Genomic DNA, 72,089 nt, shown 5'->3' on the forward strand with positions numbered 1-72,089 from the left:
GCCTCAAAAAAGACCAAGTACAAAATTGGGCCGACTACAAGGGGGGACACCTGCGGCCTATGTTGTTAGAGCATGGAGACACAACTACTTAGATGAAGGAGATAGTGACTAATCACTGGGCATTTCTCCCCTAACGTCAGACTGAGATACCTGACATGTGCCTTGACCATAGCTATTATGGCGGATTCCCTATGGCCGAGCGCGATCTGGACCTTGAAGGCCAAGCAATTTCTTATATCCCAAATGGACAGGCATATAGCCACACAAACATATTACTAGGAAGCCAGGAGGGTGGAGGGGAGAATGAAGGTTTCCCCAAGGGAGCACCATCCTCCATCTTCCTTTGAGATAAAACTGAGACATGACCCCTGCCTTTCTGATTGCAACTTGGAAGGATTGCAATTCACTTTATTGAAACATGCTGGTCTAAATCGCCAAGCACTTGGAAGGATGCAGTGATTGACTAAGGTGGAAGGGGAGGCAGGGCCTAAGAAGCGATGCCACCTGGCAGAGTCTATTTGGTGGAGCCAAGCTTTCAGACAAGAGCCATTCGCTCTTCACGACCTCGTGCATGCCCATAGTATGTACAAGAAAGGTCTAAAGACTTGGGGGTGATGACCAAGGAGAATCCGACCTGCTGGCTGTTGTGTTGGAGTGAATCCTAGACAACTGACCAACCAACTGCATTTCCTCCTCTGAGGGTCGCCAGACGCAGTGGCTCATGGGGTGAGGACAAGTCTAAACTGCCACTCAGTGAGGATTGTGTACAGATACCTCGATTCACGACTTAACAAGAAATGGTAGGTGAGAAGAGGCCATGTTTGGCAAAATAGATTCATAGATATTTGGAAGCACTGCGGGGCAGGAAGGCCAGATTTCTCCAATCTGTGGTAAGGCTGTGGAGCCTTGAAACATTTGTTTTGGTCTTGTCCGGCACACTTTATATTCTTACTCCCCCTTCCCTTTAACATCAAAATTCTGACCCTTGACACCCTACGTCTGCTCTCACTCAATATCCATTCCCCCTCTCTCCTTTTATTCTCTCCATTTATCCTCTCCCTCCCCCCCTCCCTCTCTCTCTCTCTCTCTCCCTCCTCCCTCTCTCTCTCTCCCCTCCCCCTCCCCCCCCCTCTCTCTCTCTCTCTCTCTCTCTCTCTCTCTCTCTCTCTCTCTCTCTCTATTTATCCCCCCGTCTCTATTTATTCAATCTCTATCCTTCTTTACCCCCCCTCTCTCTCTCTCTCTCTCTCTCTCTCTCTCTCTCTCTCTCTCTCTCTCTCTCTCTCTCTCTCTCTCTCTCTCTCTCTCTCTCTCTCTCTCTCTCCCTCCCTCCCTCCCTCCCTCCCTCCCCCTCTCCCTCTCTCTCTTTCTCTCTCTCTCTCTCGCTCCCTCCCTCCCTCCCTCCCTCGAAACATTTGTTTTGGTCTTGTCGGCACACTTATATTCTTACTCCCCCTTCCCTTTCTTCCATCCCCCCCCCCCCCTCCTCTCTCTCTCTCCTCTCTCTCTCTCTCTCTCCCTCCCTCCCTCCCTCCCTCCCTCCCTCCCTCTCTCTCTCTCTCTCTCTCTCTCTCTCTCTCTCTCTCTCTCTCTTCTCCCATCTCCCAAGCTACACTCACTAACTACCCTAACCTTACTACACTCCCTAACTACCCCCCAGCTACTCGTCTCCCTACCCATCTTCTTCCGTGTACTACTCATTTCCCCCACGAACCCCTCGACTACCAATTGGATGTAGCGTCAAATTACCTCCCTTCTCCTATTTAATGCCCTCGTCGACTCTCCCCTTGTAGCTCTTGCCTTTCTGCCACCATTTTGCTTCCCTTACCTCCTGAGCTAGTCGATGCCTTTTGCTACCCTTTCGGCTTGAGCTTACCTCCTCCCTTGGGTCACCATGAGCCGCCTCGAACTGCAATCTCTTTGCCGCCTCCGCTAGTTATTGATATGCGCATAGATGCTTCACATTCTTCACTGAGCCGTTGCCTTCCTACCCATCCTCTACATGCTCTTTGTCTTCATATCCCTCATTCATGAATCCTGGGTTTCGCCTCCGCTAGTTATTGATATGCGCATAGATGCTTCACATTCTTCACTGAGCCGTTGCCTTCCTACCCATCCTCTACATGCTCTTTGTCTTCATATCCCTCATTCATGAATCCTGGGTTTTTTTACATGTCACTTTCTCTTTACTTCTCACCTACCCCCCCCCAAGGAATTACCTTGCCACCCCTTCTAATGTCTTCTTTTCTCGTTACTAGTTATTTCTCTTCTTTACCACTCCTTCTAATCCATCCTTATCTTGCGAATTTTTAATATATTTATCTTCTTTAATACTATCTCCTTATCTTGTTAGTTTTTAACTTTAGTTCTTTCCTTTTGCCTCCCCACCTTTTATGTTCCTTATGCTATATTTTGCCTTTATACCTCCCCCTCTCCCCCTTGCACTTAATGCCGTTAACATTTCATTAAAATTCATTTATTAAATCCTCACATGGCCCTCCCCTTGTATTACCTCTCGAACCCTTATAAGTCTTGTAATTAGAATTTTTTTCTTTCTCCCATAGTCACTCATTTTTTAATCTTATATTACACTTCATCGTCTTATATAATATTAGCAAGAACTTTAGATACGTCACATACTAAATTCTTGATTAGCATTACTCATTTTCATCCTTCCCTTCCCTTAAATACACACTTACTCCAATCAACTTCATAATCTTAGATCTACATTAAAGCCTTATAAGTTTGTAGTCAAGTGTTTATTTTTTATTGTGATCCCAATAATAAGGGAGGGATGTTAATGACACATGTCTTCCCAACTAAGGTTCTTACAATGTTTTTCTTGTTGAATGGTGGTAGGTATGAAGACTTCCCTCTTCAATAAAAGTGATACTTGCTGCGACTTATCAAAGCTCAACTTTTTGTGTAAGTATGCATTCTACATTTTTTTTCCGAAATGCCTACCTCTTGATTATCTTTTTGTATATACTTTAGTAGGGATTCACCTACACCTTGAAACTTTTCCTTTGAATACAAATAGTTTTCTCTTTTGAATCCACTGTCTAACTCCACAATGTTTTCTTTTCACTATGAAAAGGGATGTTGTAAAGTCTTCCACACATATGTTCTTCCCCTGCAACTTTGGACGGTTGCACATAGTACACTAAAGTCATTAAGGCCTTCTTGGCTTCTTGACTCCTTTCTCTAACTTATTTTTATTAATTTTTATAACTTTTTTTAAAATTATTCATGGGACGCGTCGGTCTAGTCACAATCCCTCAACAACCCACTTCTAGCACCCTCCCCAGCTTCCCAAGCACTTTTTACATGCTTTCTTCACTCCAGTTCTTTACTTTTACTCACTAGTTATTCTCCATTACTTCTCAAATCTCTCTCTCTCAATCCTTAAAATTGACTCATAGATACTTCTATTCCTTTTGGGTAGATAGTATGTCATCACACTAGGTGATGAGCTATTGTCTCACCCAGGGTGTTGTATCCTATTGGGGCAAGGGGGTTGCGTGCACACACACACACACATTCTTTTTATTCTTACCCCCCCTTCCCTTTAGCACCATAATTCTGACCCTTGACACCCTACCTCTTCTAAGTATCCTTCCCCCTGCTCTCCTTTTATCCTCTCTCTCCCCTCCCCTCCCTTCTCTCTCTCTCTCTCTCTCTCTCTCTCTCTATTTATCCCCCCCTCTCTATTTAATCCCTCTCTCTCCTTCTTACCCCCCTTTCTCTAATTAACTTCCCCCATTCTATCTATCCTCTCCTTAATCTATAATCTCCCCCCTTTTTTGCATCCCCTCTCTCCATTTCCCCCCCTCTCTCTTCCTTTCTCTCTCTATTTACTCCCCTCCCCCTCTACCTATCTCTCTCCTCCCACCCCCTCTCTCTCTATCCTCTCAATTTACTCTCTCTCTATTTAATCCCTCTCTCTCCTTCTTACCCCCCTTTCTCTAAGTAACTTCCCCCCCCCATTCTCTCTATCCTCTCCTTAATCTACAATCTCCTGGCTTTTTGCATCCCCTCTTTGTCTCTCTTTTATCCCCTCTCTCCATTTCCCCCCCTCTCTCTTCCTTTCTCTCTCTATTTACTCCCCTCCCCCTCTACTATCTCTCTCGTCCCACCCCCTCTCTCTCTCTATCCTCTCTCTCTCTCTCTCTATCTCTCTCTCTCTCTCTCTCTCTTACCTCACTCTCTCTATTTATCTTTATATCTCTCTTTCCAACCCCCTCTCTCCCTCTCCCTAACTTCTCCCTAGCTACCCTAACCACACTCGCTAACTACTCTCGCTAACCTAACTACACTCTCTAACGACCCCCCACACACACTATAGCTAAGTGTATGCTTCGAACATAGGTACTTATACAATATGTATCAATACATGTGCATAACAATGAATATGTGTATACGCATGTATAAGCTTTTTGTATAATGAGAATGTGCCTCTATACATATGTCAAAATGTATTTAGGTCTCTGTATCTATTTACATATATGTATCTTGATGCATATCTATGCTATGTATATGTTTATCTATGTATATATATCTCTATGTATATGTCTAATATGTTTGTGTATATATCTATCTCTTTGTATGTGTGTATCTATCCATATATGTATCTATATGCATGCATAGTTATTTGTATCTTCGTATATGCATATACATCTTTCTTTCTATATATGTATGCAAACGTTTGTGTGTGATGAGGAAACTCAAAGAAGACAAATTCATGCAAATAGAGAGGCCTCAGATGGGGTCCTTTACTCCATTTGGAAATGAGATATCCATTCTTAATCCTGGTGGAAGTCCAATACCCAAAGCTAAGGACATACATAGGTGGCAAGCCTTGCAAAGTCATATGCACCAACACAAACTTAGGCTATGCGGTTCCACTTGCCTGCCTAAGGTCAAATCATCACATCCTCTATAATGAGTATGTTGTGAAGGATGCAAGTGTAAGGATTGAGGTTTAACATTTCCCCCTAGATAAAGGTATCTTTTGCTATATATTCCTAAAACATTATAGAAGGCTTAGCTATCCATGAGATAGCTAAGCCTTCATGGGACGCGTCGGTCTAGTCACAATCCCTCAACAACCCACTTCTAGCACCCTCCCCAGCTTCCCAAGCACTTTTTACATGCTTTCTTCACTCCAGTTCTTTACTTTTACTCATGATCTTGTTACTCTCACTAGTTATTCTCACTAGTTATTCTCCATTACTTCTCAAATCTCTCTCTCTCAATCCTTAAAATTGACTTATAGATACTTCTATTCCTTTTGGGTAGATACTATGTCATCACACTAGGTGATGAGCTATTGTCTCACCCAGGGTGTTGTATCCTATTGGGGCAAGGGGGTTGCGTGCACACACACACACACACACACATTCTTTCTATTCTTACCCCCCCTTCCCTTTTGCACCATAATTCTGACCCTTGACACCCTACCTCTTCTAAATATCCTTCCCCTCTCTCTCTCTCTATTTATCCCCCCCTCTCTATTTAATCCCTCTCTCTCCTTCTTACCCCCCTTTCTCTAATTAACTTCCCCCATTCTCTCTATCCTCTCCTTAATCTATAATCTCCCCCCTTTTTTGCATCCTCCATTCTCTCTATCCTCTCCTTAATCTATAATCTCCCCCCTTTTTTGCATCCCCTCTCTCCATTTCGCCCCCTCTCTCTTCCTTTCTCTCTGTATTTACTCCCCTCCCCCTCTACCTATCTCTGTCCTCCTAGCCCCTCTCTTTCTATCCTCTCAATCTACTCTCTCTCTCTATTTAATCCCTCTCTCTCCTTCTTACCCCCCTTTCTCTAATTTACTTCCCCCCCCCATTCTCTCTATCCTCTCCTTAATCTATAATCTCCCCGCTTTTTTGCATCCCCTCTCTGTCTCTCTTTTATCCCCTCTCTCTATTTCCCCCCTTCTCTCTTTCTTTCTCTCTCTATTTACTCCCCTCCCCCTCTACTATCTCTCTCCTCCCACCCCCTCTGTCTCTCTATCCTCTCAGTGTACTCTCTCTCTCTCTCTCTCTCTCTCTCTCTCTCTCTCTCTCACCTCACTCTCTCTATTTATCTTTATATTTCTCTTTCCAACCCCCTCTCTCCCTCTCCCTAACTTCTCCCTAGCTACCCTAACCACACTCGCTAACTACTCTCGCTAACCTAACTACACTCTCTAACGACCCCCCACACACACTATAGCTAAGAGTATGCTTCGAACATAGGTACTTATACAATATGTATCAATACATGTGCATAACAATGAATATGTGTATACGCATGTATAAGCTTTTTGTATAATGAGAATGTACCTCTATACATATGTCAAAATGTATTTAGGTCTCCGTATCTATTTACATATATGTATCTCGATGCATATCTATGCTATGTATATGTTTATCTATGTATATATATCTCTATGTATATGTCTAATGTGTTTGTGTATATATCTATCTATGTATATCTATCTCTATGTATGTGTGTATCTATCCATATATGTATCTATATGCATGCATAGTTATTTGTATCTACGTATATGCATATACATCTTTCTTTCTATATATGTATGCAAACGTTTGTGTGTGATGAGGAAACTCAAAGAAGACAAATTCATGCAAATAGAGAGGCCTCAGATGGGGTCCTTTACTCCATTTGGAAATGAGATATCCATTCTTAATCCTGGTGGAAGTCCAATACCCAAAGGTAAGGACATACATAGGTGGCAAGCCTTGCAAAGTCATATGCACCAACACAAACTTAGGCTATGCAGTTCCACTTGCCTGCCTAAGGTTTAATCATCACATCCTCTATAATGAGTATGTTGTGAATTGGATGCAAGTAGTAGCAATCGTGGTTCCTCATAATCCTGTGAAAGTACAACCACTTGTTCTTCAAATTTCTAAATACTCTCCTAACTACAATCAATGTGGACAAGAGCATAAAGTTGACTTGCTTCCGATTGATCCTGTTAGGAGCTACATAGGGGATGACTAGCCATGGGAAGAGCATCTACTTACCACCCCTAATGTGTAAGGATTGAGGTTTAACATTTCCCCCTAGATAAAGGTATCTTCATTCCTAAAACATTATAGAAGGCTTAGCTATCCATGAGATAGGGTCCCAGCTCATTGCCTAAGGTCCCTTGAAAACTTGTGGACAAATAAACAACCAATGGATTCCTTGATCCATGTAATGGTGAAAAATACATATAGGTCATGCCTTACAAAAACTCTCTTGCCTCTCTATGGCCTTCCTAGAAGCCTATTTGCCATGCTCCCATCCGAGCCTAGATGATGTTATACGCCATATGTTGACAAATGTAGCCACATGTTGAATGTATTAGGCCCCCCAGCACAAGGTTAGATGTGCTATGCACACAAATATCCAAAGGGATAATGCAGTGAACATTGTCCTGCGCAATGACAATTGTGATACCATCAGGAAGGAGACAATGAACCAAGGATATCTTAGTTGCTGACATTATTTGTGTCTATCAAGTAGGCAAAGGAGATTGTGTCAAAGGATAAGGCATGTTACCCTTTTGTTAGCCTGGCCACCATGCTCAAGGTGAATACCCGCTAAATCCTTTGCATCATGGAAATAATCATGAGTGAAAAACACCATCACCTCTGGGCCATAGGGCAACCAGCTTGAGCTTTGACGTATGAACGTTGCAGCTTTTATCTTCCTCATGTCTAGCATAGGAGCAAGTTGAAGGTTGGCTAAAGTTGCAATGATAAAAAAGGTGATCCCCTCCTCCTGTCTTATGCCATTATGTTGCATCCCTTCAAGTTCATCATTGCTCCAACTACGCTTTATTGCTTGGAATTGTGGGATAGAAGTAAGGCTGGTTTCATAAACAGTCGCCCACAAGTCTGCGGATGAAACCTTAGCCAATGGAAAAGCATAAAAGGGGAAAATCATGGACAAAGCATTTCACAAATAGGCGGACAAGGGCGTGACATGGCGGGTGACTCATGTCCGCCTGAGCATAAATCTTGGCCGGCATGAAGAGTTTGCCCAAGTGCTAGCCTAAGAGTCATGTGCCCTATTTAGTGCTTGAGTGCACCACCCGTGGAAGCACACAAGGCAAGGAAATTCAGTAGCAACAATTGATCACCCAAATGCAAGCGATTTTGGAGTTAAGGAGTAAGACAAAGATTCACAAAGTAGGTACGTGAAGAGTATGTGGTGCAGCTATTGAGGAATGAACAAAATATGTTGGAGTTCTAGAGGTAGGCAAGAGAAGGTGAAGGAAGAAAGGTGGTTGCCAAAGTTTGTGACCAACAGAAGTTGATCTTTTGTGTTAAGCTAGAATGGAGATTGTTGAGGAAGAGAGGGAGCACCATCGGATGAGTGGATGTGAGAACCCATAGGTGCTTGTAGCTCCACGAGGTATGATTTGAATGACGGCCTAATTGATCATGATATATGAGCACAATTTGTCCCATTTGCCGCTATTCGTTTGCGGCTCATTATCTAATTAACGATGGGACATACATTTGAGGGAGGTATGCTTGCATGCTTGAGGTAGGGTAAAGGGGCCAATAAAGTGGCAAGTGCCTTTAACATGTCAACAGCCCCCCATATTGAGGCAGGTGCCACCCGATTCTCCTAACAATAAAAATGATGCGTTAAGTTCTCCTTTCACCATTTTGTGGACGGATAGTGCCTTAATACTGGCGCTTACCTGACCCAAGCATTGGCTCTCATAGTTTTTTATGTTCCACAGATTTGCCAAAAAGTTTAAAAATTAAAATTAGCTCCCTATTGCTACTTGATGATTGCTATAGCTTTGAATTTGAATTCCGATTTCATGAATGCTATTCCTGTCATGGATTAAAGCTAAAAGGTTAGCCCTCCATAGTATCGGCCCCCTTACCCTAATCAGTCTTGAGATCTCAAAATGCTTTGTAGCCATTTTGCCATTACAAAGGTGCCCAAAATTGATATTTCAGATATGCTATGCAATCGTACTTTTGAAGTATGTGAGAAATATATCAGAAGGCCCCTCCCTCCGTAAAGAATTACCTCTAAGAGCTTGAGGCCTTGAGATGCTCTCTCCCTAGCCTTTCTTCTCATTTTTCCCTTCTTAGTTGCATGTCATTGTCCATATCGATAAACCTCCAACTTCAAGGGCTTTTCAAAAGCTTATTGCATGGTAATATGTGATTGAAATAGGAGTGATGTGCCTTATTTAATGCTTGAGTGCGACACCCAGGGAAGCACACAAGTGGGTAGCAACAATTGATTACCCACATTGTGCAAGCAATTTTGGAGTTGAGGGTGCAACTATTGAGGAATGTGTTGGAGGTAGGCACGAGAAGGTGAAGGATGGCATAGAGAGAATGTTGTGGTGATGTGGGGAAATATAGGTGCTGACCAAAGTTTGTGAGCAACAGAATCAGATCTTTTGTGTTAAGATAAAATGGAGATTGTTGAGGAAGAGAGGGAGCGCCATCAAATGAAATGATGTGAGAACCCATAGGTGCTTGTGGCTCCACGAGATCAGAAGACTTGATTTGTGGTGATATATGAGAGCAATTGGCCCCAATAGTGCTGCTATTCATCAGCGGCTCATTGTCTAATTCATGACAAAGCATACCTTCTTTTGGAGTGGCATCTCGATGGCATTATCCTGCAAATGATGCGATCTTGGGGGGGTCTTGAGTTCTGTGTTGCGGGGCATGAATTATACAAATGCCCGAAATGGAGAGCCCCGCTCTGTGTGTGTGTGTGAATTACCACAAAGGGGCTCGAGACTGAGTGATGCTCTTGAGCTTTTCTTCAGTGTCCCTCTTTGGCATATCCATTGGCATATCCATTGTTAATATATATCGATAAACCTGCATTTTGAAAAGCTAAATAACAGAAACCTCCAAGAGAGGACAAAATCTAAATCTAACTAACGGAGGTTAAGAAGACAAAGGGTGTGTTTATAAAGGGTTAGGTTAGATAGCACCTGAGCTCCAGAGTCCGAAGCTCCTCCATCAACCAGCACAAGATCGCTCAATTCACAGGAAGCAAAGACAAGAAGATACACAGAGACAGAGAGAGAGAGATGCCATTGACGGTGAAGAAGGTCCATTGATTTGATAACGGGAGAAGCTTTGCAACGGACCTCGTGAAAGAAGGACAGGAAGAGACGGAGAGAGAGATCAAGTTAGGGTGACGAAGGAAACGGAGGAGCACAGGGTTGGAAATGGCGGCAGCGCGAGAAATTATCGATGGCAGCTTTTGAATCGAAGCTCGTGAAAGAAGGAAAGGAAGAGAAGGAAGGAGAGAGAGAGAGAGAGAGAGAGAGAGAGAGAGAGAGAGATCAACTGAGGGTGAAGAAGGAAGAGAAGAGAAGAGAAGAGAAGAGGAGGAGCACAAGGCCCCTGCGAGCCACCACCACCTGCAGCAGCAGCAATGGCGTCCATTGGAGGTCGGAATTGAAGGCAAGGACTTTGCTTTGCTGTTTCTCAGAGAAAAAGGGAGGGAATTGCAATTTCGAATCGAGCCTGGTGAAGAAAGGGAGGGAGGAGGAGGAGGAGGAGAGGAGCCGAAGAAAACTGTGAAAGCAGGTGCAATCGGAAAAGTTCGGAGTGAAACGAGAAGGTTTTCGAAAAGGGGAAGTTTTCATCGGAGCCAGATGATTGCGATCTCTACGAAAATTTCGACGAAAGTAATGAAGCAGGATTTGTGGATGGATGATTGACAGGAGCAAAGCTCGGTTCGCGACAATCACAGGAACAGATTTCTGCTCGAATGCGACCAGATGCCGATTTTGGATGACGATTAGCGTACGCGTTCTTCCACTGTGCCGAGAAGACGACACTGGACAGTCTAGACGTTGCCGGAATTCTCACAATCATCGAAGATCATCGAACAAAGCTTCCATCGCCATCGCCATCGCCATCGCCAATCTCCATAGTTTCTTGCATCTCTGACTTTTCTTCCTGCTGATCGAAGCTCTCGCTCACCTTGCTCGCTCACAATCTCTAGATTTCTCCTCTCCATCCCCTTCAGTGCTCTCTCATGGCCTCTCGCACCGTGCTTTCCTCCACCGGCAGCACCCCCCGCACTCCCCCCCTCCCCTCCCTGTCTTCCCTCACCCGTCAGCCCTCCATCTACACCCTCACGCTGGAAGAGCTCCAAAATGCCGTCCATGCGCCGTCCAAGAATCTCGGCAGCATGAACATGGACGAGTTCCTTAAGAACATATGGACGGCAGAGGAAAGCCAGGCCATGGCTGCTGCGATGTCGGGCGTCGGAGAAGGCAACGGCACTATGAATGGGAGCGCCGGTCCGCTGCCGAGTTTGCCGAGGCAAGGGAGCATGTCACTACCGCGGAACTTGGAAGGAAAGACTGTGGACGAAGTCTGGACGGAGATTCACCGATCCTCTGAGCGAAATGCGGCAGACAACGTGCAGAGGCAGATGACATGGGGGGAAATAACGCTGGAGGATTTTCTAGCGAAAGCGGGAGTTGTGAGCGATGAGAGCGAGGCCGGAGCATCTGCAAGCAGCTGCAGCAGCGTTGTGACTCAGAACACAGGGATGGTCGGCAAGCTGCAGCAATCAGCTGAGCCTCAAACTCTCAATTCCCAGGGCACACGCCAAGCACCTCCGCAGCAATTAGACTGGATGAACTATCAAGTCAAAACCAGTTCTGCTGCTCTGTTGCTTCAACAACAACATCTTCTGCACCAGCAACAGCAAGCCGAGGCAGCTGCTGCAGCTTTTGCAGGAAGACCAGTCCCCCCCTCCTCCATTGGTTTGCCTCCAGCTACCACGGCCACTACTGTGTTGGATGTGCCTTTCGACACTTCTATGGGTTTAGTCCCCACTAGCTTGTCCCCCTCCCGTGCTCTCATCACTCCTGACACACCCACTCGAGGTAAAAAGCGTCCCCTTGAACTTCACGAGGAAAAGTGGGTAGAGGTCGAGCAACGACAGAGACGAATGATCAAGAACAGGGAATCTGCAGCCCGCTCCAGAGCAAGAAAGCAGGCAAGCCTCACTTTTGCTTTATGATTTTACAGCAATCCAAACTGGGGGGTTTTCTTGTCTTGCCTGATTTTGTCTGACGATTCTATACTCAAATGTTTTTCTGAAGGCTTATACTGTGGAGCTTGAGGCTGAGGTGACACAGCTCAAGGAGGAAAACGCTAAGTTGATGCAACAGCAGGTTTATCTCTCAACTGTGCCGTGCCGAATCTTTTCACTCTCTGTTCCCTTCTATTAGATCTCTTTTCTTGCATGGGTCCTTAACGGGCATTCGAAATCCTAAGCAGGGTTTTGCTTGCTTCCTTCTGCAGATATTGTCTTGTATACATAAAGCGGGCAATACTGCGTGTAAACATGAACATTGCCATAATGAATATATTTTTGTTCTTAAGCAGGGGAAATTTTCAACCTGTTAGATGCAATTGTAGGATTACCAAAATTTTATGTTCTGTGTACTGTAGTTAGTCATACCTGTCTTGCTTTTTATGTTCTGTGTTCCTGGATTCATCTAGGTAGATGCTTCTGCCGTATTAGCGGACATGCAAATTTCACCTTGTGAAGTTTTCGTCCAAGTTGCGGCCTGCTGGTATTGCAATAATTCTTTCTATCTTAAATGGTGCGTTGCCCTATCAGCTAGATTTATATTTAGATGCTCGTTTGGGAGAGACTAAAATGAAATCGTTTAGACTTCACAAGTAGTTGTAGCTTGAATGAAGAGATTTGGACTACTTTCTGATTAGCCTTCTCCTTTAGTGCTAGCCTTCGTCATGGCTGAGTTTGCCCTTCACCTGCGGAGTGCCGACAAAAACTCAGTACGAAGCCCCCTGTTGGGCGCTGATGACGCCAGTGGGGATGTCATAGTAGCTAGTCCCTGCTATGCGTGATGGAGTTTATGGTTTTCAATCTTATGAGTGACTCTCGTGAGATTGAAATTGCACTATGTTGTGTTTTTAGAGGATGAGTTTGGGAATGTTCTTGGATTCATCTAGGTGTATACTTGCTTTTTATGAGGAGCTAGCGAGGATGCACAGTACATCTGCTGAGTTACCAAACTGCGTTGCCATAATCAATATGAAAGCAGCAACTTTCCCACAAAAGGCTTGAATACTTGCAATGGGCCTATGCAATTTGCATATTAGTAAGAGCGTTGCCGGTGCAGGTATGGTCTGGAGGCGTTGGATAAGTGGTGGGTATATGGTTGTAGTTGGTGCAGATTCTTCTTAGTACATACCAAACTTGCCTTGTAGATAAACCCTCCAAATTTGTACATCTATAGGCCAACTGGATTGACTCAGCAACACACATACATACATATATGTGTGCACGCGTGCTTGTGCGACTTTGGAAGCTAATTTGCTGTAGTGTACATCCATCCATTTGTGGCATCATAAACAGTTCTGATGTGTGAAATGGAAACTGCACAGAAGAGAACATTCTTGCAGAACTTTGAACTAGGGCACTCATGCTTTGTCCCACAGTAGCCAAATATGATGGAGAGATCATTGAAGGATCTTGCTGTGCAAAAAGTTTATAGACTTTATGTTCTTTTCTTCCCTCCCGCCCCCCACACCCCGCTTCCCCTTCCAATGCTTGAACAAACCAAGGATACAAATCAGCAATCCATGAGGCGCTGATGGGGAAAACAAAGAGAAAACTGATTGTCAATCAACCTGCTTTCTGAGAACTGAGCTCACTGCCTAGGGAATTTCTGAAATAGGGGCTAGCAACCAAGGAGGGGGCCTATACCATGCTCTATGAATACATACAAGACACCTGCAGGCAAAAATGTGCCCGCCTCTCAGCGGTTGCCTTAGTTTTTGATGTCTCATGCTCCCAAATGGCGTGTAGGGTGTAGATGATATCTTGCCAGATGGCGATGAGGGTAGCCGCTAGGGGGACTTGGTAGACTCCCATCATGAAGCTGCAGTGAGTGACCTAGATGTTCCAAGCAATGATGTTGGACATTGTCTCCCAAACGCTGTCCTTTTGTGGAGAAATTGGACGCTTCTGAGAAAGGGGAAAAGCATCTTGTACATGGATCCTTGACACACTGTGTCGTTGGATCTTGTAAGTTGGGGTGACCATGTCAACGGAGAAGGCATGGCCCCCTCTGGCAAGCAAGCTTCCATATCCCAGGTAAAATCCGTTGCGCCCTTTGCGTTCGAGTTACTATCTGAAGGCCCCTCTCCCAAATCCTCTGCGCTGTGTGGCAATTCCAAAGACAGTGCAAGATCATCTCAAGGTCTCCATCCATGCAGTGGTAGCACCTCCCATCAACGTGCATCTGCTCTAGCCAGGGGCCACTGGTAGATCCCCATGGGCACCCATCCAGAGGAAGTAAGTAATCTTCAGTGGGCCCATAAGCAGGACCAAAATTTGGAAATGACCTCTTGGGGCACCTATTGCTCAATCTTATGCAACACCACTCTCTTGAAGGGGTCCAGGTTGTGGCCTCTAGTTGGAAAGGTGATGACGACCGATGCGTTTTGTGTAAGAGAAAAGGGCACCTTCACACATCTCTCCTAGTGCCCTACTCTGGATTGTTGGAAAGGTCACCTCCCCATTTGTAAGCCCCCAAATGAGGAGAGCGTGGGGGAGGGAGACCTAGGGCAGGATGTGCCCAAAGAGAGATTACCTGGATGTGTGGATCCTGGGGACAGATCTGGAGCATTCATGGTTGGCGGGGTATCCTGAGGTACACAAGCCTACATGGAGAGCTATTGAGCGAGGTTTACATGCTCTGGATATGGCGCAATGAAGGCAGGTGTGCAGCAGCAGGGTCGCGGCCAGGCCTGGTTATGGGCTGGCCAGTGGAATGCCCCCTGCATAAGCAAATAAGGCAGTACCCTGCCCTTTATATAGGGCTAGAAGGCTGGTCGGCTGGCCAATCAAAGTCGGCCAGCACACAGCCCCAAAAGGGCAGCCCACAGCCCCATAAATGGGGAGCTGTGGGGTCGGTTGATGGACAGACAAAGTCGGCCAGGAAGCTTCTTCAAGTCGGTCAGTTTTGAGCCCCTTTGGGGTTTATAAAAGGAGCCCTTTTGGCAGGGCATTCAACATCCAGCAACCAGCAGTTCCAGGAGGCAGAAAGTAGCAGCAGGAAGCCACCCTCTGGACCTATATTCAGGAGGTGAGAGGGTGCTTGAAGGGCTGCAGACTTAGCCAGGAAGGGGCTGGACCTTGGCTGTCTTCTAGGGCAGCAAGGTGCTGAGATCATCATACCTTCTGGAGCAGCCATTCACAAGCAGGTTGGAGCAGTGGAACAGCTATCTTGGGGCCTACATTCAGGAGGACCAAGGGGACTTGTGTGCTGCAGACAAAGCTTGGCAGGGGCTGCCCACCTAGGCTGATTGACAGGCAGTAAGGTGGAGAAGAACACACTGGACGGAAAGTCTATCCAGCAACCAGCATTCCAGGAGGCAGAAAGGAGCAGCAGGAAGCCACCCTCTGGACCTATATCCAGGAGGTGAGAGGGTGCTTGAAGGGCTGTAGACTTAGCCAGGAAGGGCTGGACCTTGGCTGTCTTCTAGGGCAGCAAGGTGCTGAGATCATCATCTTTTGGAGCAGCCATTCACAAGCAGGTTGGAGCAGTGGAACAGGGACCTGTGTGCTGCAGACAAAGCTTGGCAGGGGCTGCCCACCTAGGCTGATTCACAGGCAGTAAGGTGGAGAAGAACACACTGGTGGACGGAAAGTCTACAGACGCTCGAGGTGGAGCACGCGAACTCGAGTCTAGAGATAGCCAGCAGATAGGATAAGGACCTTGTGGTAAGATTAGAGGACCACACCATTGGTGGGACTCTGGATCTATCTCTCTTGTATTGTGTCCATAGCTTTGGACGGAAATATATATTTTGGTGGTTTCTCTATCTGGCTGGTTCATTGTCTATTGATGAGTCTGCACACCTATTTTATGCACATTAAGTAAAGAAGTCTGTGATTCCACACCCCACACGCACACTGTGTGAGCTCCTGGGAATTACTATAAGTCTTCCGCTGTGTGTACCCTCTGTTGGGTAATTTCTAACATGGTATTAGAGCCCAAGTAGGAGGCTCACAGGTGTGGGAGCTTGAAGGCAGGGACCTTGTTGAAGGACGACCCTGATTCAGAAGCTCTTGGGAATCGACTTCCACGACTGGAGGATTGTGCCCTTGTGAGGAGGAGGGTGACTCAGGTTCAGTCAGGTGCATTTAAAGTTCGCGGTCCAGGTTATCTGGAGATGTACTTTTGTTGCAGACCTGGAAGACTCCAGGTTGTTCACTCATTATGAGGGGGACAACTGGAAGGTCGTGACGGCTGGATTGCTCGAGTCCGAAGGCAAGAATGTGACGGAAGGGGGTGGTGCCAGGAGGTGCTACCAAAGATGGACCTGTGTACCAGGATGGTGTGCGGAAATCGGAACCAGACCTGGTGGACCAGGACAAGCCAGGAAAATATTTTGACACCGAAAAGTTCCAGAGGCTACGACCAGGGAGTTACTGCAGCATCTTCATCGACGTGTTGGCATTGGGCCTGGATGTGTCGGTGAGAGGGGGTGTTGGAAAGGTCACCTCCCCATCTGTAAGCCCCCAAATGAGGGGAGCGTGGGGGAGGGAGACCTAGGGCAGGATGTGCCCAAAGAGAGATTACCTGGGTGTGTGGATCTGGGACAGATCTGGAGCATTCATGGTTGGCGGGGTATCCCGAGGTACACAAGCCTACATGGAGAGCTATTGAGCGAGGTTTTTGGGCAGGCACATGGCCTGCAACATGCTTTGGATATGGCGCAATGAAGGCAGGTGTGCAGCAGCAGGGTCGGCCTGTGTAGATAGGCTGATTGGACTGGGTATAGCCAGCCAGACAGGCCTGGTTATGGGCTGGCCAGTGGAATGCCCCCTGCATAAGCAAATAAGGCAGTATCCTGCCCTTTATATAGGGCTAGCAGGCTGGTCGGCTGGCCAATCAAAGTCGGCCAGCACACAGCCCCATAAATGGGGAGCTGTGGGGTCAGTTGATGGACAGACAAATTCGGCCAGGAAGCCCCTTCAAGTCGGTCAGTTTTGAGCCCCTTTGGGGCCTATAAAAGGAGCCCTTTGGTAGCGCATTCAACATCCAGCAACCAGCAGTTCCAGGAGGCAGAAAGGAGCAGTAGGAAGCCACACTCTGGACCTATATTCAGGAGGTGAGAGGGTGCTTGAAGGGCTGCAAACTTAGCCAGGAAGGGGCTGGACCTTGGCTGTCTTCTAGGGCAGCAAGGTGCTGAGATCATCATACCTTCTGGAGCAGCCATTCACAAGCAGGTTGGAGCAGTGGAACAGCTATCTTGGGGCCTACATTCAGGAGGACCAAGGGGACCTGTGTGCTGCAGACAAAGCTTGGCAGGGGCTGCCCACCTAGGCTGATTGACAGGCAGTAAGGAGGAGAAGAACACACTGGACGGAAAGTCTATCCAGCAACCAGCATTCCAGGAGGCAGAAAGGAGCAGCAGGAAGCCACCCTCTGGACCTATATCCAGGAGGTGAGAGGGTGCTTGAAGGGCTGCAGACTTAGCCAGGAAGGGCTGGACCTTGGCTGTCTTCTAGGGCAGCAAGGTGCTGAGATCATCATCTTTTGGAGCAGCCATTCACAAGCAGGTTGGAGCAGTGGAACAGGGACCTGTGTGCTGCAGACAAAGCTTGGCAGGGGCTGCCCACCTAGGCTGATTCACAGGTAGTGAGGTAGAGAAGAACACAGTGAACGGAAAGTCTACAGACGCTCGAGGTGGAGCACGCGGACTCGAGTCTAGAGATAGCCAGCAGATAGGAGAAGGACCTTGTGGTAAGATTAGAGGACCACACCATTGGGGGGACTCAAGATCTATCTGTCTGCTGTCTGCTGTTTAACCATCTTCTGGGGCTGTTTCGGGCTGAAACAGGCTCTTTCTATTGGCCGGATTCTTATCTTCTGCTTCTTCTACTTTGTGCTACTGTCATTCTTGCTGAGTTTCTGCGAGGTTGGATGCCCTTCCGGATGCCCTTCCGTTGGCCCAGGAGAGGATTGGAACACTGGTTGTGATACTCTCTTCTTGGGGGTGCAGTGGCAAGCCTTGGGCTCAGTAATGGCTCTGATCTATGTGGATGCATTGCTTGGCATGTTGTTGGGTTGTTCTACTTTTGTTGCGCATGGCTACTGAAGGGAACCAAGAGAATAGCATTGGGACTTGGTACGGGCACAGCCACGGGTTGGCATTGTATTGGGTTGCGCCTGCGGGTGAGCTCTTGAAGGGAGTCCCTTTGTATTTGAGCTAACCAGTAATTAAATAAATACCGCAAGGGGCGCCAAGTGTTGGGGCCAACAGGTGTCACTGTGTATGCTTTTGAGTAGGGGCATTCTAGCCTCCATTGTTTGGAATGGTTCAGTGATGTTATGCTGTGAAGTTATATGCTCTAAGTATTGTTTGTGGGCAATGGCAATGGTACATGTTGGCTGTATTTCAGAGTTGTGAGATAATAGTGTCAGTTATATTGCCCTGTGTCGGTCAAAGACCGGTTACAGTGGTTCTGTTGTCGGGACCCTCATTAAATCATCCAGAGGAGTCCTTGGGCAGCTTGGGTAGAGAAAGCATCTGCTGATTTTTCTTGGTACAGCCACCCATTGTCTTGGATATGGAGCATGTAAGGCTTGATTATGATGCAGACTCAGAGTCTGAGCTAGAACAGCAGATAAGGGGAGCAATGCCGGAATAAGTGTGCAAGATGCAGTCCATGAAGGGCAAAATTCTCAGGTTGATGCATTGGGGCAGCCAGCTCCACAAGTACATAATCCTGTGGTTACAGTTGCATTGGGTGCAGACCCAAGTGTACAGCCAAATGCTATGGCAGTGATGCAAACTCAGATGGCTTCTATGTTGCAAGTTTTGAGTCAGCTCACTCAGAGTTTTGCTGAGATTGTGCATAATCCAGCTTTAATGCCGAGGGTAGAGGCATAGCCCATCCAGGATCCACAAATGCATGTGGGACAGCCACTACGAGAGCCACAGACACCAGTGGTACAGCCACTTGCAGTGCCATAGAGGCAGGGACCAAATGGGAATGAGCATGGTAGCAATGCTCAGAATGTGCAGCAAGGGCAGCAAGCCCAACCAGAGTATGTGGTTCAGCCAACTCACTTTGGGGGAGGATCTATATTTCAGGCCATGACCTCATAGCCAGTCCCTAACTCTTTGTATGCTAATGTGGGGATACAGCCTGGAATGCAAGGAGGCAGTGCCATGGTGTCTCTCACTCAAGCAGTACCACCTGTGCCACCAAATCCAGCTGTGGGGAGTGCTCTACAGGCTCCAGAAGGACCCCAAGGACAGCAGCCTCTTTATTTGCAGCCCCCTGGCTATGATCATCTGGAACCCAGGCTTATGATGAAGGATTACAAGGAGGGGGGAGCAGCAGTGAAGTTTGAGACCTTCAATGGAGGTACCTCACTGCTGTTTTTATCTTCTTATCATCCATAGTTTGATGGCCAATCAGAAGAGGCAAATTCTACAGCTTTGGATTTGTTGCGTTGTTATGTGTTTGAGCACAAAGAAAAATGGGAATAGTATTTGCCGCTGATTGAGTATGCATACAACAATACAATGCATTCTTCCACGGGTAAGGCACCGTTTGAAATAGTGGAAGGAGCAAGAAAGGTTCCTCCTATTTTGCATACAAAAGAGAAGATATTCGTGGCTGATGAGTATGTGGGAAGACTTTCAGACAGCATATGAAAAGGTTACAAGTATGCCCTTCAACACAGTTAGGACAAGCAGAAAAGAGCTGCAGATAAGCATCGTAGGAACCTGGTCTTCACAGAAGGTGATTGGGTATTGCTGTGTTTTCTTAAGGCACGCCTCAAGAGCAAGAAAGGGAAGATAAAGCTATACACCCAGCTGAATATGAGGTACTACGGGCCCTTTCAAGTTCTTGAGAAGGTCAATGAGGTAGCTTACAGGCTGAAGTTACCTGAGAAGTGGACAATCCACAATGCTTTCCATGTTAGCTTGTTGAAGCCTTTTCATGGAGAAGTGCCACAGGATATGCCATTTGAAGAGCAACCTGAAGTTGATGAGCAAGATGAGGTCTTGATTCCTGAGCAGATTGTGGCACCTAAGGATCGGAAGGTTAGAGTTGCTAGACGCTATTGAGTGAAGTGCAAGAATTATCCTGCAAACGATGCGATTTGGATGAAAGAGAATGAATTGGCAGATTCACCACAGGTTTTACAGCTCTACCTTGAGGCATTTGGTCTCGAGCCTAGTGCGGTAGCGGCTCATTCCGGTTTAGTAGAGTACAGGTTTGGAGCATTACCGGATGCTCATGGGGGGGTAGCACCTCCGCACCCATACTGCAGACAGGCTCACAAGATATCTAGAGGTTGCTTGGTGACATTGCTGTTTCACTCGAGGCACTGATGCTGACAGTGTTTCTGCCGTGAGACTTCTATGATGACTGATCGTGACACTCTAGTTGGTTGATACACTACCATACGGATGGATCTGCAGTCTTGCTGTATGTACATTGTATTTTTGGTACTTCATGTGATGTTGTACTATGGACTATGGGCTGTTTATGCCTATCGTGATACCCTTTTCTATTTGCTGTAATTTTAGGGACAGCAAACAAGATAGTTTGCTGTTTCAAGAGGGGGGTATGTCACGGGGATATGATGGTGATGGTGAAGTGTCTAAACTAGTTGTCACTGAATTTAGCCTAGGGGTGCCAGGCTAGGGGCCTTAGTTAAATGCCCAAAGGGTACCTATGATTTCATGTGCAATAAGTGCAACTCCTAGTGCTATTAGAGTGGTTCTAGGTCATTGGTTTGGTTCACTGGGGTCATCCTTTTAAAAATTGACCCCTTAGAGGTCCTATAAACTAGGGTCATTGGTTCCAAGCATTAGGGTCATGGTTTGCCAATTTACCCCCCTAGGGGCATTAAATTCCCACGTCCCATTTGCCATGTGTTTGTGTGTGGAGCTTGTGTGGCCTCTCTGCTTGCCTTGTGGCACCTGGGTGTCACCTCTGGAAGCACTTGGAAGGCCTTGGAGCCTCTCCATTCCCTTCCTTACTGTTTTGAGTCTTCTCCCCTATCGAAGGAGCTCTATTCTGAAGATGGCGGATTTTGGCAGCTTCCCTCTTGCTGGCTGAAGTGGATTTTGAAGCTTTCTCCGCGACAATTCTCCTCCCCTTGGTGTTTCATGCTGTTGGCATGCTTCTTGGACTTGGACGCCTTCATTCAGGGCCCTTTCTAAAGGTTATCTTGACTTTCTTTGCGACAAAAGTCTTCCTTTCTTGCATCTGAGGCCATATTCGTGGACTCCTCACTCCTAGCTCCTGTATGGTGCAAGGTGCACTGAAATCTGAGGTGTTTGTGGGTTGGAATCTTCATTCTGGTGGACGCAATCATGGCGGATTTGCTACAGCTTGCTGTACGCTCTTTCTTTTGACCTTTGTTGGTGCTGGAAGTCAGTCAAGGGCAGCTCCCTCCTACCAGAGTCTGCTGTTTGTTCAACCATCTTTTGGGGCTGTTTCGAGCTGGAACAGGCTCTTTCTGTTGGCCGGATTCTTATCTTCTCCTTTTGCTTTGTGCTACTATATTCTTGCTGAGTTTCTGCGAGGTTGGATGCCCTACCGTTGGCCGAGGAGAGGATTGGGACACTGGTTGTGATGCTCTCTTCTTGAGGGTGCAGTGGCAAGCCTTGGGATCAGTAATGGCTCTGATCTATGTGGATGCATTGCTTGGCATGCTGTTGGGTTGTTCTACTTGTGTTGCGCATGGCTACTGAAGGGAACCAAGAGAATAGCACTGGGAGTTGGTCACGGGCATAGCCACGGGTTGGCATTGTACTGGGTTGCGCCTGCGGGTGAGCTCTTGAAGGGAGTCCCTTTGTATTTGAGCTAACCAGTGCAAGGGGCGCCAAGTGTTGGGGCCAACAGGTGTCACTGTGTATGCTTTTGAGTAGGGGCATTCTAGCCTCCATTGTTTTGAATGGTTCAATGATGTTATGCTGTGAAGTTATATGCTCTCTGTATTGTTTTTGGGCAATGGCAATGGTACATGTTGGCTGTATTTCAGAGTTGTGAGATAATAGTGTCAGTTATATTGCCCTTTGTCGGTCAAAGCCCGGTTACAAGCTGTCCTGCTTCGAAGTGATTGGTGTTGGGGCAATGGTTCAATCTTGGCCCAAGTAGCTTGCTACTTTGATCCTTTGTCCCTCAAGCAAGTCTATCGTCCCATGTATCTCCGGGTCTTTGTCGAACATTGGTTGGAAAAGCCCTCCTGGCCCCACTTTGTAATGTTTGGAGCGAAAAGGATCTAAGCGCTTGGTGCATATATTGGATCCATTTGGAGCACCCCTATCCTATAGCACCAATGGAGCACCATACAGTGTTCACGTGGAGTAGGTTGTGAGGTCACATTTGTATTCATCTTTGGTCCTGTGGACATATCTATTGATGTTTTGGTTTTTCAATACCTCACTGTCTATTTCCAGGTCTGAGTGTAAAGTTTAGACATGCTTGTGTGCATACATTGAGTATAGTATGCATCAGTGAGTGATCTTGTGAGTTAATATAATTTCTGATGTGCATAATGTTTAGACATGCTTGTATGCATACATTGAGTATAGTCTATACCAATGAGTGATCTTGTGAGGAGATATAATTTCTGATGTGCATAATGTTTGGGCTTGGCCTAGAAAACAAGTCCCATTCATTGTTAATCTTTAACTGTAGTCTTAAGCTTGTGATGTCATATGGCTGCAATCTCACGTCTTGCCTCTATTTGAAATCTATGAGTTGAAGTCCTAAGCTGACCCATGCTATTTATAGTCTACTCTATGTGGAAGAGGTGGATCACGGTGTGGATAAAGTAATTCTTGCTCACGTAGCTATGCTAGGGTTATCCATAGCCGAGGAATGTATACCTCCCAAGTAAAAGTGGCATATGTCTATCTTAACCGGCTCCCTTGTAGAGGGAACGGTGCCTAAAAGCTGAGCCTTCTTAGTATTGAAGATCATAACCTTTGTTTTAACTAGGTTGACCTTAAAACCCCAACTCTCACAAAAGCTTGTAGGCGTGTGCGTGCGCGCGCACAGACACACACACACACACACACACACACACAGAGTCTGTTATAGTCTATGGGAGACACAATAAGTCTAGAGACTGAAACATCAGATACAATAAAAAGATTGAAGAGCAGAGCCACTAAAGCGGGCATCCACACCCAAAACCTACTTAATAACCTTAGTTATAAATTGAGAGTCTTTAGCTTTCAATTTTAACTCCCTGATGAGGGCCATGCCTTCACGATAGGCGGGCCACTTACCCCTCCTTTCTAGCTGACCTCACCTTCACTAACTGAGTGGCCTTTTGCCTAAGTTGGGATTTGGGAAGTTCTTCTGCTATGCATACTTTTGTACCCTTCAATTTGTTGGATTGTCTGAGAATATGAACTCTACTTATTCTTGTTGCAAGAGTGAATACTGCATGTGTACCATCTAAATGGATTTTATTTGGTGTCGCTATCTTTATCTGCTCAAAGCTTTCTGTGAAAGTTGGTCAATGCCAATCCTCAAGTAGTCTCCCTACCCTGATTTTCAATGCATTAGTTTCTCTTTATTTGTCCTCTTCGATACTTGAATTGACCTGTTTCTCTGGCTTGGTTTCGACCTCATGGGAGATCAAATAATCAAGATAGCCATAACGAATCAAGGGGGTTACTCACTCATTGATGTAGTGCTTCGTTGCGGCCATTAGGGTTATGGCGGCAGCGAGCTGTATGGTGGCTAGTAGAGCTGCTCCAAGCCTTAAAATGGCAAAGCAGCTGAGAGAAAGAAAGAAAGAAAGTTTATCATAGTCTTCAGAAGGCCGATGGGTCTATGAAAGGGTGGAGCTACTAAATGAGCATCAACACCCATATTAAAAAGCTAAATGCCACATTGGTTTTTGGTCTGTCTCAATAGGGTCTCTTGGTGTTGTTGCATCTCAATTAGATAGAAGCCCACACAGATCTGGTCATGAAAGTGGATCAGCCATGAGAGTAGCCTACAACCAAGACCCTCCTAACAGGGACAATAGTATCGTCCTCAGATGTCATGGTAGACTAGGCAAGTGCATAGGAAATGCTCCTTTGTCCACCTCCTCTAGTGTGCCTAACCTACAGATCTGCTGCTCTCTAGGTGTGTTTGCGGTTCTCCCCGTTTCGATCCTCAGCTGCTGTAGGCCATCTTCTGGTGGTTCTAGTGATGCCCTATAGGCCATGGTATGTGCCTTGTAGGCATAAATGTAGGCACTTGTAGTGTTAGTGCCTTTTAGGCCACATAGGACGCTTAGTCCTATGTGACGCCTAGGACACTTAGTCCTAGGTCTAGGTACAAGTACCTTGTACTTAGATTTTTCATTATCCAAGATTTGACGTGATAGACTCTATCGACTCTTTGCAACCTGCACTCTCTCTTTGCCTATCGATCCTACAGTGGTATCAGAGCCATGTTTGACTCGTCTCTTGCTCCTGGACGTGCACCAGCTCCTCCATCCGTATAGTCCGTACGACTGTACGGACGCTCGTACACATAGCATGCACAAACAACGTACTTGTGTCGTACTTCCGTACCCGCGTCACGTACTTCGTCGTATTGCCTTCCGTACTTCGTCGTACTGCATTCCGTACCTGCGCCGACGTACAGACGTACACTCAGCTCCGTACTTGAACCATCGCTACATCTACATACATGTGTTTTGTACATCCACCGTACAATTCCGTACATGCACCGCCGTATAACTGCAAACTACTCTGCATTCGTACATCCGTACAATGTACATGCATCCGTACATTGTACTTGCATCGTACACTGTACCAGATTCGTACGTTTGTACGAACACCGTACACACTGGGCTTGCTCTGTACATCTACACTGTACATGTTCCGTACAAAACAATTGTCCGTACAGCTTGTTCTTGTCCCAAGAATTCCATACAGGTTTGGCGCGTGTGAAGTCTTTTTGCTTGACATTGGCAAATTTGGGGCTTTCAATATCTTTCATCTCCTCTAGTTGCAACTTCTTGCAAGAACACTAGAGATTCGGGATTTGGTCTGCGATTTCTTTTTGATTGCAGTACATTGAGTCACATTTGCAGGACATTGAGTCAGATTTTCAGACATTGAGTCACTTCTGTAGGACATTGAGTCAGATTTGCATACATTGGGTCACATTTGCAAAAATTTCAGCAAAATTTGGGGCTTTTCTGCATTTGCCCTCTTTTTGGCCTATTTGCCCTCAATAAATTTGGGGCTTTTGCCAGATTTGCTATTTTTTGCAGTGAACATTGCTTGCCATAGTCACATTTGGGTAAGATCTGCATTTGCCCTTTGATTTAGGTCAGAAATTTGCAGATATTTGCTGTCATTTTGTTGGACAGCCAGCTTTTTGCAGTGATAGCCTTGAGGTTTTTGGGTTTTCAGGTCTTTTTCAGGGTATCACATTTGCTATGGCTGGGAACAATCAAGATTTATTTGGAGTTCTTCGTGAAGATGATAAGTTGGATGGTACCAACTATCCGATGTGGTCTTATCTCATGAAACATATTCTTGTTGCAAAGCATTTGTGGAATATTGTTTCTGGGGCTGATCTGAGGCCAGCCAATGCTACAATGGTTGCCTCTACTGCTGGTCCTTCTGCAGGGGGTACTCCTCCTGATGCCTCTTCCTCTAGCACTCCTGCTGCTGCTCTTCCAATTCAAGAACAGTCAAGATGGGATGCAAGAGATGCAAATGCACATTCATGCATTGCTTTATCATGCAAGAGAATCATTATTCCACACATCCGGTCTTGCTGGACAGCAAAGGATCCTTGGGATAAATTGGATTCTCTCTATCAGATTCGCAATGAAGCTCGTGTTGCATATTTGAGAAGGCAATTACAGGAAGTCAGTATGAATGAAGGTGAGTCAATGGATGCATACTTGACAAAGGTCAAGGACCTCATGGAACAGCTTGCCAACATTGATGAGGTGGTGCCAAATTCACAGCTTGTTAGTACCACATTGAATGGACTGCCAGATACATATCAAGGGTTTGCTACAACCCTTCGATTAGTGGCCATGGGTAATCCAGACCACTATTCTTTTGATCACCTAGTTACTTTGCTTTTGCAGGAAGAGCAAAGTAGAGCTAATAGACAAGCCATTATTCCTGATCATGCATTTGCTTCACAGCATACAGGAAGAGGCAAGGCTTCCAAGCCTATGGGCAAGCCAAAATCTATGCATAGCAGCTGCAATTCCTCCCATGAATCTTAAAATACAGCAGATAAGGCAAAGAAGAAAAGATGCAACTATTGTCACAAGCCTGGACATGACATTCCAGAATGCAGGATGCGCATTGCTTCAGAGAAAAAGAAAGCAGGATTGACAGTTAATGCCTCTCATGGTATTGAATCCCATGAGCCAGAAGATGCTTCACATGCACATGCTCTTCAGGATGATTGGGCATGGGCTGTCCATTGCTCATTTGATCCATCCAAAGCTGATGCATTCTTTACTGCTAATGATGCTCAGTCCTAGTACTTTGATAGTGGTGCTTCCAAGCATGTCACTTCTTTGCAGATAGTTGTTTCATTCTTTAGCTGATGCACCTCGAGGGGGGACTGTTACATGTGCTAATAATGCTTCATATGCTGTAAAAGGAGTTGGAGATGTGCAGCTCACATCCATTTCAAGCCATCCTGTCACTCTGACAAATGTTCTTTTTGTGCCTGGCATTGAAGTCAACTTGATTTCAATTTCAGCAATTGCTACTTCAGGTTTCAGAGTGATTTTTGATGGCTACAGATGTCTAGTTTATGATCTTCGTGATGACAATGCCATAGTTCTCACTGGCACTTTGCAAAAAGGGCTTTATCACCTTGATCATCATTCAGCTGCGCTTTCTATTGAAGCATTGGCTATTTCAAATTCACAGCTTGCTAAAAGTCATCTCTGGCATGAGAGAATGGGCCATCTCAATTATAGAGCTCTTGCAAAGCTACATTCACAGTAGATGGCAAATGATGTACCTCAGACTCACACAGTTTCCAAACATGTGTGTGAGGGTTGTCTTTTGGGTAAGATGCATTGATTTCCTTTTCAAAAGAATTGTCCAAAACTCTCACAAAGGAAATTGCAGCTAGTACACAGTGATGTCTGTGGCCCAATGAGGACAAATGCCATTGGGGGGTATAAGTATTTCATGACTCTCATTGATGATTTCACAAGATATTGCTGGGTATATCCTTTAAAGGCCAAATCTGAAGTTTTCTTATGCTTTCAGAGATGGCTAAATATGGTTGAGAATGAATCAGGATGCAAGCTTGTCACCCTCAACACAGATAGGGGGGGAGAGTATATGTCAAAGGAGTTTGATGCATTTCTGTCTTCACGGGGCATTATTCATTCATGCACTACTCCTTACACTCCTCAGCAGAATCCTGTTTCTAAAAGGAAAAACAGGTCCACAATGGAGATGGCCAGATGCATGCTTAAGGCTAAGTCTTTGCCCAATAAATTTTGGCTTGATGCAGTAATGTGTGCCAACTATGTGCTGAATAGATCACCTACACGGGCATTGAAGACTATTACACCTTATGAAGCATGGAAAGGCAGGAAGCCTTCACTTTCCCACATGAGAGTTTTTGGGTCTCTTGCATATGTTCGTGTACCATCTCAGCTGAGGCATTAGCTTGATGACAAGGCAATCAAATGCATATTTATTGGTTACAGCCAGGAGAGCAGAGGGTATCGGTTATATCAACCAAATACTGGGAAGATTATTGTCAGTAGAGATGTAATCTTTGCTGAACATTCAGCTTCTCCTCTTGTGGACTGTAAAGCAAAGCCAGATGTTGACATGTTTGATGCCTTTGAATCTTGGTTACCTTTGCCATCATCAGAAGAGGATTTTGACCAGCAACATGAGCCTCCTGCAGGCCCTCCACTAAGCAATAATCAGCCACAACCTCATGCTGATTTGCAGGTTTCTCTTCCGGCACAAAATGATCCCACTACTCATGATGCAGTCATTGAAGAAAGAGCTGTCAATAGACAGCAAAGGCAAGTTCCTAGATGGCTTCTTGATACATTGAGGGACAGCAAACAAGATCAGCCTTTTGCTGCCCGGACAAGATCAGGGAACAGACAGCATGGTCACTTTCTTGAGTTTGCACTCCTTGCTATAGCTTGCAATGAAGAGCCTCTGTGCCATAAAGATGCTTTTGATAGCAAAGAGTGGATGGATGCAATGAGAGCTGAGTTACAATCAATTGCCAAAAATGACACATGGGAATTAGTAGATCTCCCTCCCGGCAAGCATGCCATTGGAACGCGGTGGGTCTACAAATTAAAAAGGAAATCTGATGGCAGCATAGATTGATACAAAGCCCGTCTTGTTGCAAAAGGGTATGCCCAACAACAAGGCATTGACTTTGAGGAGACATTTGCTCCCACATCCAGGATTACTACCATTAGATGTGTCATTGCCATTGCAGCCCATCATCATTGGCAAGTGCACCAACTTGACATCAAGACCGCTTTTCTTCATGGGGATTTGCAGGAAGAAGTCTATGTCACACAACGTCCTAGCTTTGAGGTTGTTAATTCTGAAAATAAGGTATGCCGGCTTAGAAAAGCCCTTTATGGTTTGAAGCAGGCACCCAGGGCATGGTATGCCAAAATTCATGCACACTTACTATCCCTTGGTTTTCAGAATAGTCCCACAGAACCCACTCTTTATGTCCGTGGGAGTGGATCTGATTTTTTAGTGCTGATTTTATATGTGGATGATATGCTCATCACGGGCCCAGATACTCAGCAAATTGCAGCTTTCAAGGCTGATTTGCAGTAGATTTTTGACATGTCAGACATGGGACGGCTCCATTATTATTTGGGCATTCAGTTTGCTCATGTTAAGGGGGGTATCATGATGTCTCAGTCCAAGTATATTGGACGGCTCCTTGATCGTTTTCAGTTTGAGGATTGCAAGCCAATCTCTACTCCAGTGGACCCTGGCTTCAAATTCTCAGCTCATGATGGAAGCCCACCATGTGATATCACTCTTTATCAGCAGGCTATTGGATGCCTTATTTATTTATGTCACACCAGACCTGACTTGCAGTATGCAGTATCTCAGCTCAGCAGATTCATGCATATGCCCAGTTCACAGCATTGGCAGGCAGTGAAGAGAGTCTTCAGATATCTCAGAGGCACTCAGGATTTAGCCCTCTTCTATGGTGATCAGGGTTCACTTACCATGCATGCTTACATGGATAGTGACTGGGCAAGATGTTCCGACACCAGAGTGTCACATACTGGCAATTGTTTTTTGCTTGGCAATTCATGTATCTCTTGGCTCAGCAAGAAGCAACCAACAGTTGCCACGTCTAGCTGTGAGGCTGAGTACATGGCAGCTTTCACTGCTACAGTAGAGTGTGTTTGGCTTCGACAGTTACTTACAGATCTTGGTATTTGCCAGACATCCTCTACTATTGTCTACAGTGACAGCCAGAGTGCTTTGGCCATTGCGCGTAACCCAGTGTTTCATGCGCGTACCAAGCATATTGAAGTTCACTATCATTATGTTCGGGAGCGGTTGTCAGCAGGAGATAGAGAGTTGTCCTATCTTCCCACAGAGGACAACATAGCAGATATGTTTACAAAGGCACTTCCTCGTCCCAAGTTCGAAGTCTTCCGACAGGCTTTACATTTGGTTCCCTTTGTTACATGATTTGACATCCCTTGTACATTCATAGGTGGCTATATCCTTTTGGATGAACATGTGCCACCATGACCAGAAAATACCAGGTATTCTGAGACGTTTTTAGAGTACTTCAGCCCATCCCATGGAGGGGGGTTTGTAGGCCATCTTCTGGTGGTTCTAGTGATGCCCTATAGGCCATGGTATGTGCCTTGTAGGCATAAATGTAGGCACTTGTAGTGTTAGTGCCTTTTAGGCCACATAGGACACTTAGTCCTATGTGACACCCAGGACACTTAGTCCTAGGTCTAGGTACAAGTACCTTCTACTTAGATTTTTCATTATCCAAGATTTGACGTGACAGACTCTATCGACTCTTTGCAACTTGCACTCTCTCTTTGCCTATTGATCCTACAGTTGCTGGGATGAGACACGCATCTGCTAGGGCTATCCTCAATGCATGTGAGACTCGTCCATCCTCCAAGTACTGGGGTCTCATAATCTTTCCATCCTCTGATACTCTCAAAACGTGGTCACAATAGAGATGGATCTTGGTGGGGAACTCTTGGTTGTCCCTACTCTCCCCCCAAAAGTCCGTGATGTATAGAGCTGGAGTAGGTCAAACCGTATGATACGGTTTATCTCATCTTGGGAGTAGGGTGGATGGGGCATCCAAGCTGTATTGGAAGGGGGGAGTCGCTTCGTCTGAATGCCCTGACTAACAAACCATCTAGATATGCGTGCATACCATGCCGTGCTAACCCCTCTCTTATAGCTAGTCGTCTAGATGACTCTAACCAATCTCGGTAGTCTACATCTAGGCAAAGCATGTCATTGTTTGGAACATGGCATCAATTTGGACTGGCGTCATCATGAACTCTGCCTATACTATTTGGTGAGGAACTGAGGGCTTACTCCAAATCATCCTGGATCCCATAATCAGCCATATCCTCTCTCAAATCTCTACCAATCCGCCATTGAGAGATCACTAATTGAGAAGGGTGCTGCATACATAGGTGTTGGCCTCACTAGTATATCAAACAGCCATCCCTTCATCGAGGGGTCCTGGAAGTGTACCTGAAGCATTGTCATTCTAGTTGGGCTAGTGCTTCCTCCTTATGTAAGCCGTGCCCTGGCTACATGGATCATTGTAAAAATTGGTCAACGGCCATAAGATAAATGTATGATTGCACGATCTCCATCGGCTCTCCTCGGTAAGTGAAGCTATGTCGATGAAAAACGCCCATGAGATGTTGAAAATCATAACCTTGGTCGTGCCAAGGTTGACTGTCAAGTCTCTCTCACTGTAGAACACCTCTAGGGCCTCTAGGTGTCTCTATAATCCTGCTGCTGAAGAAGATAAGTGGACTATGTCATCTGCATACATCAAGTTTTGTATCATCAAATCAGCAAGCAGTGATCCCTCACCTCCTAGGCGATCAATGAAGGTCATGTTCTCATCAATGTAGAGCCTCAAGAGTAGGTGAGAGGGGGCAACCTTGCTTCACTCCCGATTGTGCTCTCAATCCAGTCTGATAGGCCTCCAGGGGCATGTACTCTTCCTCTGACTGACTCATGCAAACTCATCACAAAGAGAGAGAGAGAGAGAGAGAGAGAGAGAGAGAGAGAGAGAGATGATATGATATGATTGTATTAAAGTCCGTTGTGAGACCCTTCAGACTTTATGTAGTGAGTACTTGTTTGGCTAGCTTGTGTGCTAGACCCAGTACCTTGTTTTGATGTTTCAATACCTCTTTCGAGTAGCTTCCTAGCTTTTTGGCTGGCTGTACCGATAGATTTTTCAAATTGTCTCTGCTGCTTTATCTCTTTCTCTGATGTGAGCATAAACTCTACATCTTGGGGGGGGGGGGGGAGGGAGAGAGAGAGAGAGAGAGAGATTATTAAAAGTCTTCGAAAGACCGAAGGGTCTACGAGGCTGAAAGAACTTGATACAATGAGCTGAAAGGTTGGAGCCTCTAAGCGGGCGTCAACGCCCATGATGAATACAAAAGAGCCATAATCATAAGTGTAGCTGCTTATGCTTGGGCACTGACGACGACATAAGTGTTGCTTTGCTTGCTTAGTATATCTTCCTTTTGTTTTTCATAAAAGTTTTTGTTTACCTCTTTTTTCTTCTCTTTCATTTTCTCTTTTATATTCTTTGTAGAATTTTGATCTTTAGAACAACAAAAAATCTAAATTTGTATGATTGGACTTATTCTAGTCTTACAAAGGTATATATAATCATAACGATACCAAATCATAAAGAGAAAATCTGAGCTCAGGGAGAGGATGGGTGCTAGCGGCACTGTGATGATAATGTGGAAGTTGACGGAGACGTCAAGCTTAACAGCAAAGTGGCTGAGAGAGAGAGAGAGAGAGAGAGAGAGAGAGTTTATTAACGTCTACAAAAGACCGAAGGGTCTATGAGACTGGAAAAGCCCAAATACTGAGGGGTGGGGCCACCATATGGGCACCCATACCCAAGGCTGATGGGAATGAGAAGAAAAAAGAAATACATCGCGCTGTCACTGTGAGAGAGAGAAAACCCAAACAAGTGAACGAGGGGAAGTCCCTGGTGATTTACCAACCGGTTAGCCATCCATCCGAGTGACTGGACCTGTGTATGCTGTCAATGGGACCAACTCCACTGGATGACTGAGGGGAGACAAAATGAACTCGTACAACAGTGGCTCTAGATCTAGTGAGGGCTGGCATCAAGGAAGAAAACCAGTGATTGGATCGCCGCTCATGCTTAGCCTATCCAGTTCCCTCCCTCCTCCTTTGTAGTCTACGTGAGGTAGCCTGCTGTCTGACAATGCTTCTGTCACTCTAGTGGTCTATCTCCCCACCTTGAATAGGGAGAGATGTCTGCAGTCCTCATGTGATTGCTCACCTAGGGTTACGTATGTTGAGTCGTGCACTCTTGCTCTCTACTACGTTTGGTACCTTGTTGTCCCTGGCCCAGATCACCGGATTTCCATGAGCACCAATTTTTACCCATCAATACATAAAAGAGAGTAAAATTTGACCAACCAGGAATTCAAGGAAAGTTGCAGAGTGCTCAAATTGGTCGAAGCTCAATGCTTATATATTAAATAATGCTTAGAACTACACATTATAAGCAGTTGGAACATATGAGAATAGCGGCCTTGAACCTGTAGACTAGGGCCTTTGGTTGTTTGTACACTGCCATATTTAGTTTGTGTTTCATTAAGAACATTCCTCGGAAGGCTGCGTCAGTTGAGAGTTGTGTTACTAAATTTTGAGGCTACATATGGTTTTCAAATTGTACTCTTGGGAAGTATAAACAATTATCTTTCTTTCAATTGCTCTTCCTTGTCTGATTAAAAAATAGTTTTAATTGGCACATCATGATTACAAGCTGCAAGGAATTAGTTGTTTAAAAGATGCTCCATGACGGATTTTACTCAGCATGACTCCTGGTGGCATTATATTTAATCATTGACATCGTATATGCTGCAAGCATTAGTAATTGCCTGTGTTTTTGCGGACGGGGGGGGGGGGGGGGGGGTGCATCTGTTGTGTTCATGCTTGCGTTGTACAGAGTTACTTTGCTACATTTTGGAATGTGGTCCTGTTCTGGCTCTTTATTTTTTTAATTTTAGGATATGCTCATTTTCTTTGTGATATTAGTCATGATGCTCAAGAGCTCAGTGCTCATTGCCATTTTCTTATGATGTTGCAGGCTGAAGCAACAGAGAAAAGGAGAAAACAAGTGAGGACGATGATCTTGTGTGTTTTATGCTTCTTGAGGACTGAAATTTTCCCTAATAATTGATGTTCCACCTTGTATTTGCTTGTTGAATGTTCTCTTTGTCTTTTAAATGTTTTCGATATATTTGACAATAAGTATCTCAGCTAGACTAGGGCAGTAACCTCATACAGTGAAAGAATGGAAAGTACAGCATTTCCTTAGGTGTGATCAATGACTTACAAACATTATGTAAGAACTGAAATACCTGGTGTTGATGACGAACTGCTTGCTTTTTTACTCCAGTAAGTATTACATTTGGTGTACCGCTTAGAACCTCAAGAAGTTGCTTCCATATAAAGACACTCAAATATGCATGACTTCGTTTGCAAGGAATGGCCTCTAGCACCTCTAAAGTGTAGAGTTGTCAAAGTCTTGAACCATACCTGTATCTCATTGAATGCTTGTTATGTTTGCTACGACTTTGTGTCTCGCCTTGGCTTCCATTTCATATAGCTACAAATGCTCTTAAGGTGTACTTCTTAATGACTAAGCATTGTTGATTGCACCCTAATTGATGTTAAAGTCCGATGTCGATTGTGAGGTCTTGAAGGGGAATGGGTCGCCTAACTATTGTGGCGAGAAGGGTCACTATCGGAGAAAGTGCCCTCTACAGCAGGGAATGGTCTGGCGGTACCAACAGCGACAACCCCAACATCCCCAACATTTCAACATCTGGATGCTATGGACATAGGAGTTCAATTTTAGAAGGGGCAGGTCAGATTGTTGGTGAGTCTTGAGAGTGGATTGTAGACATTATTTCTTCCAGACACATGACACATTCTCGTGAGGAGACCCAGGACCTTCGAAGGCGGTTTGTTGATAATTCCAATGTACTAATTCAAGGTGAGTCAACTTGAAGAGAATTCCCGATGGTAGTGGGGGGAAGCATACCTCCCTAGGTTCTGTATGTTTCAACTCTTGGTTATCACTTGTTGTCAGTGCATGAAGTGTGTAAGGCTAGCAAGCGTGTGAAGTTTGAGGAAGAATTAGTGGCCATCAGGGACAAGACGACAAGTTGGGTAGTCTGGGAAGGAGCAACTGAAGATAGGTCTATCTTGGGTTTCCTATCATATTGAGCCTAGAGGGGAGTAATGGTTTTTAAGGCCTTGGTTGGGCATTTGTTCAAAATGTGTGCTGCACATATGTGCTAGATCATTCGGCCTGGTCACCTTTACTCATTGATTACCTTGCATTCGGTGGTTGTACTGTGTGGATGTTAACATGCCGCCTTTTCTGTTGCTGATCTGTCCCTGGGTCAACCGCGCTAGAGGAGGTTGGTGGTGAGGACTGACTGTAGGATGGCATAGCGGTCCAATTGTGGTGATGTGGCGTGGAGTACTTCCAAAAATGTGTGACATGCATATCCTCGTAAGTGCGAAGGTGATGCCTGTGGAGATTGCGGACGCGGCGGTAGAGGCGGAGGTCTTGGAACTAGGTCGGAGCGGCATCGGGGTTGAAGACAATCTGGTTGTTCAGATTGTGGATGCGGTCGTCGATGGGACGGCTTTAGGCAGGAAGATCGTGGAGGAGTAAGACCATTTTATTGAGGTGTATATGGAGTTACACTGATGCTTCATGCCTCTCTCTTTTAAGAAATCTTTAAAGAAATGTGACAAGTAAGTTACAGAGAGGCGTGGGAAGATGAAAGAACGAAGGAATGCATTATACTCCCCCCCTCTGTTGGTTTGTAGAGTCTACACTATGCAACCTTCACTCATTCTCAACAATAGCCACAAATTGCTTCAAGCATTGAAAGAAACCTAGTTTTCTTTTAAGGGATAAACCCATGAGAATCTGAGCTAGCTGAGAGCCAACTTATTGGTTCCCTTCTAGATATGAACTCATGGATTGTGGGACTTTAGTAATTGGCACTTTGAGGAGGATGGGCTAAGGGGAGATCCTTTTCTACCAAGCCCTTGGTAGAGAGAGACACGTAGGAGCAATTTTTTCTATCCGAGTATAAGATGCTTGATGAGAGCCCAAGTTCACTAGGATCTAGGGGAGCCTAATTTCTCCTTTGGCCAATGTAGCGGGAGATAGACTATCCTCACTCTCTCTCCTGCTCAATACTAACTGCAACTGCAAGATGATGCGCTCAATACACAAAGTGAGCTGTGGATGTGAGTGAGAGAATCAGAGGGAGAGAATGTAGTGGACCTCCGAAGAGGAAATATATACAACTGAATAATGAATGCCCAAAGGGTTGAATACAACTGTATGAAGGGGTTGAAACTCACTGCAAAACTGGAAGACTAGACTACGTAGAGGAGGTGAATCCTCACTAGATCCCTGAAGAGGCTGAGGCTACCCTGTTGGTCTGCTGCGGGCAGGCATGACTCTGATGCTCTGAAGGCTTGAAGGCTTGAGTAGTAGATGATGAATGAGGGCTAGAGACTGCCCTTTTATAGGCTGATAGGTCAGCCTGGCCGACTTGGTCAACGCCGACCGTTGACCAGATTGGCTGTTCAATGTCGGCCGTTGATCAGGTCAGTGAAAAAGTCAACGTTGATACAAAAGTCAACGCATTGACTTTTGACCACAAAGTGAACTCTGCATTTTTTGACGTGCGATGATGTGGCGTTGACTACTTGCTGACTGTGTGTTGATTGCTGATTGCGCAAGGCTGCCTGAATGGTTGTACGAACGTCTACATGGCCGTTGACTTGGCTGCCTGCGCTGGCACTAGCTAGCATGGCCGCAGGTGTGTGGATGCTTGTGACAACCAATGTGGCCATGGTGGGCTCTTGGAGAGACTAGACATGTTTAATGAGAGCCCAAGCTCACCAAGATCTAGGGGAGCCTACGTTTCTCGTTTGGCAATGTTGCCATGGCGGGCTTTGGAGAGACTAGATATCTTTCATTTTAGAGATTGGGCTTTGCATAGAGGGGGTCCATTGAGATTTTGGCAAGCCACGATGAAGTTAGATCACTCCCCTATTTGGCTCACATTTGGAGTAGCGTTACCTTGGGCTTCAAGAGAGGTGTGAATTAGGAGAAGCTATAACAAATCATAGCACATATTTGGGTCGTAAAGGAGGCTTGCCCATTGGATGGTTGTGTCCACTCTGGTGAGTAGAGGCAATTTAGAGAAGCAATGGAGAGTTGCAGGCCAGGCTTGAGGTGTGGGATGTATCTTTTGATTTGATAGGAGGAGGTGCTCTTGGACTTAACAGCTTGCAAAAGCATGGTTTGACTTATGGAGGTGCAATAGCTAGCTTGGAGTGGGTTAGGCACTTGCTAGAGATTAATTGCCAGGCATCTGGGCTCAAGATAAATTGGAACCAACTATTTGGCTTCCTGACAACGACATAGGATGAGCTTATTGGCGGATTGATTTGTCTTTCGATGGATACCTCGAGGCTTGATGGGCCAATACTTGGGCAGCCAGGTGGGCTTGGATATCTTGGCAAATTAGCAGATAGCTTTGGTACTGGAAAGCGTGTGCCGGAAGCTCCTTGATTGGAGCTTGGCTAGGCTGTCCCTAGTAGAGAGAGCTATTGTTGTGAAATAGGTTCTTTTGGCCATGGCTTAGTACGCCGCATCCTGCTGGTGTTTCCACAAAGGATGTATGGGGGACACTTAGGAGATTGGTGTGCAACTTTCTTTTGGGGTGCATTAGGTGGCACACATGAGTGAGAGTTGCTTGGCAAAGTGTGATCATGCCATATGCAAAGGACGGTTTGGGCATTAACGATCTAGAGATGCAAAACATATCCCTCTTGAGTAAGCTTTTTGTCAAAGGGCTCACCCCCAAGCTTATAGCTCTAGAAGCTCGTGCTTTAGCAAGGGCTTTTGGAAAACACTCCTCACACAGGGGGCCCTATGCTGCTCCAACAAATGGGTGCTTTTGTGTGAAGAGCTCCAAGGCCGTGCATGTAAAAATAATCGCCGACACATGTGATGTAGAAGAACTCCACCTTTGCTATCTTGTTTGAGTACTCGATCCCATTTGATTGGAACCGCAACCTAAGATCCCAATGAACCTTTTGAAGCGATATTCTAGTTGTCGTTTACCTCCCTAGGCTATATGTTGTACAAGAGCAGGTAGGGGTCACAAATGTCATAATCCATGAAGAAACCACCAGTCCTAAAGAATTAGTCGAATCAAAGAGTTGGATGCGCTGCATCCAGGGCCACTCTAAGCCTCTCCCGCCATGCCTCTTGGATGGTTATGTTAATCTCTTCTATCATGTATTTACCTACTCCTTCCCCTCGAGTGCGACAGTGCACAAAGTTGCTCCTAGTTCTTTGGAAGCTAGCTCCAAGCTCCCAAAGAGCAAATGGGTCCTCTATCCCACTGTGCCCAACTAACGTGAGTGTGGTGACCAAGAAAGCACCCCTCTTGATCACAACCCTTTGGAAACTAGATCCGTGCTCAAACGCCTTCATGCGCTGTGGGCTGGTCCACAACAAGAGGTGCCACCACATCCTCATCGGGGTCCTCAACACAAACAAACTCGTCCTTTTTAAGAGTAGCCTACAATTACTAATTCCAGCTATAAAGCTGAGTATAGGGTAGCCTTCACAGCTACAGTATAGTGTGTTTGGCTGTAAGCTACTTCCAGATCTTCATAGAACCCTTCCACTATCATCTACACTAACAGCCAGAGTGCTTTGGCTGTCGTGCTTAATCCGGTGTTTCATGTTGCATACGTTCGAGAGCGACTGCTAGCTAGAGATACAGTGGTCCTAGGTTCCCATGGAGGATAACTTAGGAGATCTTTTTACGAACGCCCTTCTACGATCGAAGTTTGAGGCTTTTCGGCATACCTTACAATTGGCACCATTTATTACATGATGTTGATCTCCCTATACGATCATATGTTGCTATATCCATGATGAATATGTGTAACCATGATATAGTTTCGAGGTATACCTTACTCTTGGCACCATTTATTACATGATGTTGATCTCCCTGGACTATCATAGGTTGTTATTTCCATGACTTACATGTGTAACCATGCTATAGTTTCCAGGTATACTTGAGATGTTTCTAAGATGCTTCAGCCATACCATGGAGAGGACTTTGTTAGCACTTTGTTAGCACTTACTCTTGGTATGGGCTTGTAGGCCACTTATGAGATTTAGTCCTAGTACACCTAGTTCACTTAGGACATTGTAGTCCTTATCTGACGAGTTGACTTTGGGGCCATATATTGGCCTACTCGTGTGCTTTCTTCATCACCCAATTGCAAGTACACTTGGGTTTCCTCAGCTTGTTGTTTTCTTCCTCGTATTTCATCTCCATTCCATTCTTCCCCACACCCAACAATATTTGTTTTGGTTGATGGCCCACGATGGTCTAGACTCTATCCATTGGCCCATGGCTAGTCCAAATGCAGAGCGATGAGATGTGCCATTGTTGGATGGCAGGAGACTTAGTGGGAGAGGCTACACTCGCGAAGGGGGCTTCCAAGGCCCTTGGACCTGAGGGGTCTTGCATCACTCCTTCAAGGCTCTCTGTTTTGTCTGAACTGGATGGAGTGCCTGGACGGGGACCTACGAACGAGTGGAGGCTTGGGATCGAGCTTCCAAACTCCCAAATAGGATGGAGGGTGGGCTGAGTGTAGCTCGACGCGCTTTCTTTTGGCAGTGGACCCTTTGGCAAAATCCTTCCGGACCTCAAGTGCATGTGGGATGCCTCTGGCTGGGGACACCCAAGCTGTTGTGAGGAATCTTGAGTTTCAGCGACAGTTGAATTATTCTGTAGCAGCCACCATCCTCTCAAGCGTCCTAGCCCTAGGTGCCTCGTCTACTTTATTCTAGGAGCTGCTCTACTGCTTTGTGATATTGGAGGCTGGAGCATTTTGCGTTTTGCAACACCATTTTGTTGTGGTGTGTATAACACGACGATATGCTAAAAAAACAGCAAACTCTTGGGACATATACTCACCCCCTTGTCAGTGTGAGTGTGACCAGCTTGTGTCCACTTTCATTCTCAACTAATTGCTTGAAGCACGTAAAGACATCTGCTTAGATTTCAATGGATAAACCCAAGTATGATGTCTTAGCATGCTTCAAGCAATTCTTTGCTATGGTTGAGAATGAAAGTGGACACAAGCTGGTGACACTCTGCAATGTACCCTTTTGCACCGAACTATGCTGAAATAACAAGCACAATTATGTCTTCCTGGGAAACCTGATGTAGAACATAGTAGAGTAACGACTCACATTACTGAGAATCCTGTATAGTACACATTCCAGAACTAACCGGTGTAAAGCTAATGCTTGTACACCCATTGGAGATATTGGACATGCTCCTTAAATATAATTGAGGTAATTCTTGTAAACCCATTGGAGATATTGGACATGCTCCTCAAATATAATTAAGGTCAGGTAATTGCACTTGAGTCACTAAAAAAGTATTGTAACCAGAAGCCCAATATCATCCCTTGAATGTGAAGTCATTTCTAGATGTACATTGCAAAAAGAGTGAAAATGAACATAAAAACAAGCACCACATCTACATAAAGGACATAAGATTTGATATTAAGGGACAACCGTGTCTTTTTATCTACTCTCTCTTTTGCCGTACTCCCTGGAATGAGTAAACTGCATTGTGAAGAGGATAGAATTTCGGAACAGCTCCCACAAAGTGCCGACTCCAGATGGTTAGCAGAATGCCAAAATAATCCCTCTCTCTCTCTCCCTCTCTTTGTCTCTCACACACACACACACACACATGCACACGCGCATGCACGCACACAAAACAAATAAAAGTATCCCAGAGATCATCCAGCATATAGCATGATTCTGCACTCTCTACACAACCAGGGCAGGCCTGATGTAGTGCCTTGCTCGCCTATCACAGCCTGCCACCCAGTTACACTGTATGTGCCTCTTGCAACTTCTGTGGCTGAAGAAGTCTTGTTTCAATTCAATCAGTGCAAGATCTAATGTCATAAACAGTCTGATTGCTTTGGCATGATGCAATTGTTTCAAAAGAATTCACATTTTAGTCAAGGTTTTCTAGGAGGAATAAACTTTACCTTGAGTTTAAAACTTTTCTTTAAATTCCAGTGCAATGTAGTCAGGTATTGCTTCATAAAAAACCTACCATGTGTTGCTTTTAGTCTTTACTTCCACCCCAATAATATTAAGCCCACCAGACCAAGTGTTTTTAGCACACAATTGTTCATCGTAATGCTTTCTCTAATGGTTTGACTACTCTCTCTCCTCGACAGCTTCAACCTGTCTTATTAGTACAGTGAGCCTTGAGAACTATTAATTTTGTTAGTTGTCTTGATCTCTGTTTTCCCCAATCTTGCTTGTTAATCTCCTCTTCAACTTTGACACATGCTCTTAACTGCACTCTCCTACTGTAGCTCATTCACTTGCTGTATCCGAAGCAAGCAAGGCCGTCTGCCACAGACTACATTTGCCTAAAAACAGGCTGCTTGTGCCATACCCCTTCATTGCTGGATCTGAAAAATTTCTCACGAAAATCTGATCCAAAAGGTTTGGAATATTTTATGCTTAATTATATCGTGAAAGGTTTCCTTTTTTCCTATGTTGAATTTTACTTTTTCTGATCTTCCAGAAAATTACCTTGTATTTACTAATGTTTATATTGCTTAAGAGTTGTTTAACTGCATTCATTTGATGGCATTGATGAAAGAGGGGGCCCCCCTTGTATATATTAGTTAAGGCATATTCCATATCCACAAATGGTGCCCCTAAGACTCTTAGCTAATGACTAAAATTTTTAAAAAGGGCCTTCTGTCAGAAGCTTTGAAAGATGCAAAATCAGAAATCCATGAGGCACTAAAAGAGTGTTGACTGTCCTGCACCTGCCTCTCAGGATCTCAGCTCACTGGCTAGGATACCCCAAAAGCAGGCACCAACAGCTAAGGGGTTGGGGGGGGCGGGGCAACCATCATAACCTCTATCTGTAAAGAATATAGAAGATGCTTCAAGCCAAGCCTTGCGGGAAGAGTGGCGATTGTTATACTTTCTTGGTGCAGTTATGGACAATGGCAATACTGCCATTCTCCCCTTCAGGGATTGGCTCACACTTTTCTGCCGTCTTCCTAGAACTCTCTGTGCCCTGCTTCCAAATAGCTCACATGGTATGGATGATGTGATGCTATATATTGACACCCGCAGGTCAAGACTGTTCCCCCCCCATCAACACTGCATCATACCAGCCAGATATTCCAGGCGGTGATGCTGGCAATCATCTCCCAAACACTATCCTCCCGTGATAGCTCTGGGCACCAACGAGTCGAAGGGGACACATCACCTGCTTGTTGTCAAGCAGGCTAGCCAGGTCATCTCAAATGTGAGAAAGCATGCCTTCCCTCTGTGCACCAAGCCACCATTCCCCAAATGAAAACTGGGTGGATCCTCCCTGGCCACAAGCCTAAGTGAACACAACCAAATCCTCTGGGCAAGATGCAGAAGGGTGATGGGACCAGGAATGCAACAGCTGAAGATGAAGCAGCAGTGGAGGAAAAACAAAGTAAATGTGTATTGCAGTAAGTTTTGAAATGAAAATACAGATTAGGGTAAGGACAGAGTCCTAAGCGTCATATGTTCTCTAAGTGTCATACATTACCTATGTGGACTAAATGTCCCAAAAATAAAACTAGCCTACAAGGCCATACCAGGGAACTAAATCTTGGAAACATCTCAGAGATGCCTGATATAGTTGCACATTTCTATCTAAAAGGCTTTAGCAACTATGGAAGTAGGGGATGGCACTATTCTGTAACAAATGAAATCAGCTGTAAAACTCGCCGAAAAACTTCAAACTTGGGTCGTGGAAGCGCTTTGTTGAAGATATCTGCCATATTGTCTTGCATTGGAACATAAGACAAGTGCATATCCCCTGCTGATGGTCTTTCTCTGACACAATGTGCTTAGTGCGTGCATGAAACATTGGATTGTGCGCAATGGCTAAAGCACTCTAACTGTCAGTGCAGATAGTGATGGAAGATGTCTGGATCTGCAAGTAGTTTCCACAGCTAGATACATTCCATCATGGCCGTAAAAGCATAAAGCAGTGCCACTATGTGACACTATACTACTAACAGTTTCGAAAACACCTTCAGTAGGGGGGCCTCATCTACTTCACTCTAGGAGTTATTCTACTACTTAGTGACCTTTGCTGGAGCGTTTGCGTTTCATTACACCTTTTTATCGTGGTTTGTACGGCACAATACATCGATGAATTATACCATGAGATGCCTAAAAATGAGCAAACTCTCGGGATATATACTCACCGCGCCCCGCCCCCCCTTTGAATAAATGCCCCCCCCCCTTTGAATAAATGCTGATGACAACCATATTTGCTCTTAAGAAATTATTCTCCAAAAATGGTTGGACAAGGATAGTGATGACAAGCCATCACTAACCTTATCCTTACCATAAGCTGCCATATTTGCTCTTAAGAAATGATTCTCCAAAATGTCAAAAAGTATAAAGTAAAATATTGAGATATGATTGAAAAAAATTGAATCGTCATCTTGGTCTTTCGAAACTTGAGTTTGCACAACATCATAGTACAGAAAACCCAGCTGGCAAGTCTCAAGATTGGGTAGCATTAATGAAAAGTTCCTTTCCTCTGTTGCTGTCAAACTAGGTAATATTTGAAACAGTAACATTACGACAGCTCAAAACTGAGGTGGTCATTTACAGACGAGCATGGGAGAAATGTTCACAGATGATTCCAAGATGAACCAAAGCAAGTGCAGCCCTTAATGTAGGCTGGATAAGAGCAGGGGTAAGGACAGTGTCTACAGATTATATTTAAGCAAGGTTTTCATACGTACAGCACGAGTACCAATATATGTACCGTAAGGGAAATTTTTTAAAGGTACATCAAGTACGCCACCTTTGTAAATTACTTTTTTCCAGATGAGGGGGCCAGGAGAGAGGGTTCGAAAGGCATAGAGGGGGAGAGGGATAATATACCAGTGACTATAGTCCATAGAATGCAATAACCAATCACCATCAACAATCTAGTAGATTCTACCATAGTTGACTATTGATGTACATACATCATGCACCATAACTAAACAATACACAGAGAGATTCTACTTGCAAATTGAAAGCTGAAAGTTGAAACCAATTACTAGATCCAAATTGTAGAACATAGTATGAAGGATGTTGCTCCCCACCCTCCCCCTCCCCCTCCTCTTCCAGCTGTCCTGCTTCCCCCTTGCTTTCCTTTATAAGTACAGAAGATATGAGATTTTATTATTGTCTCGAATTTTAAATCCTTTTGAGTTTTTTGTTTTTTGATTTCAACGATACACAGCTTCTTTTTTCAACTTGAAAGGTACTTTTTCTGATCTAACTTGTTTCCCTTGGACTTACAGCTAATGGAGACTCTTATACCTGTGACAAGCGAGTCACCAAGGCCAGTACGTCTACTTCGCAGGAGTCAAACAGCTTCCTGGTGAAAGGCATACATGGACTTCTAGCATTGACCAACATTTTATCACAACTGAAGCCATTTAGGGGCTGAGACATGCAAGGAGGAGGCTCAGCACAGGAGCCTCATCGAAGATCAAGAACTTGGATGGGTCTTGCACCTTTTAAGAATCAGAAATAAGATTGTGCTGTTGAGGCCTCAGTTTCGTATACCTGTTGGAGGATCTTGTCTCGTCCATGTCTGCCGGAGAGGCTATATAATCCAGCATGCCTTTCCATTTTTTCCAAAAGAGCCCTAGCCTGAGTGATCATACATGTGTACATGTACTCTGTGTTTTTCATTCTGCATCAGATCTAGGCATGTAGTGTAAACAAGCATGGCCGCAAACTGGATTTTCTTTTTCCAAAGCATAACAATTTGTTTGCATAAGCAATTTCCAATCTAGGACAGGAGAACCTTAAAGGTTTTCGACCGTCTGTGTCACTGCCTCCACCAACCCATCGCAGAAGGTGTATTAGATACCGACTAATGTCAAAGACACTTTTTCTAGTGTGAAAACACTTGAAGATTGCATGTACCAGAAGATGGAAACAGTTAGTCATTCCAGCAACTGTGATGCAAATCATCACCGTAAATTGTTGGTGGTAAGGGTGACACAGCCTGCTGTACTGTCCTGAAGATCTGAATGATTGTGTTTTTCTTGATGTGTATATAATTAGTTTTCCGATTCTGAGACTGTAGTGGCTTGGAAGAATTAGCTTGAAGCTTGTTTAGGAATACTATCGAAGCTGTGGTTTGCTGCTATAACAATTTTTTATTTTCTGAACAGTGTATTGCCCTATCAGCCACATTTTCAAAAAGTCTTCTGTTTAAAATAGTTCGCATGAGGAACACCAAATTGAAACACTTCTTTTTTTCATGCATATAGTAGCTTCATGAAGAGAATCTGCTCTTTGTTTAGCTTCTTCTCGTGCGTTAGCCTTCATGACGAGAGTGCTTAAAAGCCTTCCACTTTTGACATGTAATTTTGGATCAGTACGTGAGGAAAGGAGTGACATAGAGAAAAGTAAGGTAAAAGGATGCTCAAGAGAAAAGTATGGAAAAGGAATGTTCAAGAGATGAATATGTGACTTTGTATCAATGGCTCATGCTCTTATTGAAATATTATAAATACTCTTGGTGTGCGATCACAAGCCATACACCTCGAGGAGGGAGATTGTACCCAGTGATTGCCTCTTGTCTTTTCATGTGTTTTCATGCATATTCGATTTTTGGTGCTATTATATGTGTTAGAATTGTTATTCACGCTTCAGTGGTATCAGAGCTCTTGTTACGCTCCACAAGGACGTGAGATTGAGACGCACTTCTCCAAAGAATTGTTGGGAAGAGAGCTGAAGGATCTGTCGACTCAGATTTTGAAAAGGGAACTCGAAATGTACTTGGGAGAGTGGTAACTGTAACTTAAATCTTCGGGGGCCTTAAGTCTTTGATTAAAGTCTTTCTTTCCTCTCAAGAGAAAACATAGAATTTCTTCTTTGTTACATGACGCCGCACGTGACGGGCCACCCATTGTCCTCTTGCTTCGCAATCATTCCTCTATCTCTTGCTCCAATTGCATAATCCGTTCAAAGCTTCGCTCCAAAACGGCCGTTGTGAAAAATTTGCTGCTTGTTACTCTTCGTGTTACAAATGGCTTCGCAAGAAGGAGATTCAACCCGAAAAACATTGGCAACAAATTCGCCTCCAGAGCCGGCTATAGGGTTTTCAGACCCTTCAAATGCATTCCCTTGGTCTGTTTGAGCTATGGTGAAGCGGATGAGCAGGTTTAAACGCGCTTATCAAGGGAGAAAAGCTCACAGATCGATAAAGAAGATGATAAGAGCAGTTTTTCGGTGATAAGAGGAAGATAATTTGTCTGATAAGCTATCAAAGCGCTCTACTCCTCTTCTATCCCTCTTATTTCCACACTAATTCCCTCATATCTTGAGTGTATGGAAAGCTTTCTTCAAGTAGATTTTTGGAGGCTATTCTAGTCTAGCAACGTCATATTTAGCAACATCCAGAAGCCGTAAAGCTCTTGCCCTAAGCATCAAGAAGGTTCTCTCACATATTGATAGCATCGTTAAATTCATATTGCGGATCTTGGCGAAGTCGATTGGCAACGCTAGTGGACACTCTCAACTTGGGTGGCGAGCGCACAAGAGATAAGTATAACGATTGAGTAAATTTTCATTTTATTGAGTGTAAGAGTTTATTTGCTTTCACAAAATGGCACAGCATCTTCCACCATCTCCAACAATTCAAGAGCAAATTAATGCACTTCACCTTCAACGCTTGCAAGAGAGAGATCAATGAGAGAAATTAGAAAAAAGGGCTTGAGAGATCTAAGAACAAGAAAAGAAAGAGGCATGCGAGAGATGAGAGTTCTTTAGGAACTAATTTTGAGAAAGTGATTCATAGAGCTATTCAATCAGCATTGAGAGAAAAGAAGGAAAATAAAATTAGTGGGAAATCTTTTACTTTTCAAAAATATGATGGGAAGAAAGATGCAAAAATTATCTTAGCATGGATTAGTTAGCATGATGATTATTTCCAGAGTGAAAGGTTTCCTGAAAAAGAAAAAATTAAATGTGATGTTAACCATCTTATTGACAATGCGGCACTATGGTGGAATGTGGTCGAAAATAGTAAAAGACGACCAACTACTTGGAAGGAATTGAAGAAAAGATTGAAGAAAGACTTTCTTCCAACACAATTCAAGTCGAAAGTTCGTCAACAATGGGATAGTTTACATTAATTAGAAAAAGAGACTGCTTCATTGTCTGTGGAGAGATTTTGGCAATCTCTCATTCAACTTCAAACCATAGATAGGATTTCTGAGAAAGAACAAAAGAGAAAATTTGTATTTGGTCTCAGGGCTAAAGTAAAAGCTGAGATCAACAGGTTTCATCCTCATTCCTTGAGTTCAGCTATATTACTTGCTACAAATTGTGAAAGATAGAACGGGATACCCAAGGATAGAGAAAAGAATAAACCTTTTGCTCCTTTTCAAAAGAGGGACAAGAAGTTTAAGTTCAAACCGTATTCTTGCTTTACGCCATTGATTACATCTTCGAAGGATCACGACAAATCAAAAGAAGAAAAGAAGACCGACTTGAAGAAGGGAGCTTGTTTCAATTGTCTCACATAGAGGGGCATTATGCAAATAATTGTCCTGAAAAGAAGAAGGGCATCAACCACACAAAGATTAACATGATCGATGAAGTCAAGCAAGAGGGTAACACTTCTGACTCAGGTAAATGAGGTAAGTTTACTTCTTATGCATTGTTAAAAATGAAGGGAAAAATAAATGAGAAGGAAATTATTATTCTACATGATGACGCAAGTACACATGATTTCATTTCCGAACGATTAGTAAAAGCAATGAATCTTAAAATTCCACCAACACAGTATAATTTTATTGGAACTAGATATCATTGTTTGAATGAAGGGAAAGATTTGGAACTCAGGATTGATCCATACAAAGAAAAGAGAAAGTTTTTAATGGCTCCTCTAAGTGGAAAAGATATAATTTTGGAAATGCCGTGGCGACATCAACTTAATCCTGATGTTGACTATAACACTCACCAAATGTGGATCACACATAAGGAAAGAAGAATTTGTTTGAAGGGGAAAATAAAGAATGAAATGAATCCTTTATTGAATCACACACAAGCTAAATGGGCTTTTAGGAAAGGTGAAAAATCATTTTTGGTTTTGGTTAATTCGATTACGGCCGTGCAAATTAGATCAAAATTCGAATGAAGGTCTCAAAGATTTTATCTCGCAATTTTTGGATTGTTTCTTGGACGAATTACCCCCAGGTTTACCCAAGTCTAGACCTGAAGATCATCGCATAGAGATTTTACCTGGAAATTCACCTCCTTGTAGAGCTCCATATCGAGTAAACATCTTAGAACGAAAAGAGATTCAAAGACAAATAGAAGAATTTCTTAAAAGGAAGTTGATTAGACCAAGTAGCTCCCCGTATAGTGCTCCAGTCCTTTTGGTGAAAAAGAAAAATGGCACATTTAGGATGTGTGTGAACTATAGAGCACTTAATAAACTCACTGTCTCAAGAATCATTATCCAATTCCGAGAGTATATGATTTACTTGATAAGTTGAGAGGAGCTAAAGTTTTTAGCAAGATTGATCTTAAATCTGGTTATCATCAAGTTAGAATGACGGAAGAAGATGTTTACAAAACAACTTTTAGAACGTAAATGGGTCATTACGAGTTTTTGGTTATGCCATTTGGTTTGACCAATGCTCCAGCTACTTTTAGTAGAATGATGAACCGAATCTTTCTAAAGTATCAAGATTGTGTAGTGGTGTTCGTTGATGACATATTGATTTTTAGCAAGATTACCGAGGATTAGAAGGAACATTTGAAATTGACTTTTTCTCTTTTAAAAGAAAATCAATTGTACATCAATTCTGAGAAGAGTCTATTCTTTCAAGATCGCATTGAATACTTGGGTCATATTGTTTCAAGTCAAGGTATTCAAGTAGACCCAAAGAAAGTGGAATGTATTGAAACCTGGCCAAGCCTAAAGATATACATGAGCTAAGATCATTTTTAGGCTTATGTCGTTACTATAGGAAATTCGTTAGGAACTTTGCTTTCTTAGCAAATCCACTGACCTATCTCCTAAAGAAAACTACAAAGTTCATTTGGACTTGTAGCCATGATAAATCATTTCAAGCTTTAAAAGAAGCTTTAGTTAAATCCACAGTACATTAGTTACCAGACTTTTCACTACCTTTCTTTGTTGTTATAATTGATGCAAGTGGAACTGGGATTGGAGCTGTGCTTATGCAAAACAATCATCCGATAGCATGTGAAAGTAGAAAGCTTAAGCCAGTAGAATTTAATTATAGTACCTATGACAAAGAATTGATAGCACTGGCACATGCCCTAAAGATTTGGAAGCATTATTTAATGGGCTCAAAATTCTTGATCAAGACTGATCAACAAAGCATTAAGCATATTTTGACGCAACCATTGATTTTCTGATAAACATATCAAATGAGATTATTTTATTCAAAGTTTTCAGCCAATGATTCAATATTAGCCCAGTAAAGAAAATACAATTACAGATGCATTAAGTCAAAGACAAGAAATCAACATCTCAGTAATTGAAATACAACCATTCGAGGCAATGAAAAATTCTTATCAAGATGACTTTGACTTCTCTGATATATGAGCTAAGCTTGAACAAAACAATTAGAGTCCTATATCTAGCTACTTAGTTAATGATGGATATCTCTTTTATGAGAAAAGACTTTGCATCACCAATCCATTTAGATTACAAGTAATGAAGGAAATGCATCAACCTCCTTATGTGGGACATCGAGTGGTGACTGCAACTTATTAAAGTATTGTTCAAGAATTTCATTGGCCTTTGATGTATAAAGATATCTCTAAGTATGTTGTTGAATGTTTGATTTGTCAGAAGATTAAAAGTTTCAAAGGAAAAACACTAGGACTATTAATGCCTTTTCCTATTCCTTCACAGTCCTAGGAACAAATATCCGTGGATTTTATTACTGGATTTCCCTTGACTTTTAATCAAAATAACATGATCTGGTCTATTGTGGATCACTTTAGCAAGCAAGCATATTTCTTGCCTTGCAAAAAGACATTGTTTGCACCACAAGCGGCACACATGTATTTGAAGTATATTTTCCCACATCATGGATTACCAAAGATTATAGTATCAGATCGAGATTCCAAATTTTGTAGTGCCTTTTGTAGGACTTTATTTAAAAATCTTGGCACTAAAGTGGATTTTACTTCAGCTTTCCATCCTGAGGAAAATGGAGAAACGGAGGTAACCAATAATACTATCTTGGATATGTAGCGGATATATGCTGATTCTCAAGGTAGGAATTCGGATAAGTATTTGCATTTATTGAAATTTGCTTATAACAATGCAATCCATTCTGCTATAGGAAGAGCTCCATTCGAAATAATATATGGAAAGTTATTACCGATTCCTATCACAAGAACTAGTCAAAAGATTAAAGCTATTGATGATTTTACAAGAAATTATGATCAAATCATGAGAAAATTGACTGGAGCCATCAAGAGAGCTCAAGAAAAGTATACTAAAAAAGCAAATAAGAAAAGACAACATATGATGTATACAGAAGGAGATTTGTCCTTCTACGAATTGAAAAGAGGCGTTTAAAGAGTGTTGATAAATGCCCTGCAGTGAAATTAGCACCAAGTTTTGCGGACCTTTTAAGGTTATCTCTAAGATAAAGGATTTGACTTATCGTTTGGACTTTCCCAATCATTGGAAGATTCATAATGCCTTTCACATACATCTCTTGAAACCTTTTAAAGGAGAATTACCAACGCATCCTGTTTATGAAGAGCCACCTTTAATTGTGGATGAAGTTGAAGTTCTTGAGCCTGATTGTATTCTAGATGATCAGCAAATAACAACGCGCAAAGGAAAGACTTATAACTCCTATTTATTGAAGTTGAAAAATCATCCAAAAGAAAATGCACTGTGGTTCCCTGAACAGTTGTTTCGAGACCATCATGATATCCTTAACTCATATAAACAAAACCATAACTAAGGTCAGTTGCAGCTTAAGGAAGAGGGAATGTTACGAGAAAGTATTTTCTCAAAGCTCTTGCTTGAAATGACGTAAAGTATTTATAGGATTGCACCAAACCTGGCAAGGGTTCTATTTAATACTTTGGTTTAGTTTGGGACGCCTAACTAAACGTGTGCCATTAATAAGTATCATGGGTGATGCCATTTAGAAATACTCACATTAGTGTTGGGTAGTCGTTTGTAAAGACCATTACGTAGCATGATTGGCTAATCATTTGATGTATATCATTGCGCTAAGTATTTGATTAATGGTGGATTGGTTTATTGAGTACAGCAAATGACATGGATGGATGGGAGTAAACACGCTCAAGGGAATAAAGACTAAATGCCATGGTGTTATTCTAAATGCTATGTAATGCATTAAATGACCAAGGGTCATTGCATTTTGATAAGGGAGAGTGCTTAAAAGCCTTCCACTTTTGACATGTAATTTTTGGATGAGTACATGAGAGAAGGAGTGACTTTATATCAATGCCTCATGCTCTTATGGAAATATTATAAGTACTCTTGGTGTGGGATCATGAGCCACACACCTCGAGGGTGGAGATTGTACCCAGTGATTGCCTCTTGTCTTTTCATGAGTTTTCGTGCATATTCGATTTTTGGTGCTATTGTATGTGTTAGAATTGTTATTCACATTTCAAGTTTCTTGTAAAGTCGTGACTAGGCACTTGCACGCTTTGATGAAAATATCTTCGGTGTTGATGGTTGATATTTTCTTTTGAAATACGTTGTTAAGCCTCTCCCTTGTCTTGTGTTGATGTTGTGAAAACATGTTAATTGAATGTCGGATGTTGATTGGTTATGTGTTTCTTGGAGGCTTCCATGATTGTTGTAGTGTTTCTTATGTCTTCTTATGATGGTATTGAAATGATCTTGTGTTCAAGCTTTGTATTGTGTTTTGGCTGGTCCTTTTAATTGTGTGAAGTGTTTGTTCGAAAATCCATGCCCTCTCTAATTGTAGCCTTTCAATTTCATGTATAGCGCAAGTTGGCCCTCGTATGTCAATTCACAAATCTGTGCAAATGGTATTCTTATGAAGATTAGGCGTTTCTTGACTTTGTTTAATTCTGATGTGTACTATGTTGCATTATGGCATTTCTGATTTATGAACTTTGGTATGGACTTTCTTGTAAGTTGCCTATGGCATAGGGAGCATGAGTTGTTCTAAAACGGAATGTCCTGTGGCTAAAGCAATTTAACTTTCATAAACTCTTCGTGTTCTTTTGTGGCCCTTCATAGTTTATTCTGAAATGTCAAGCATCCACAACAATCACATTCTTAGCTCAGAGTGTCTTTTATCTTCAGTTTGTACCCTCCTTGGGCCTTTAACTATGGCATAGTTTTGGGTGTTGTATCCCTTTTCCTTTTTGGCCTCTTATGCACATGGCCTCCTGTGTCTTGGTTGTGGATCACGCAGTTGCCTTCGTTAATAGGGTTGTGGTGATTCGTGTGGGTCTTTGCATGACGACAATCTGTAAATTTTATTTGCGAATAGCCATAGTGCTGAACTTGTCTTGCTGTTGTTGTTTCTCGAAGGTGTTGGCTATGGCCATTGCCATTTTGTCCTTGTTCAAGTTGATAGTTTGTAGCAAAATATTCTCTTCTTCAGTGGTCCAGACTTTGTATGTGTGCTTCTTCCTTGCTAGGACAAGCGAAAAAATAGTGTGTGGAAGCACCATTGAATCGAGTAAGAGGGAGTGTATTCTTTTGACCGAGTGTTGCCCGATTGTAAATTGTGGAATGATGTTTCCATCCTTGGATTCCAAAAGTTGAAAGGAATCATTGAACCTTACATTGAAAATGTGTAGGCATTCGTAGATGAGTTGATGCGCATTGTCACTGCAGATGAGGCCTTTGATGCTCGCTTCAGTATGAAAAGCATTTTGTGCTTGCAATGTACTTTTTTGGCTTCTTTGTTTGTGTGTTTCCTTGATGGATGTGGGCTGGCCATGGCATAGAACCATGTGTAGCAAGGCCTTGTACTCATAACCTGGGTAGAGAGCGTTGATGCAGTGAATGATGTTATCGTTGGTGGAGTGTTTTTTATGAAACTCAATGTCTGACTCCAAGTTGAACTTTCCAGTGTCATCATTTTTCTCTAATGAGACAAATTCTTGTAACTTCACAAGGTAGAAAAAACTTTGTTTACATTTGAAGGCATCCTTTGGAACAACATGTTACGTGTAGCAACAACAGTATGAGTTTGCATTTAATTGTAACCAAAAACAAAGTTTTGTGAATTTCCAAGGCAACAAAAACTTTATTTGTATTTACATTGCAAGGAAGCAGGAGTAGCAGTGCTTGCTGCATGGGCCTTATTGAAAGCAGGAGTATGTACAAAGAAAAAGTGAGGGTGGCCCAGCCATCAATAGTAGTAGGAGTAAGGAAGGCCTACACAGGAAGGCCTACACACTAGGTGTGAAAGCAGTGAGACGAAACCGGCATTGTTGACAGTGAACTCTTCAGAAGGCCTCCTCTTGAACAACATGTTGCGCATAGCAACAATGTGATACTCGACAAAAGGGCAATGTAGCTTTAAGACATTGTCCAACATGGGACCCACAGATTTGTAGAGCAACTTGGGCTCCCTCACGATCCACAACACAACCTTTTAATGATATCGCAGGTGTAACAGAACGGGCGACCTAGATCTTTGCTCACTCGTGGACCGCCATAATTTCTGCATTGGTATTCGACTAGTGGGCTGTTCAGAGCAACAAAGTGTAGAACTCCTGCAACCTACACAGTTCTCCAATTATTGCTAGTTTGTTTAATTATGTAAGTGAATGTAGAATGATTTTGAGAGTATACCTTTTTCCCATAGCCCAAGTGGGAGACTTGTTGTATGAAACTGTCATGCAATGTAGCTTGCAGGTGGCCTTCCGGAACAGCTCCCAAAATTGTGAAGTTGAACACTCCCAATGCATGTCTAGCTTGCATGAATGAAATTTTTTTGGCAACGTACATTACAATGCCTTCATCCAATAAAATCTTGCATGAGTCGGCCAAGTGTGTGTTTACGCTTAGCCACAAATGTTAGCTATTTCCATAGAAGAAAAAGTTTGTCATTTACATATGGACTGCCAAAATGTGGTTATGGTAATTTGTCATGTTTCAATCTCTAACTGTTTGCGGTCTTCAGGGTTTGGGCCATCTGCAACAATGATTTGGTTTGTTGGTGGCCCATCTAGGTCAACTTTAATGATCACAAAGGCCACTGTGTCTATCAGTGCCATGAATGAGGCCCTGGTTGTCTTCATCGCCCATGGTTCATACACTCGAATGGCTTTTTCAGGGAGAAAAGAAATGGAACCATCGAATGGTTCTCCCTTTAGTATTGTTGTTTCGCATCTACCTTGAATAATACAAATGAAGTCCCACCCTCACTGGTAACCCTTTTAGTAATTGTGGCACCCTATGTCCTGAAAAATTCGTCAACCTGCAAAACTTCTTTAAGATGTGAAACATAGGCGTCAGGGACATGGAGAGTGTGACAAAATATGAAGAGGGGAGAGGAGAAGAGTGGAGATGAGGAGAGAGGGCACAGCTAGAGAGCGCACCACAAATGACTAACTATACAGTAGATTTAGTTGAAAATGTAGAATATATACAAACCCATTTAGGGTTAGGGTTAGGGCATCTAACCCTTTTCTTTATAGCACTCTATTGGGTTAGTGCTATGCACATATGATCACATGATGTTCAGGGTGATCTCTCAACACCTTCCCTCAAGATCAACATCATGAATTAGGCCTTTCCTCAAGATGATGATTCTCGGGAATCGAAGAAGGACTGAGCATTACATTCCATCACACCCCTTTAATGGGAATGTCTTTCCTCTACGTAAAACCAAGAGCTAGTCGGTGTTTCTCGAAAAGCTCTTTACTGAGTGGTTTGGTAAAGATGTCTACAACATTCTCTTTGCTATCACAATGCTATAGTGTGGTCACCAAGTAACACTCTTTCTCTGATGAAGTGCTCTCTGACATCAATGTGCTTTGTCTTGGAGTGATATAATGGATTCTTAGCCAATGCTTGAGCCAATTGATTATCACAATATATTGTTATTGGATTTGACTCATCAAAGTAATCTTTTTCTGATAATAGTCTTCTGAGCCATATAGCCTCACATGCACTTGTAGTGAGTGCTCTATATTCTGCTTCAATCGAAGACAAAGAAACAGTTGGCTATTTGTTGACAACCATGATATAGCACCTTGAACAAGGGAAAATGCATATCCTTGTGTGGATCTCCTGGTCTCATGATCTCCGGCATAGTCACTATCACAGTATCCATGCAACCGTGGATGACTTCCTCTGTATTCTATTCCAAACTGTCTTGTAACTTTGATGTATCTCAAGATTCTTTTGGCTGCATTCCAATGACACTATTTTGGATTTGCCATAAACTGTGCAAGTGAGCTTACTATATAATAAATATTTGGCCATGTGATAGTCACATATATCAGAGATCCGATGAGCTGCCTGAGGCCTTTCTAAATCTTTTGTAAGTTTAAATTCTATTCCATGAGAGTGGCTACAATCTTGCAATTTGCCATATGAAACTTCTTTGGAAGATTGTCAAACATACTTGAGCTGACTCATAAATGTGCTATATGAATCTCTCCAGAACTCAATTCCAAGGCAATAGTGCATAAGTCCAAGATCTTTTATGTCGAACTCTGCAGATAAGTCTTGTTTCAATTTTTTGATGAAGCTCTCCTTGCTTCCGGTCAGAATTAGATCATCTATGTAGAAAAGTGCAATAGTGATGTCTTCCCCTTGAACTTTATAGTAGAGAGTATGATCTGCATTGGACTTCATGTATCCCAGATCAGCAAAATACTTGTCGATTCTATTGTACCAACTTCTGGGTCAGAATCAGATCATCTATGTAGAAAAGTGCAATAGTGATATCTTCCCCTTGAACTTTATAGTAGAGAGTATGATTTGCATTGGACTTCATGTATCCCAGATCAGCAAAATACTGTTGCTTGTGGTCAGAATCAGATCATCTATGTAGAAAAGTGCAATAGTGATGTCTTCCCCTTGAACTTTATAGTAGAGAGTATGATCTGCATTGGACTTCATGTATCCCAGATCAGCAAAATACTTGTCGATTCTGTTGTACCAACTTTTGGGTGCTTGCTTTAAGTCGTAGAGACTTTTCTTGAGATGGCAAACCTTATTCTCCTTTCCTGGTTCAACATAACCTATTGGTTGTTGCATGTAGACTTCCTCATCTATGTAACCATTGAGAAATGCATTCTTGACATCGAGCTAATATACATTCCATCTGTTGAGTGTCGCTAGTGATATCAAGAACTGTATGGAATCCATCTTTGCTACTGGAGCATAAGTCTCATCATAGTCTTGACCATATTGTTGTGCAAATCCTTTTGCAACTAGTTAGGCTTTGTATCTTCGAATACTTCCATCTAGATTGTACTTCACTTTGTATACCCATTTGTTTGCTATGTCCTTATTTCCTGGTGGAAGGTAGCATAATTCCCAAGTATTATTGTTATATAAAGCATCCATTTCTTCATTCATAGCAGTTTGCCATCCTAGCTTGTCTACTACATCTTCAAAGTACGCTGGCTCTTTTGTAGCCATGATGGTAGTCATAAGAGCATAGTTGGTGGTTTCAACCTGAATTGCTTTGCCTTTCTGAGCATATGTCAATTTGGCTGGAGGTCTGCTTTTCCTAGTAGACCGTTTGAGCTACTGTGGCTCTTCTTGGGGTGTTTCTAGCAATTCTAGCTCTTCTTCATCAACCTTTTGTGTGGATGACCGGGTAATCAGTGCATCTATCTCCTGTGTATTTGATGTTTTCCATTTTGATTCCTCATTAAAGATTACATCTCTGGAGATAATGACCTTGTAGTTGATGGGATCATACAACTTGTATGCTTTTCTTTCTTCATTGCAGCCAACCATGATGCATTTGCATGACTTCGCATCCAATTTCCTGCGATGATCATCATGTATGCGGGCATACGCTATGCAACCAAATATGTGGAGATGATCAATGTGTGGCTTATGTCTAGTGAATGCTTCATAAGGTGTCATTATTGCTTCTGCCCAATACTGATTCGGAAGATGCTTCTCACTAAGCTAGCATTGTTTGTTAAAGTGCTATTCTTCCTTTCAGCTCTTGCATTCTGCTGAGGAGTATGTGCACAAGTGAATTGAATGCCATGACTTCTGCAAAAGTTCATGAGTGCTGAAAACATGTATTCACCTCCTTTATCCGATTTCATGACTTTGACCTTTCTGCCTGTCTGGTTTTCTACCATGGCCTTGAATTCTTGAAATCTAGAAAACACTTCAAATTTCTCTTTAAAAAAATAGACCCAATAATATCTACTGTAGTCGTCGATGAAAGTCAAGTAGTAAAGTGAACCATTGATGTTGCGGGTCTAGGCATAACTCCATACACCAGTATGTATCAAATCAAGAATACCTCTTTCTCGAGAGGTGCTTCTACCAAAATTGGTTCTCTTTTGTTTGCCGAAACAACATGCTTCGCAAACTTTTCCAAGAAACTGTAGCTTAGGAATCCCAATTGCCATATTATGATTCGTGAGATCTAACAAGAAGCTCTTCAAATTGGCATGACCATATCTCCTATGCCATTTTGTAGATAGTGGCATGTGTTGCAGTTGAGCTGATAGTCCATGCAAATCTGGTACTCTAGCTAGCATTCTGTACAGGCGTCCTTCCTTGACACCTTTTCCTACTAGCTGAAATATTTTGGATTTGTCTCAAGAAATGTACTCAAAGTGTCGTGAAAATTAGTGTCTAAATCAATTGCAAAACACTGACTATGGCAAGTGAAATCTGAACTATCGATGAAGGTAGAACTATTATATATATAATCCAATCTGAATTACAAGGCTTGTGGCAAATGATGCCGGGAATAGCAAGAGGCTTTACAAGGCTGAAATGATGTGTAGAATGCCGTGAAATAGCCAAATAAGATTTATAATAATGGCATGTGTGTGTAAAATCAAATCATGTGCTATCTACCCACTGAACAATCAGCAATGCCTTTGAACACTCTGAAGTCTGCTCGTCACTAAATTGATGAACGTCAGGTTTCAGGTAATGTGATAATGTGAAACTGTATGTGAGTGTATGAACTAACTCCGAGTAGGTACTAGTCAGGAAATTTGGGCATGGCTTAGATTGGCAACTTGGGGAGATTCAAAATATCCCCTCTATGGCGATCTAGTCTACTCTAATCTAGATCTATACCAATCGTTGATCGATGAAAGAACAATAAATAATTTCTTTTCTTTGGTTCTTTTTATGTGTTGGGTTAGATGCGTCGATGTCGAGGATGATGTGCATGTAGGAAGTGGATTTGTCAATAAGGTTCAAAAGTGAGTGATACTTGCACTGAAATGTGTGTATGATGTGACGAGTGCATAGAGCATGAAAAATTGATCGTTTCAATTTTTTGTAGCACCCTCAAATTCTTCCTGGATCAAGGGATATGACTTGATCTAGGTGGAGGGACAAAAAGGGTAAAAATCTACAGTGATGATGTGTCACTGTGAGTCACATGTGGTGATGATGTGGCATTGTGCTTAGCAAGAGGTGTTCTTGTGAAGCACTGTGTGAGGTGGCACCTGTGTGCACATGAAGTGCCTGTGGAGAGGCAATTGTGTCTAGCAGGGGATTGTGCTGATTGGACAACTGAGGTGGATAGTGCACGTGGTAGTTGCTAACTTGGCAATGATGACTCAGCTTTGACTATTCAACTATTGACGAATGAGGTGGCTAAATGATGTGGATTACTTACGTGTCAGCTGAGGTGGTAGATAAGGTGACATGGCAGGTGGAGGATAAGGATGCCAAGTATCAAAGCTTAACCCAGCCTTGTTGACCATGGGCTAATGTCAGCTGAATGACTGCCATGTGGTCAATTGTGGATCAACTAGTTAACCTAGGGTAATCTTCACTCGACCTTGTTATATCCTACCTATCATGTGTCAAGATGTGGGTAGCTAGAATCTTTTTGATACTGATGGAATCTTGAAGATTCTATCGTCTTCCCTGTGGCTGCCTTGTTGTGTGAGAATAACCATTGGAGCGTCGGGTGTTGGGAGTAGGTCGTGGAGGCTAAAGCAACATGTTGAGAAGGCCATTGTTGCTATCAGTTATGAGAAGTGGATTGGTAGGTTGCAGAGTATCGAGCACTGCGAGCGCTTATTGAGAGAAGCCATGAAGCAAAGGTCGCCTTGGGTTAAGGCTTGTGTTGATGGTGCATACGGGCTAAGGTGCCTGAGGTTTGTGAGTTAGCTAAGTGAGGCCATTGAAGTCATCACGAAGAGGCTTGCAGAAGGTCGTTGGCTATGGCATCATTTGGAGATTTTTGGCTTAGAGAATTATGTAGAGGTCCTATTAGTGGCACTGCAAGAGGTTGTGGAGAGTCGTGTGCATAGAAGTTTGCTGTGGAGAGGTTGGCATATGCGTGGAGTCATGGATGAGCCCGATGCTTTGCTAGTTTGCTGTTGGTGCCTCTAAAAAGTCACTTGAGTTGTGATCAGTGGAGCAGTCAAGCACTTTGGAGGTGAGCGTGTTGGTTGTCATGCAGGTTGCTTGAGTCATTGGCAACTATGGAGCTATGAGCAAGGTGGGCTATGAGAAGTGTTGGCTGGCTGGAGCCATATTACGAACTCCTTGAAGGAGTCACTTTGTGCCTTGCTTGCTTGCTTGTTGCAAGAGACAGCTTTTGTAGGAGCTGGGCATGGGCTGTGCTATTGGAGGCGACCGTTTGTAGTTAGGAGATGATGCAAAGGAGATGTTGATGGAGTTGACTATGGAGTGGAAGGCCCGTCGTTGATGGAGCATCAACCAGAGCGGCTATTGGAGCACTAAACGACTTGAGGGAATTCGTTGCACAATCTAGCGGGGTGTGTGCTTGTAGATGAAGCGTTGGCCGACGATTGCTGGCATTGAATCGAACGGAGCTGTAGAGGTGCCCGTTGGTGGTTGAAGGTCATTAGAGAGTGACTTTATTGGAGTTTGGCACTAGCTATAGGGTCGTATGCGGGCTGATGGAGCCGCTGGATTGGAGTCACTGTTGGATGGATGTAGTATATCGTTGGCCTCTGAGAAGGGCTTAAGGCAATGGAGCTGCATTGTTGCATGCAACTGGTGTTGGAGTGGAGAATCCTTAGAGCCTTAGAGCTGCAACAAGGAGAAAATAGATGCTCGCTCTCCCAAAAGAACATAAAAACTCAATCTCTCCCTATCTTTCTCTCAATGGACTCTTATAAATCTCTCTCTCTCTCAATCAAAATTCTATCAAAGAAATGAAGGAGAATATCTCTCTCTCTCTCTCTCTCTCTCATGTGAACGGAAATATTTGAAATGGACGGAACTTCTATTGAGCAAATGGAAATTCTCTCAAGGGAAGAGAGTCCTCACGATCACTTAAGAACACTCTCAATCTCTTGATCACTCTCACTCTCTCAAGAATCACAATGCCTCAGTAAAAGGAAAGGGAGATTTGATACCATGACAAAATATGAAGAGGGGAGAGGAGAAGAGTGGAGATGAGGAGAGAGGGCACAGCTAGAGAGCACAGCACAAATGACTAACTGTACACTAGATTTAGTTAAAAATGTAGAATATATACAAACCCATTTAGGGTTAGGGTTAGGGCATCTAACCCTTTCCTTTATAGCACTCTATTGGGTTAGTACTATGCACATATGATCACATGATGTTGAGCATGATCTCTCAACAGAGTGATGGTCTCACAACATTCCTCATCGGTTAGGTCGATCTGCATGAAGACCAGGTATGCTTTGAAGGTGCCATATTTTGCAAGGGCTTTGCCTTAGAAAGTGAACCTATAAGGAATATACTCTGACAATGTGCTTATAGGCAATATTGGGAGGTTGTTTGGATGAGTCAAGCTTGAGTCTACAAACAGAACTGCATTTGCATTGTGAGCCTCAAGGAGAATGTTGCTTGTTACGTCAGCCTTTGCGAGCTTATTTTCTTACATGGGCTTTGAATGCACGAACGAGCTTGTTGGAATCAATAAAAAAGGGGCGTGTGAGTGGAAACTTGATTCATTGTTGGGATGTGCATCTATTTGGTAGCAATAGTAAGCTACATAAATGTTGTGAGTAGAAACTTGATTCATTCTTGGAATGTGCATCTATTTGGTAGCAGTAGTAAGCCACGTAAATGTTGCTACTAGTAGGAATAATTCACTATAATGTAAGGTAGGTTGTGTTTCAACATTAATGGTTGCCTAGTAATAAGTTGTATACTCTAATGGTTTCTTAAAAGTTCAAGTCTAAATTGCTTAATTACGAATAGTATGTTGCAGTAATTGAGCTGGTCGCAAGTGCTAAGTGCAAGTAAAAGATTTGGAGAACTTTAAAACAAAAGCTACGAATTACTTAATCCATGTATTACATATTTGTCTTAAATTTCCCAAAAAAAGATTGCGAGGTGAAAAAAAACTCCAAGTTGAATATTTGTAGAGCAAAACAAAATATCCTAAGCACTTGTGATCTCGATCTCAGATTCAGAGTCATCTTCCACAAACGGTGGCTCAATATCCAAATCTATCCTGCAATGCATTGTCAAGAGGCAACCTTTGCTTGGTACCTCTTTGCGAACTGAGGGAAAACAAAGTGGAGGTGTTGGTCAACCTACAAAAGTTAGAGAAAAAGTGCAATTGGAAGCGGGAAGAAGAACATCACCTTCAGTGTGTGGCGGCATGGAAAATGTTTTTCAATGTTTTCTGAGAGTTTTTTTGAATGGGGGAATTCTTTAGCAGAGAACCATCTTTTCGAGTTGGGTTAGTCAGTGCCATAATGAGAGGGACATGCATAGTTGAAGGAGGAGTTTGTGATGTAGTTTTCAACTTGCACTCGCCAGAGATGGCTATGAAGCCTTTGTCGGCTAGAGCACATGTATCTTTTGTAAACATATCTCCATAGGAAAAGCTCTCATACATTGAGTTTTTAACGAGGGAAAGAGAGACTACAAAGCCTGATAAGTGAAATTACTAATATTGTAGCATTATAACCAAGCATGCTACAAAACACTAGAAAGGTCGCGATATCATTGAGCTGATTAGAGGCATGCATTTCAGAGTAGGTACTACAATGTTGATAGAAGTGCTTGTTGTTTTGGAATGTATGTGCCAAGTATATAGACACCAACATACTAAAACAAATGCGAAACTTCTGTACAAAACAGACAGTTATCCATCTATGGGACTCACGAGAGGAGATCACGATATCTGTCAGAATTTTAGAAGATAAACGAGGGGTAGAAGATATAGAGACTGTCATTGCGGGACACATGAAAGGAGATCACGATCTCTATCAAAAGCATTAGGGGAGAATTGGGGTCTCAAAAGGGCCTCCAATTAGTGTTTGCTAATTTCAAGGGATTAGAGAGTGATTTGAGGTGTACTAATGAGAGTGCTAGAAGGTGTGGGGCAATGGTATCTTGAGGTGGAGGGTGGACAGGCCTGCAGAGAGCCCCTATTGGTTGCTCCCCTTACACTAGGGACCACCCGAATCATCCCCCCCTCTTAACCCATGTTTGACCCTCCTACCAGGTGCACCTCCCCCACATGAGCCCAAAAGTGCCTTCACTGGGATGGTAGGGCCCTTGTGGCGAATTTTTTTTCTCCCCTCCCTCTTTCTAGGACCTCTGTTCCCCACTTTTGTGGTCTAGCCTACCAAGTCACTCATATTTGAACCAAATCCCACACATTTTCCCTCTCCCCCCTCTTTCTCTGCTCCCTCCTACTCTGGCCTGCTTGCTGCAACTCCTCTCTCTCTCTCTCTCTCTCTCTCTCTCTCCCCCCTCTCCCTCTCCTGTGCCTCTGTTGGAGCTGCTCTATCCCTCTTCTTCTCCCTCTCCTGTGCCTCTATTGTTGTTGCTCTGTCCCTCTCCTTCTCCCTCTCTGTGCCTCTGTTGCTGCTACTCTATCCCTCTCCTTCTCCCTCTCCTGTGCCTCTATTGTTGCTGCTCTGCCCCCCTCCTTCTCCCTCTTTTGTGCCTCTGTTGGAGCTACATTACCTTGTGTAGGAGTCCCATTCTTGCTATTGCAACCTCTGCAAGCATGGTGAGGAGAAAGGCTACAAGACCATGCAATGCTGTGACCTCTTGTGTCTTCCACAACACCAGAAATGCATTGGATGAGTGGATCCCTTGCACCTACAGCTTAAATGACTGGATACTGATGAAAGGATCAGCCAAAGGTCCACATAAGCTTCCCAAGAGCAAGAGAGGTGACATCTTGCATGAGTGGAAGGGGCGCATCTTGAAGTTCATGTGTGGGAAGAAAGGATGGCTCGCAAAAGTGCAACATGTTTACATGGGAAAAGATATGTGGCTTTCTCCATCATTCAATCAATCTAGGATACCATCACACTATGAGCCTTTCTATCTATGTACCTTTTTCACCTGTAAGTGTAATGAGTCCATTTGAAAATTTAGTGCTTGGTTTCTAAGAGCTCTTATTCATGGTGGCAGATGTCTTCCCTTCGAACCTCGAGGAGTGGGAACCAGTTGAATCATTCATAGGCAAGTTCATGACGATTCATGAGGATTTAGGTAAGGAAATGCATGCTGGGGAGAAGTTGGCCTCCTTGCGAATGAAGAATGTGTATTGGTATAATGCAACATACATCACTCCAAGGACATCATCAAGTTATGGCCGTTTGCCACGGGGGATTTACTACTAGTAATAAGGAGACGTCACCTGTGTGCAATAAATATATGAAAATTCCCCTTATCTATCTCCTATTTACGGGACCTTACCTTATAAAATGTACTTTCCTTCCCTTATATAACCCCCCTCCCTTACACTCACGTGGTACCATATGATAAACCGTAGTGGACCCACCGGGCCGTTTGCAAACCATTGCACCACCACAACTTCAAGACATGGATTGCAGCAATGTGGACTCGAGGACATTGCAATCATACAAGGACAAGATTGCAAAGGATGTGGGCAAGGCCATGAAGTTTACATTTAGATCCAAATGGGCAAGGTTAGCTTGGTTTATGCCTCTGCACATTTCTGCTTCTTTATTTCAGAATATACATATGCAAAAAACAAAAACTATGTGGTCCTGCAAGCGTGTAGATGAAAATGCTCTTGAAGATTTACTTGGGATGAATTGGGGAACTAGGTCAGGTGACCAAAAGGGTGATGTGTTTCAATGTCATGCATGTAAAGATAATGTGGTTATTGCTATGTCCTTATTTCCTGGTGGAAGGTAGCATAATTCCCAAGTATTATTCTTATATAAAGCATCCATTTCTTCATTCATAGTAGTTTGCCATACTGGCTTGTCTACTGCATCTTCAAAGTACACTAGCTCTTCTGTAGCCATGATGGTAGTCATAAGAGCATAGTTGGTGGTTTCAACCTGAATTGCTTTGCCTTTTTGAGCATATGTCAATCTAGCTGGAGGTCTGCTTTCCCTAGTAGACCATCTGAGCTATTGTGGCTCTTCTTGGGGTGTTTCTGGCAATTCTAGCTCTTCGTCATCAACCTTTTGTATAGATGATTGGGTAATCAGTACGTCTATCTCCTGTGTATTTGATGTTTTTCATTTTTATTCCTCATTAAAGATTACATCTCTGGAGATAATGACCTTGTAGTTGATGGGATCATACAACTTGTATGCTTTTCTTTCTTCATTGCAGCCAACCATGATGCATTTGCATGACTTCGCATCCAATTTCCTGCGATGATCATCATGTATGTGGGCATATGCTATGCAACCAAATATGCGGAGATGATCAATGTGTGGCTTATGTCCAGTGAATGCTTCATAAGGTGTCATACCCTAAATTGGTTTGGTAGGAAGCTGATTAAGCAAGTAGTTTATAGTGGCTATAATTACATAATTATGTGTGTGTGTGTGTGTGTGTAAGAAGTACATTCATAGCTGTCTCAAAGTGAGACAGTCACTACTCATATGCTAGAAACCTGAAAAGAAAACATACTATGGCTGCTCTAGTAAAGAACAGCTAGTACAAGAAAGATAAAAACAGTGAAAGAGCGTACATACATACATACATACATACATATGTCTGTATGTATAAATAGAAGTTCAAGTTCAGATTAGTTTTGCTTCTGCCCAATACTGATTCGGAAGATGCTTCTCACTAAGCTAGCATTGTCTGTTAAAGTACTATTCTTCCTTTCAGCTCTTGCATTCTGCTGAGGATTATCTACACAAGTGAATTGTCTTCGAATGCCGTGACTTCTGCAAAAGTTCATGAGTGCTGAAGACATGTATTCACCTCCTCTATCCGATTTCATGACTTTGATCTTTTTGCCTGTCTAGTTTTCTACCATGGCTTTGAATTCTTGAAATCTAGAAAACACTTTAAATTTCTCTTTAAGAAAATAGACCCAACAATATCTGCTGAAGTCATAGATGAAAGTCAAGTAGTAAAGTGAACCATTGATGTTGTGGGTCTGGGAATAACTCCATACACCAGTATGTATCAAATCAAGAATACCTCTTTCTCGAGAGGTGCTTCTGCCAAAATTGGTTCTCTTTTGTTTGCCAAAATAGCATGCTTCGCAAACTTTTCCAAGAAACTGTAGCTTAGGAATCCCAATTGCCATATTATGATTCGTGAGATCTAACAAGCTCTTCAAATTGACATGACCATATCTCTTGTGCCATTTTGCAGATAGTGGCATGTGTTGTGGTTGAGCTGACATTGCATTCAAATCTGGTAGTCTAGCTAGCATTTTGCACAAACATCCTTCCTTGACACCTTTTCCTATTAGTTGAAATATTTTGGATTTGTCTCAAGAAATGTACTCAAAGTGTCATGAAAATTAGTGTCTAAATCAATTGCAAAACACTGACTATGGCAAGTGAAATCTGAACCATCGATGAAGGTAGAACTACAATATATATAATCCAAAATGAATTACAAGGCTTGTGGCAAATGATGCCGGGAATAGCCAAGAGGCCTTACAAGGCTGAAATGATGTGTAGAATGCCGTGAAATAGCCAAATAAGATTTACAACAATGGCATGTGTGTGTGAAATCAAATCATATGCTATCTTCCCACTGAACAATCAGCAATGCCTTTGAACACTTGGAAGTCTTCTCATCACTGAACTGATGAACATCAGGTTTTAGGTAATGTGATAATGTGAAACCGTATGTGAGTGTATGGACTGAGTAGGTACTAGTCGGGAATTTTGGGCATGGCTTAGATTGGCAACTTGGGGAGATTCAAAGTGTCCCCTCTATGGCGATCTAGTCTAGTCTAATCTAGATCTATACCAACCATCGATCAATGAAAGAACAATAAATAATTTCTTTTCTTTGGTTCTTTTTATGTGCTGGGTCAGATGCATCGATGTCGAGGATGATGTGCATGTAGGAAGTGGATTCATCAATGAGGCTCAAAAGTGAGTGATACTTGCACCAAAATGTGCGTATGATGTGACGATGCATAGAGCATGAAAAATTGATCGTTTTAGCTTTTTGTTGCACCCTCAAATTCTGCTTGGATCAAGGGATACGACTTGATCTAGGTGGAGGGACAAAAAGGGTAAAAATCTACAGTGATGATGTGTCATTGTGAGTCACATGTGATGATGATGTGGCACTATGCTTAGCAAGAGGTGTTCTTGTGAAGCATTGTGTGAGGTGGCACGTGTGTGCACATGAAGTGCCTGTGGAGAGGCAATTGTGTCTAACATGGGATTGTGCAGATTGTGGACAACTGAGGTGGATAGTCCACGTGGTAGTTGCTGACTTGGCAATGATGACTGGTCAACTATTGACTGCTGAGGTGGCTTGATGATGTGGATTACTTACATGTCAGCTGAGGTGGTAGATAAGGGGACATGGCAGGTGGAGGATAAGGATGCCAAGTATCAAAGCTTAACCAAGCCTTGTTGACCATGGGCTATCTTCACCAGAGTGACTACCACGTGGCCAATTGTGGATCAACTAGTTAATCTAGGGTCATCTTCACTTGACCCTATTATATCCTACCTGTCATGTGTCGAGATGTGGGTAGCTAGAATCTTTTTAATTCTGATGGAATCTTGAAGATTTTGTTAGCTTCCCTGTGGCTGCCTTGCTATGTGAGAATAACCATTGGAGCATCGGGTGTTGGGAGCAGGTTGTGGAGGCTGAAGCGACATGTTGAGAAGGCCATTGCTGCTATCGGTTATGAGAAGTGGGCTGGTAGGTTGCAGAGTATCAAGCACTGCGAGCGCTAGTTGAGAGAAGCCGTGGAGCAAAGATCGCCTTGGGTTAAGGCTTGTGTTGTTGATGGTGCATATGGGCTAAGGTGCCTGAGCTTTGTGAGTTAGCTAGGTGAGGTCGTTGAAGTCATCACGAAGAGGCTTGCAGAAGGTCATTGGCTATGGTCGGTTGGAGATTTTTTGCTTGAAGAATTGCGTAGAGGTCCTCTCAGTGGCATTGTGAGAGGTTGTGGAGAGTCGTGTGCATCGAAGTTTGCTATGGAGAGGTTGGCCTACGCCTGGAGTTATGGATGAGCCCGATGCTTTGCTGGTTTGCTGTTGGTGCCTCTAAAAAGTCAATGGAGTTGTGGTCACTGGAGCAGTCAAGTGCTTTGGAGGTGAGCGTGTTGGTCATCGTGCAAGTTGCTTGATTCATTGGCAACTATGGAGTTACGAGCAAGGTGGGCTATGAGAAGCGTCAGTTGGCTAGAGCCATATTACGAACTACTCGAAGGAGTCACTTTGTGCCTTGCTTGCTTGGTTGTTGCAAGAGACAACTTTTGTAGGAGCTACATGGGGGCTGTGCTATTGGAGGCGACCATTTGTAGTTAGGAGATGATGCAAAGGAGGTGTTGATGGAGTTGACTATGGAGTGGAAGGCCCGTCGCTGATGGAGCATCGACCACAGCGGCTGTTGGAGACATAATCGACTTGAGGGAATTCGTTGCACAATCTGGTGGGGTGTGTGCTTGTAGATGAGGCGTTGGCCGACGATTATTGGTGTTGAATCGAACGGAGCTGTAGAGGTGCCTGTTGGTGGATGAAGGTCATCTGAGAGTGACTTTGTTGGAGCTTGGCAATAGCTGCAGGGTCACATGCGGGTTGATGGAGCCGCTGGATTGGAGTCACTGTTGGACAAATGTAGTAGATCGTTGGCCTCTGAGAAGGGCTTAAGGCAATGGAGCTGCATTGTTGCATGTAGCCAGTGTTGGAGGTGGAGAATCCTTACAAACTTACAGCTGCAACAAGGAGAATATAGATGCTCTCTCTCCCAAAAGAACATAAAAACTCAATCTCTCCCTATCTTTCTCTCAACGGACTCTTATAAATCTCTCTCTCGCAATCAAAATTCTATCAAAGAAATGAAGGAGAATCTCTCTCTCTCTCTCTCTCTCTCTCACACATGAACGAAAATATCTCAAATGGACGGAACTTCTATTGAGCAAATGGAAATTCTCTCAACGAAAGAGAATCCTCATGATTACTCAAGAACACTCTCGATCTCTTGATCACTCTCACTCTTTCAAGAATTGCAATGCCTCAATAAAAGGAAAGGGAGATCTGATACCATGACAAAATGTGAAGAGGGGAGAGGAGAAGAGTGGAGATGAGGACAGAGGGCACAGCTAGAGAGCACACCACAAATGACTAAATGTACACTAGATTTAGTTGACAATGTAGAATATATACAAACCCATTTAGGGTTAGGGTTAGGGCATCTAACCCTTTCCTTTATAGCACTCTATTGGGTTAATGCTATGCACATGTGATCACATGATGGTGCTATGGACATATGATCACATGATGTTGAGCGTGATCTCTCAACAGAGTGATAATATCACAACATTCCTCATCGGTTAGGTCGATCCGCATGAAGACTGAAGGTGCCATATTTTGCAAGGGCTTTGCCTTGGAAAGTGAACCTATAAGGAATATACTCTAACAATGTGCTTATAGGCAATATTGGGAGGTTGTTTGGATGAGTCAACCTTGAGTCTACAAACGGAACTACATTTGCATTGTGAGGCTCAAGGAGAATGTTGCTTGTTACGTCAGCCTTTGCGAGCTTGTTTTCTTGCACGGGGTTTGAATGCACGAACGAGCTTGCTAGAATCAACAAAAAAGGGGCGTGTGAGTGGAAACTTGATTCATTGCTGGGATGTGCATCTATTTGGTAGCAATAGTAAGCTACATCAATGTTGAGTAGAAACTTGATTCATTCTTGGAATGTGCATCTACTTGGTAGCAGTAGTAAGCCACGTAAACATTGCTACTAGTAGCAATAATTCACTATAATGTAAGGCAGGTTGTGTTTTAATATTAATGGTTGCCTGGTAATAAGTAGTGTACTCTAATGGTTTCTTAAAAGTTCAAGTCTAAATTACTTAATTACGAATAGTATGTTGCAGAAATTGAGCTGGTTGCAAATGCTAAGTGCAAGTAAAAGATTTGGAGAACTTTAAAACAAAAGCTACGAATTACTTAATCCATGTATTACATATTTGTCTTAAATTTCCCAAAAAAAAGCATTGCGAGGTGAAAAGAAACTCCAAGTTGAATATTTGTAGAGCAAAACAAAATATCCTAAGCACTTGTGATCTTGATCTCAGATTCGGAGTCATCTTCCACAAACGGTGGCTCAATATCCAAATCTATCTTGCAAGGCACTGTCAAGAGGCAACCTTTGCTTGGTACCTCTTTGCAAACTGAGGGAAAACAAAGTGGAGGTGTTGGTCAACCTACAAAAGTTAGAGAAAAAGTGCAATTGGAAGCGGGAACAACAACATCACCTTTAGTTTATGCTTGCTTTGTGGTGGCATGGAAAATGTTTTTCAATGTTTTTCGACAGTTTTTTTGAATGGGGGAATTCTTTAGCAGAGAACCATCGTTTTGGGTTGGGTTAGTGAGTACCATAATGAGAGGGACATGCATAGTTGAAGGAGGAGTTTGTGATGTTTTCAACTTGCACTCGCCAGAGATGGCTATGAAGCCTTTGTCGGCTAGAGCATAGGCATCTTTTGTAAACACATCTCCATAGGAAAAGCTCTCATACATCGAGGTCTGAATGAGGGAAAGAGAGACTACAAAGCATGAGAAGTGAAATTACTAATATTGTAGCATTATAACCAAGCATGCTACAAAACGCCAAAAAGGTTGTGATATCATCGAGCCACTCAGAGGCATGCATTTCAAAGAAGGTACTACACTATTGATAGAAGTGCCTGCTGTTTTGGAATGTATGTGCCAAGTATAGAGAACAACAGTCTAAAACAAATGCAAAACTTCTGTACGAAATAGATAGTTATCCATCTGCGGGACTCACGAGACGAGATCACGATATCTGTCAGAACTTTAGAAGATAAACGGTGGGTAGAAGATATAGAGGCTATCGTTGCAGGACTCATGAAAGGAGATCACGATCTTTGTTGAAAGCATTAGGGGAGAATTGGGGTCTCAAAAGGGCCTCCAATTAGTGTTTCCTAATTTCAAGGGATTAGAGAGTGATTTGAGGTGTACCAATGAGAGTGCTAGAAGGTGTGGGGCAATGGTATGTTGAGGTGGAGGGTGGGTAGGCCTACAGAGATCCTCTATTAGTTGATCTCCTTACGCTAGGGACCACCCTAACCATCCCCCCCCCTCTTAACCCATGTTTGACCCTCCTACCAGGTGCACCTCCCCCACATGAGCCCAAAACTGAGCCTTCAATGGGATGGTAGGGCTCTTGTGGTGAAATTTTCTTCTCCCCTCCCTCTTTCTAGGACCTTAGCCCCCCACTGTTCTGGTCCAGCCTACCAAATCACTGAGATTTGAACGAAATCCCACGTATTTTTCCTCTCCCCCTTCTTTCTCTACTCCCTCCTGCTCTGGCCTGCTTGCTGCAGCTCCTCTCTCTCTCTCTCTCTCTCTCCCCTCTTCCTCTCCTGTGCCTCTGTTGGAGCTACTCTATCCCTCTCCTTCTCCCTGTCCTATGCCTCTTTTGTTGTTGCTCTATCCCTCTCCTTCTCCCTCTCTTGTGCCTCTGTTGCTGCTACTCTGTCCCTCTCCTTCTCCCTTTCCTGTGCCTCTATTGTTGCTACTCTGTCCCTCTCCTTCTCCCTCTTTTGTGCCTCTGTTGGAGCTGCATTGCTTTGTGTAGGAGTCCCATTCTTGCTGTTGCAACCTGTGCAAGCATGGTGAGGAGAAAGGCTACAAGACCACGCAATGCTATGACCTCTTGTGTCTTCCACAACACCAGAAATGCATTGGATGAGTGGATCCCTTGCACCTACAGCTTAAATGACTAGATAGTGATGAAAGGATCAGCCAAAGGTCTAGATAACTTCCCAAGAGTAAGAGAGGTGACATCTTGAATGAGTGGAAGGGGCACATCTTGAAGTTCAAGTTTGGGAAGAAAGGATGGCTCGCAAAAGTGCAACATGTTTACATGGGAAAAGATATGCGGCTTCCTCCATCATTCAATCAGTCTAGGATACCATTACACTGTGAGCCTTTCTATCTATGTACCTTTTTCACCTATAAGTGTAATGAGTCCATTTGGAAATTTGGTGTTTGGTTTCTAAGAGCTCTTATTCATGGTGGCAGATGTCTTCCCTTCGAACCTCGAGGAGTGGGAACTAGTTGAATCATTCATAGGCAAATTCACTGTGATTCATGAGGATCTAGGTAAGCAAATGCATGATGGGGAGAAGTTGGCCTCCTTGCGAATGAAGAATGTGTATTGGTATAATGCAACATACATCACTCCAATGACATCATCAAGCTATGGCCGTCTGCAAACCATTGCACCACCACAACTTCAAGACATGGATTGCAGCAATGTGGACTCGAGGACATTGCAATCGTATAAGGACAAGATTGCAAAGGATGTGGGCAAGGCCATGAAGTTTACATTTGGATCCAAACGCGCAAGGTTATCTTGGTTTATGCCTTCGCACAGTTTTTCTTCTTTATTTCAAAATATACATATGCATAGAACAAAAACTATGTGGTCCTGCAAGCGTGTAGATGAAAATGCTCTTGAAGATTTACTTGGGATGAATTGGGGAACCAGGTCAGGTGACCAAAAGGGTGATGTGTTTCAATGTCACGCATGTAAAGACAATGTGGTTATTAGATACCATTTGTTATGCCAAATGTTGTATTTAGCTTTTTAGTATAGGCGCTGGAAGAAAACAAATGGCCGGTGGCTTCCCCTAGACTCTAATGATGAAGACAATATAGGGGTAAGTTTGTCTATTGATGTTGAAGAGGGAGATGTCAAGACTGTGAATGTCACATCACAATGGACTCTAAGGGATGTGCAAGAACACCTATTGGTCATGGAGGATGGCATGTCAGAGTCCTACTTTACCTTAAATGGTGGTAAGATAAACCGCCGTGTGGAGAAGTGCATGCATAGTGCCAATTTCATTCCTCCTGCAACTTTGAAGATTGCTAACAATGTGTTTGACTAGTGCAGCATTTAATTTTTTATCTGTCAAATCCTAGTTATTGCTTCAAAATATGATGGACAATTAAAT

At 43.4% G+C, this 72,089-nt stretch overlaps 1 protein-coding gene across 1 annotated transcript; it reads left to right on the forward strand.

Moving 5' to 3' along the window:
* Positions 1–10,001: 10,001 nt before the first annotated feature.
* On the forward strand, positions 10,002–44,618 carry LOC147886406 (ABSCISIC ACID-INSENSITIVE 5-like protein 2). Its single transcript, XM_087395947.1, has 4 exons — positions 10,002–12,006; positions 12,113–12,184; positions 33,433–33,462; positions 43,824–44,618. The coding sequence occupies exons 1-4, from the start codon at positions 11,032–11,034 to the stop codon at positions 43,905–43,907; spliced, it is 1,161 nt and encodes a 386-aa protein (XP_087252073.1). The 5' UTR covers positions 10,002–11,031; the 3' UTR covers positions 43,908–44,618.
* Positions 44,619–72,089: the final 27,471 nt, after the last annotated feature.

This window comes from Dipteris shenzhenensis, chromosome 24 (genome assembly GCF_047967505.1).
Source record: "Dipteris shenzhenensis isolate YYH24624 ecotype China chromosome 24, Dip_SZ_1.0, whole genome shotgun sequence".
NCBI lineage: Eukaryota > Viridiplantae > Streptophyta > Polypodiopsida > Gleicheniales > Dipteridaceae > Dipteris > Dipteris shenzhenensis.

Bases quoted from the DNA above. Each gene is read 5' to 3' on its own strand.
- LOC147886406 (XM_087395947.1), top strand. From the start codon at position 11,032: ATGGCCTCTCGCACCGTGCTTTCCTCCACCGGCAGCACCCCCCGCACT. The intron at 12,007-12,112 runs GCAAGCCTCACT...GTTTTTCTGAAG, and splicing joins GCTCCAGAGCAAGAAAGCAG to GCTTATACTGTGGAGCTTGA. The intron at 12,185-33,432 runs GTTTATCTCTCA...ATGATGTTGCAG, and splicing joins CTAAGTTGATGCAACAGCAG to GCTGAAGCAACAGAGAAAAG.